At 40.1% G+C, this 63,348-nt stretch overlaps 2 protein-coding genes across 3 annotated transcripts; one reads left to right on the top strand and one right to left on the bottom strand.

Moving 5' to 3' along the window:
• Positions 1-2,302: 2,302 nt before the first annotated feature.
• FREM3 (FRAS1 related extracellular matrix 3) lies at positions 2,303-33,966 on the top strand (the record flags this gene model as incomplete). The annotated part of the gene is given in 14 exon segments (XM_065062950.1): positions 2,303-3,739; positions 3,742-4,458; positions 4,460-4,521; positions 4,523-4,571; positions 4,573-4,642; positions 4,645-4,758; positions 4,761-5,499; positions 8,921-9,010; positions 24,564-24,795; positions 25,057-25,194; positions 27,743-27,838; positions 31,120-31,246; positions 32,496-32,643; positions 33,386-33,966. Coding segments are annotated over 8 exon segments (3,192 nt in total), but the record flags the coding sequence as incomplete, so codon positions are not given.
• A 703-nt stretch (positions 33,967-34,669) lies between these two features.
• SMARCA5 (SWI/SNF related, matrix associated, actin dependent regulator of chromatin, subfamily a, member 5) lies at positions 34,670-59,475 on the bottom strand. Of its 2 annotated transcripts, none has more exons than XM_065061960.1 (24): positions 59,091-59,475; positions 56,505-56,579; positions 53,579-53,745; positions 52,714-52,814; positions 51,917-52,017; positions 50,128-50,307; positions 48,571-48,726; positions 48,339-48,470; positions 47,408-47,476; positions 46,808-46,917; positions 46,297-46,523; positions 44,143-44,264; positions 43,902-44,054; positions 42,540-42,676; positions 41,738-41,882; positions 41,334-41,453; positions 40,982-41,092; positions 40,300-40,413; positions 39,954-40,076; positions 38,840-38,972; positions 37,734-37,852; positions 36,260-36,472; positions 35,709-35,819; positions 34,670-34,970 (listed from the first exon to the last, which is right to left on the bottom strand). In XM_065061960.1, exons 1-24 carry the CDS (start codon positions 59,235-59,237, stop codon positions 34,905-34,907), a joined length of 3,132 nt encoding a protein of 1,043 aa, XP_064918032.1. In that variant the 5' UTR covers positions 59,238-59,475; the 3' UTR covers positions 34,670-34,904. The 2 variants fall into 2 exon arrangements, with proteins under 2 accessions (XP_064918032.1, XP_064918033.1); XM_065061961.1 differs by lacking the exon at positions 59,091-59,475 and adding an exon at positions 58,471-58,670 and having other exon boundaries at positions 41,738-41,886; positions 42,544-42,676.
• Between the last annotated feature and the right edge of the window lie 3,873 nt (positions 59,476-63,348).

Genomic DNA, 63,348 nt, shown 5'->3' on the forward strand with positions numbered 1-63,348 from the left:
CTTATAGAACAAATGCCTGGATTTGATTAATTATGGAAAAAATGTAAATTTTGTGAACTTTGCATGCTTCTGTGTATATGTAGATGTACATAGGTTTCAGTGGTAACTTAGGTTATTGGTTACACCGTTCTGCCAAAGAACAGAATTTGGCAATGCAGGCCCACTGATGAATGGGGTGGGTGCCCTGGTGACAGAAGATACAGAGAAGGCACAGTTACTGAATGCCTTCTTTGTCTCTGTCTACTCTGCCAGAGGCTGTCCTGGGGAGCCCTGTACCCCTGAGGCCCCAGAGGAAGGCAGGACAATGGAGAAGTTTGCCTTGGTTGATGAGGACTGGGTTATGGAGCAATTAAGCAATCTGGACATCCATAAATTCATGGGTCCAGATGGGATGCACCAATGGGTGCTGAGGGAGCTGGCTCAAGTCATTGCTAGGCCACTCTCCATCATCTTCGCTAAGTTGTGGGAAACGGGACAGGTGCCTGAGGACTGGAGGAAAGCAAATGTCACTCCAGTCTTCAAAAAGGCAAGAAGGAGGGCTCGGGTAACTATAGACCGGTCAGCCTCACCTCCATCCCTGGGAAAGTGATGGAACAACTTACCCTTGGTGCCATCTCAAGGCATATCAGGGATAAGAGGGTCATTAGAGTCAGTCAACATGGCTTCACCAAGGGGAAGTCAGGCTTGACCAACCTCACAGCCTTTTATGAGGACATAACCAGGTGGACAGATGATGGCAGAGCGGTGGATGTGGTCTATCTTGATTTCAGTAAAACATTTGACACAGTCTCCCACAGCATCCTCGCTGCTAAACTGAGGAAGTGTGGTCTGGATGATCAGGTAGTGAGGTGGACTGTGAACTGGCTGAAGGAAAGAAGCCAGAGAGTCGTGGTCAATGGGGCAGAGTCTAGTTGGAGGCCAGTATCTAGTGGAGTGCCTCAAGGGTCAGTACTGGGGCCTGTATTATTCAATATATTAATCAATGATTTGGACGAGGGAATAGAGTGCACTGTCAGCAAGTTTGCTGATGACACTAAGCTGGGAGGGGTGGCTCACACGCCAGAAGGCTGTGCTGCCATCCAGCGAGACCTGGACAGGCTGGAGAGTTGGGCGGGGAAAAATTTAATGAAATATAACAAGGGCAAGTGTAGAGTGTTGCATCTGGGTAGGAACAACCCCAAGTTCCAGTATAAGTTGGGGAATGACCTATTAGAGAGCAGCATAGGGGAAAGGGACCTGGGGGTGCACAGCAGGATGACCATGAGCCAGCACTGTGCCCTTGTGGCCAGGAAGGCCAATGGCATCCTGGGGTGTATTAGAAGGGGGGTGGTTAGTGGGTCGAGAGAGGTTCTCCTGCCCCTCTACTCTGCCCTGGTGAGACCACATCTGGAATATTGTGTCCAGTTCTGGGCCCCTCAGTTCAAGAAGGACAGGGAACTGATGGAGAGTCCAGCGCAGGGCAACAAAGATGATTAAGGGAGTGGAGCATCTCCCTTATGAGGAAAGGCTGAGGGAGCTGGGTCTCTTTAGCTTGGAGGAGACTGAGGGGTGACTTCATTAATGTTTATAAATACATAAAGGGTGAGTGTCATGAGGATGGAGCCAGGCTCTTCTCTGTGACAACCAATGGTAGGACAAGTGGCAGTGCGTACAAACTGGAACACGGGAGGTTCCACTTCAATTTGAGAAGAAACTTCTCAGTGAGGGTGACAGAACACTGGAACAGGCTGCCCAGGGAAATTGTGGAGTTTCCTTCTCTGGAGACATTTAAAACCCACCTGGACACCTTCCTGTGTAACCTCATCTAGGTGTTCCTGCTCTGGCAGGGGGATTGGACTAGATGATCTTTTGAGGTCCCTTCCAATCCCTAACATTCTGTGATTCTGTGAAACTGAATAGGAATGGTCCCAAGCAAAGTGGAAACTGCCTAGGCTTAACAGTAAGCAACCATCCTAAAGTCTGTGTGGTTTTACCGATTCCCCCCTTCTCTTTTTGCTGGCTGCACATAGCATGGACCGTATGCCAAGTTTGGGGGTGAAGGAGGAAAAATTCTGTCTGTACAAAGAGATAAGTATCAATAGGCTCTTTTAGAGCACGAAGGTGTGGTCATGTCCAGGGCAAACTTTCATGTTGGGTTTTCAGTTGGATAGTTGCAGGCACTTGCTGGAGCCTATGCAGCCTTCTCTGGCAGCAGGACAAGCCCCGTCCCCGCCTGGGAAGCCTCGGCTGAGCCCTCCTTAGGTGCCTTCTCCCCGCTGCCTCTACTTAAATCTCCCCAACTCTGCCTCGCTCCTCCTGATCTGGTCGCTCCCCCTCTCCTGCCTCATCTACCTATCCTTATTTTCGGCCCTTGATCTTGCTGCATCCTCTCGCTGTCGCACCGCCTGAGGGAGCAAGTCTGCGGCCGTGCCTGCACCGGGGGAGGTCCGGGGGCCTCAACCCGCACCTTGCCGCCGCGCCAGGCGTACGGGCGCCTCCGGAGTCCCAGCCGGGGGCAGTGGTCCCGCTGCAGCGCCCGGGGAGGACCGTTCTCCCCCTCCGCCCCAGGGCGGTGCCCCGGCACTTTAGTGGGGGCGGCGCAGAGCGCTCCGCAGCAGCCGGGCCATGGCCGGGGAACCCCCGAGAGCTGCCGGCCGCGGCAGCGCTGCTGCTGCTCGGCATCCCGAGTGCGCCGGGCGCGGCGGAGCCCCCGCGGGAGCCTGATGTCTCTGCTGGCCTGGTTTCCAAGAGGGGGCTGTGTGTCCCTCTCGGCCGCTCCTTCTTGCTGGACCCGGCGGCGGACCTGGTGCTGCGGGTGCGGCCGGGGACAGGTGTGCCGCGGCGGTGCTGGGGACCGCTGGCGCTCTGTCTCCCCCGCGCTTCTCCTGCGCCCTCTCCCGCGGGCAGTTCAGCTACACCCACTTCAGGACCCGCAGCCTCGGCCGGTACCGTCTGCGCCTCCAAATCCGCTACGACTCGCCCCGCCGGACTCTGGCTGTGCCATTCACGCTTTTCCAGCAGCTGCGCCTGCTCACCCGCAACCCGGTGGAGAAGCTGCGGGCGCTCGGCGCCCCCCTGCACAAGGTGTTTGGCTTCCCCGAGGGGAAGGCCGGCCGGCGCTGCCGCATCACCCTGCTGCCCCCCGCGGCCGCCGGCCCCCTGCCCGCCTCCCGGCGGCTGCTGGGCGTCGAGGAGCGGCCCCTGCCCGCCGGCCGCAGCGGAGACCGCTCCGCCATGCTGCAAGCGGCCATCCGCTACCGGCACCGGGCGGCCACCGCCTCCTCTGGCCGGGACGGCATCCCGGCACGGGTGTCCGTGCTACCTGCCCCCGGCCGGGGGGAGCAGGAGTACTACCAACACACCGCCCAAGCCCAGTTTTCTGACGTTGCTCATGATGGAGGTGAGCCAGTTTGCTCTCACTGCCCTAACTCTGGATATGTTGGCTGCTGAGGACCTGGAAACCTCCCAAGACCTCCTAGTCTTCAATCTCACCTCCCCCTGGCCCACTGACCCACAGCAGCAAGGCTTCCTGTTCAACACAGATGTCTCCAGCAGGCCCCTCATTGCCTTCTCACAGCAGGAGGTGAGGGAGCTGAAGATTGCCTACCAGCTGCCTACCCCGGACTCGGACCAGGATCAACTTTTCCAGGTGGAAATGGAAGTGCTGGACCCTGATGGTGCCTTCTCAGAGCCTTTTGCTTTCATCATCCTGATAAAACCTGTGAATACGTTGGCCCCTGTGGCTACTTTCAGTCGTTCGGCCCTCAGCTGATGCTCTTTGAGGCCCAGTCATGGCCCCTGTCTGGTAACTTGGAGATCAGCGATGAGGACAATCTGAAAGAGGTGAGGGTCTGGGTCACATGAGGCTTGTTATACAGGGAGCTTGAGGTACTGGGGGTGCTGCCCAACCATAAGTCCTTCACTGCTGCAGCGCTAGCAGCAGGGCAGGTGGTTTACCAGCACAATGACAGTCAGCACAGCTACAGTGACAACATTGTTTTCTGCATGATAGATGGATGGCACCAGGTTGAATTTCTGTACCCCCTCACCATTGCTCCTGATGATGATCAGCTGCCGCTGCTGAATACAAATCCTAGGCTGGTGCTGAGTGAGCACCATACTGTCCAAATTTCACTTTTTGTCCTCAGTGCTACGGACGTTGATGATGGCTCTACCAAATTTGTCCTGGCTGGGGACTCAACAGTGTTGCTACTTGACTCACCCTGCTTTGGCAAGCTGTTGCTGTGTCAGGCACAGCAACCATCTTATGACAGCAAAGAAAGCAGATCAGAGTTGGAGCATGACTCCTCTTCCTCCCCATGGCACTTTGTGGCGGATGAACGTCTGTATGAGAGGGTGGTGAGTGAGTGGCTGCAGCAGGACATCCTCGATGGGAGGCTGTTCTTCAGGCACATAAGAGCTCATAGCACCAGTACAGTGATGGGCCACATTGTGTTTCAGCTGCAGGATGACAAAGACCCCCCCTAACCCATCAGGGGAGCATGTGCTCACTGTCCAAGTCCAACCAGTAGACAGCCTGCCATCTGCACCCAGGTGCTAGCCTGCAGATGACGGTGCAGGAGTACCAGGCAATCATCACTGAAGAAGTGCTATTTACAATACACTGACCTGGATATGGATGACAGGGAGCTGAAGTACACTTTAATGACACCACCGACACAAATGAGAACAGCTCTGTGGTCACTGGGAACGTTGTATTGGCTGACAGTCCTGAGGTGGCCATTACATGCTTCACCCAGGCCCAGGTCAACCACCACAAGGGATCAACCCTCCTGCTCAGGAGCTGGGGATCACACCATGGGTGATTCAGTTCACATTCCTTGTAGAGGACTCAGCTGGCAATTCTATACAAGGTACCTTTAGTCTCTTTCTTCAGCCAGTGGACAACCAGCCACCTCAGATCACCAATACTGGCTTCACAGTGCTTGAGGGAAACAGCTTTCTTCTCACCACTGATAAGCTAGATGCCACAGATGAGGACACATCTGCAGACCAGATTGTCTTCACTGTAACTCAAGTTCCAGAACATGGCCATCTGCATTATCTGGAGGAGGGTCTGATGGTGCAAGGAAAATCCTTCCTGCTAGATGATATTGCTGGTGAGCACATCTCCTACAAGCACAGTGGTGATGAGTTTGCCAGTGATTCTTATCAACTGCAGGTGAGTAATGGAGCCCATCATGTGCCAGTCATAGTCAGGATCACTGTGCAGCCTGTGGATGATGAAAACCCAAGCATCACTCTCCCTGGTGGTCATAGATGGGTGGGAGCAACCATTGATGTCCTGGAAAACGGTGCTGCTGAAATTACTACATTGCTTTTCTAGGGTACAGGTGAGGATACAGATGACTTTGTGCTGACCTTCATTGTGCAGGATCCACCCAAGCTGGGTGACATCCTCACGGATGGAGTATGATCAGAAAAGATTACCCAGCATGACCTCATCAATGGAGCAGCAGCCTATGCTCACACCAGTGGAGAGATTGCCTTGAAAAAGAGGTATGATTCCTTCAGTCTCACCATTTCTGACCTCTCTAGTGAATGGGTGGTGGGAGGCAGCACAGTACCAAGGGTCCATGTTGCTGTGACTATATTGCCAGTGGACAGCATTGCACCTTCAGTGATGGTTGCAGCAGAGCTGCTCAGTGTCCTTGAGGGAGGGAAGAGTACTCTAACTCTGGATCAGCTGGGTGTAGGGGACATAGATAACTCCCGGAGATGACATCTTGTGCATTGTGATGGTTCAGTCTACTTCGGGATATTTAAAGAATGTCTCTCCAGCCCCAGGGTCCAAGAAGTCTAGAGCCGGTGCTGCCACTCGTGCTTTTTCCATCAAAGATGTTCATCTGGGTCATGTCAACAACATGCAGAGCATTCACAAATTGTGGAGTCTGGAGAGGGTAGATTGACTTTCCAGTGCTCTGATGGTGTTAACTTCTCACCTCACCAGTTGTTCCCTATTGTCATAATCTTCATCAACAATGAAAAGCTGGAGCTGTTTGTGTGTGAATTCATAGTGCTTGAGGAGATTGAGCCTGGTGATTGACACCCCCATCCTCAATGAAGTCGATACAGACATGCCTCCAGATGAACTGCATTTTGTTATTGCTGTCCCTCCTAGGCATGGGCAGATTGTACAGCAGCTGTCCACAAGTACTGTGTCTGTTCACAGTTTTGCCTTGGAGGAGATCCAGGAGGCTTCCAGCATTGTGTATGAACATGATGACTCAGAGATGAAGGAAGATAGCTTCCAAATTTAGCTCACTGATGGGCACTACACAGTGGAGCAGAATGTACCAATTATGGTGATCCTGGTAGATGAGGAGACCTCCAGGATGGCAATCAATAATGGTCTGGAAGTAGAGATTGGCAAGTCAAAGGTCATGTCTAGTCAAGCCCTTAAAGCCACAGACATTACTTCAGAGGACAAGACCCTTGTTTATGTCATCCATTTGGTACCCATGCAGGGTTTCTTACAGCACCTGAACAGAGAAGGACAAGTGCTATGCAATGTTACACAAGGCACAAACTTCACACAAGATGATTTAGACCAGGGACTTTTCTACTATGTTCATACTGTCCTATATGGAGTGTGTGATCTCATTAAATTTGATGTTACTGATGATATTAGTGCCTTGATAGACAGGTACCTCTGTATTACCATTGGTAGCATTGGTATGGTCTTCCCTGAGGTGATCAACAAGGGGGTGACTCTCAAAGAAGGTGGAAACATGGCACTCACAACTCAGCACAAGTGATTTCAACAGTCCTGATGAAAATTTGCGCTTCGGTGTCATCCAGTCCCCAGCCCGTGGCCATCTAGAAAACTCAGACAATCCTGGGGTACCTGTTATTTCCTTTACTAAAATCCTACTTGCTGGCAAGAAGATTTACTACATTCACACTGCAAAGGATGAGGTGAAGATGGACAGTTTTGAGTTTTAAGTGACAGATGGGTATAACCCAGTCTTCTGTACCTTCAGGGTCTCCGTGATAGATTTGGACAATACAAAGCCAGTTCTAACTATTAGTGACCTGGTTGCTGAAGAAGGGGAGACTAGGCTGATCACCCCTTTTGAGCTGACTGTGTAAGATGGGGACACTCCTGATCATTCACTTCATTTCACAGTCACTCAGATTCCAGTGCACAGCCAGATTTTGTACAACAGCAACTACCCAGTCCCCAGCTTCACCAAAGAAGACTTGAAAGACAATCTTACCAGCTACGGACATGATGGTACAGAAACCAAACAGTTTCTCCTTTTCTGTAACTGATATGTGTGTGCAAAGTGTAGATCTTACCATGTACATAGCATGGTACTGCTCGTAAGAAGATAAAATCTGAAATGGTGCTTTGCAGATCCAGCACCAATTTCTTTTTGAAGGCTGAAGTACCTGTTTGCCTGTCTGGAAATCAAATCCAGGCTCAAAACTCACTAGTCTTCAGCAAAAGTTGTTCCAAAAGGCTTTTAACATTTCTGTGCGTCACTGCATCTAGTATTAAAAAAAAAACAAACAACAAAAACAACAACAACAACAAAAAAGACAGGCACACACAGTATAGTCTCAGTAGTTTGGGTGACAATTTGTGTGTTTCTGTTCCACAGAGAATGCTGAGTACATAAGGAGACCTCCTTTAGGTCAGCTCTAAACCAGTGCAGAGAGGAGAGCCTCAGAGCATGGTGGGGCATGGTGACAGCAGCCAGACTCCCTGTAAGGGTCTCTGTGCTCTGGGTGATCTTAGCGAGTTTGTTGGGTTCAGGACTGTCATTCATCTATCCTGAATAGAACAGTACGTTGAAAGCTTTCACAAGGAAACTTCCAGCCTAGACTTTACGTGTCTCCAACGTGCTTTGACTATCAGCAGTGGGGACAACAAAATTTTCATTAGCCACTGTAATTGGATTAGAGGTTTCCATTATTTTTCTGTGCTCAGGTATGTTGCCTTTCTTTTGCAAGAGAAAGCAATCTGGGGAGAGAAAAAAACCTTTATCTCCATTTTATGTATTTATCTGTAGCTACCAGACAGGCTGTAGCTTTAAGATTATGATAGAACAATTTGCGCTTCATCTGCCAAGCTACGGTGTTGTGAAAATCATTTGCCATTCATTCAACAATGATTCTTACATTTTCAGTTAAGAGAAAGCACCCAAATCTGCCATGCCAGAAGAAATGCAACTGGTATCTCTAGGGGAGTAAGTCTTTTAGTAGATCAGAATTAGCTCTAGAAAAGCTTAAAGGTGATTGGAGTATAAAGAACAATTCTATCCCAGATGTTTTTGTATCGAATGAAATTGTTGTTTATTTAACTAAAATAAAAGTATTTAACTAAAATAAAAGCAAAAGAAGATGACTTCTCTGAACTCTCCATATTGATGAAATGGGCTACAGGTTAATAGACCTGCAAATTTAGGGTAATAGAAATATCCTGATGATTTTCCCCTGTTCTCTGGGAGTATTGAATCAAAGTTGTATTAACTTTTAGAGCTATTTGTGATTTGCTTGATATGTTCTCATATTCACTCCCAATGTGCCTGCAACAGTTTTGTGTGTTATGGAAGAGCTTAAAAAACTGATTAAAGTGAAACAGATTTTTAAAAAATTAGCAGCAAAGTAATTCTTCCTAATGTGCTGAAACAAGAATGTGACTTTAGTATTGAAAAATAAACATTTAGGGTAAAACTACATCTCACTGTCTTTCTATTTTTCTTTGAACTAGTAACTAAATTTATGTTGTGTTGCTGAGTATAGACCAGTGTAGGCATCCATGCCACATTATGTAAGTTTAGTTGGTGATATGCATTATCCACAAACTAGCCAACTTATTTGTAAGTAATCAAATAGTAAAGGTAGAATGAACTATGTCCAATACTTTGCAGATAAATGCTGTGATGATTCATTTAGCATATTCTTTTTTTAGCTGAAATTGATGAAATGAAGATCAGCTACATCCTGAAGGAAGATTATAATGCTACAAGTGGCATCTTCTATTTCTCCATTGAAGATGAAGGTAAGGTTAAGATATTTAATTCTACATTTCTTTGAATTACATCATCTGGAAGATTGTTCCGATCACATAAACAAGTCATATATTATTTCTTTGTAAGTAAAATGTAAAAGCGACATGAACACACAGGAACACAAATCAGGATATTTTATTAATTTTATCATACAAGTTGTTGCAAAAATATGGACCTAATTTCAAAGCAGCATGATTTCAAATTGTGTCCATCTTTTTCCAACACCCTGTGTAATATCACAATTAATGCAAACTGCCATGGCAAGCTGTGGACTCTTTGTGGGATATACTGTTGTCACATTACTGTTTGTTCAGTGGCCTCTATGGAGAACTGTTGCCGGTGGCAGTCAATCCACTATGGTTAGCTGTGCACATTACAAAAATTCGGCTGTGCAATGTGGAACATTGGCAGGTTTGGAATCATGGCCAACTACTGAATCAAAAGAGAAAATGAATGTTAACCTTTGTTAAATAAGGAGAGTTTAGTTGATCTGGATCATGGCTGAGAGTCTGGTGAAATGGTAAGACAGGCTGCTTTAAGTCTATTTTGCTTTTATTTATACAGAAGCACGTCCTTGTTTTGCATAGATTGTTATTGTTTCTGAGTCTTCAGTGGGCCAGTGATTATTTGTATCGATATATGTATTTTCCTTTTTTTTTTTTTTTCATAATTCTTTGATGACTCTTGTTTTGAAATCTATTCTGTTTGTGTATTTTTTTCTCCGTAGGCTGCAGTATTTTCCTCCAATCATTAGCATGAATTAAGTTCACTGAGAATTCATAAAAATTTTACGTAAGTTCCTTTTAATTAAAGGGAGACAAGAAGTTTTGTAAAATAAATTTGCAATTCACTTGAATAACATCTGCGTGAGGATCTGCCTTCATAATAATTGCTGTAAACTGACTAGTTTGATGTAACCTCAAGTGCACAGAACATGTCAGAATAGCATTCTAACACAGCATTTGACAGAAGTAAGTATTTCCTAGCAGGCCTCAAAACAAGTCTGAAACACCATTAAAATATTTTGTCCAAAGTTGGCAGACTCAATAAAAAGAAATCTGCATTGACAGTATGAGGATAGTCACTGGAAAGCCATAGCTTCTTTGGGTTTGCTGAGACTTCCTATTCTAATGATCGCAAACCAGAAAATGTATGTCTTGATCTCTTGAAAACCAGTTATTACTTTCTATTCTATCTATAATCAGCCTGTTTCTGTTCTCGTAGTGGTATAAATAACCATAGTTTTCTGTCCACCATTTGCTATAAACCAATCCAGCCAGTGGTAAATATGTGCCTGAGAAATAAGCATTCTGTTATGAATTAAGAACTACCCACGCTTTGACTAGCTGAGATATTTCGATGAGCTGAGATGAACCTGTTTGTTTTATGACTTGAAGATGAATGTGAGCAGCTTGGATAGAACTTCCACTGTTTTCTTTATCCCATCTGTAGGGCAACACTATTTTTGGACACTGCACTGAGAGTATCAGCAAAACAATGAAGTGTGATTTGTTTATTTTCAGTTGTCCAAGAAGTAATTTAACATTTGGCACCCGTCATTTGGTATTGTCACTTTGCTCATATATGAAAGATTATGTACCTTAAGGCACGTTAAAGATATTTTCAATATTAGATCAACCCCACCTCTGGTTCATTGCGATCCTGTCAAGGACAAGTTTCTCATGTTTACAAATGAAGGTAGAATAGTGGGCAGCTGGAAATGCACACAGTATTCATAGTTTGAAGGAAATTACTTCCTTTCTTGCTAAGGTTTGGGTAAGCAAATCATTTCGGTGAGGTGTAGTTGCACCAGGCTACAGGGAACTGGGAGACCTCTGTTTTGTAAGCAAAGAATGCACCAACCCATTCCCCATGGCTGGCACTTTGTATCCTTGACAGCTGGAAAGATCTTTTCTTTTAGGAGCCAGTAGAGTAATCTGCAGACAAAGCTATGACAGGCTGAAAATGGCTTTTGGTTTGTGCTTCCTCTGGTTATACTGAAAGAAAAAGGTTCAATGTTGGCCAGCTGAGGGGGATAGAAAAAATGAGCTAGACTTCACAAGCCAATTATTTTCTAGCTCTTTTTGAAGTAGCTTGCAATCGATGCAATTAAAATCAGATGGGGCTATTCATTTACAAATGATTGGAGATGTATTCCTTGTCTATTTTTGCTTACCCTTCACTTGGCACACAGGAGAAGTTTCTGTGAACAACTACCTGTGTTTCTTACAGATACCTTATTTTGCTGTCACTTAATGAATATACAAGTCTTTCACTGACTGTGGCATTACTAAGCGAGGTAATATAATAATGATGAGAAACAATGGGGAAAAAGAAATGACATGGCTGAACAGATGGTGATTCTTTTTCTTTATACACCCAGGGACACAAAGGGAGTCAGTTACTAGATATTTTCATTAATAGCACTTTCAGTCTCTGCTAAATGAAGTGAAACTTTCAACTAGATTACTTTGTCATCTATCTGTTCCAGATATCACCAAACAGAATAAGAAAAGCTGTAGCAATAAATGTGCATAGCTATACTTGTAACAAAACATGTACTGACTGAAGGGCTGTTGGATACTGATGTGACTGACACTACAGGAAGAGTTCGTGGATACAGGAAGGTGTGCTGAGCAAGTAACATCTGGAAATTTGCTTAAAACTTGTTTGGTGTGGGAAAGAAGGTTGAAAAGTCAATGCTGTCATTACTATTATAGTGCAAGGAAATGCTTTTAAAAGGAATTCTATTTGGATTAGTGTTTTGATGGCTTTGGTGTTTCGAAATACATTAAATGTATTCCCTCAGGGGCTTTTACCTCCAAAGGGAATGCCTGAAAGAAGGCACAACTCTAATAGTTGTTGTATGACTGAGGAAAAAGTACCTGAAGGCCCAGCAGGAGGAGAGAATGTTCACTGATTTAGTGGAGTTTGCAACTGTTTCAGCAACACTCAAGAAAGAGTCCATTATTTTCTATTTTTTATGTTTTATGTTCTAGCTTCTAGAATCCTCTTAAAAGCCTTTAATTTTGCATCAGTACAAAGGAAACGTTGAGCAACACAATGTGTGTGTACCAAACGTGAGGAGAAAACACGTGTGTTTTTCTCTGTTTTGTCACTTCCCTTGCACAAACACAATCAGGTTAGTCCAATGCCTCTCCACCTGCTTTGTGTTCAGTGATGTAGCTTTTATTTGCCTGTAGAGTTTGCCTTTTTTATTTTGTAGTTTTTCCGTACACTTAAGCTTTTGTCACTCCTGTTGTTGCTGCCCTCTAGACTTTGTTTTCAATTAGCGCTGCCAAAAGAGTAATGAGACCTTGCTGATACTGAAAGCTATGATGTTTTGCTAATGTGAACTTTGTGGGACTAGTTCAGGCTTCTTTCAAACCTTGAGTAGAATGTGATATTAAAACTTAGAATTCCCTTTGTGTAAATGAATCCTACTGAAAGGTACTAAGGCGTTTTTGCAATCCAGGAAATATTAAAGAAAATCCTGTACCTATGTACTTCTAGCTACTAAAAAATAGCTCCATAGAAAGAAAAATACATCATAGGATCTAAAGTACGAATTTGCTCTGTGCATTTTGCTTGAAGGGGTCCCAGATCTGTGGGGTGAAAATCTGATCCCACTAAAGTTAACAGCAGCTTTGCTATTAATTTTAATTTGCTTGGGATTTCACTTAGAGGCCTTCTCGCCCATATTCGATTGATGCTACTGCAAAGAAATTGCATGAGGGAGGTGTGGTTGGGTGAAAACCCCGAGGAAAATCTAGCAGTTCTCTGGTAGTATGTGATTTTTCCACCTTTTTTCTTACCTTTTGCTTTTCAAAGATTTAGACTTCAGCCAGGGAGTTGATCCAGGGGCTGATCCAGGCTTTCGTAAGGCTAATATAAGGAACATCAGCCTTTTATCTTAAAGCTTGTTAATGTTTTTCTAGGCAAGAAGTATGGCTCCTTGATTCTGGATAGTCTCTTAGTGTTTTGATTGACTCTGGTACCTAAGGAGGCATAAGAATACAGGATTTTGTAATCTGTGAGCCACACACTTCTCACAGATTCTAACACAGTATCATAGTCATATGCTTCCTTATAACGTCTAGGAACATTAAGATATCCAGTCCCTTAAGAATAGGTATTCTTGTTCATGCATAACGTGCAGGTGAAAAATTAATCTTTTGGCAGAATTTAATGGTGTTTTGTTATTTCCTTTGGGTAACACAAACTGAAATACGGCAATTCTGGGAGATTGTTAGCAATCCTTGGCTTGAATTTGATCACCTAAACTGGCAGAATGTAGTTACTGGTCAAAATTAGTATCTGATTACTATATTTATCTAACATAACTGTCTACTCTTACATGTAAGTAATATCTCCTCTAATTTTACTAATGCTTTTATAAATCAACTTTGCAAGTTGGTGTACCATTCTCTTGCTAAAAAATGCTCTTTTTTGGTAGACAGGTTTTATGCATCTATCTCCTCACATCCACAAATCTGAAAACGGTTTGTGACTTTGCAAAAGATGTTGCAGTGGTATAATTTCACCACTTTCAGACACAAAGGTGCCTCGTTTAAGAAGCGAAGGATTTCCAACTGACGAGCCATCTCCAAGCAGCCTTAAAAAAACCCCAAAGCTATAGTTGTCCCAGTGTAAGTTAAATAGAAGTGCTAAGGGGTTTACAAAAACCTTATTAAAAAGTTTCAAAACATTAGTCAGCAAATATGTATGAATTCTTATGCAGCAAAGCTTGAACAAATTGCACTGCAGGAATCTTTTGAATTCAGTGGGAGAATGCTTTCCATTTTCACTGCGTGTTTGGTGTGCTCTAATTTGCTGTCATGCTTGACAGCACTGAATGGTGCATTTTACCTGTGTTCACCTCAAAAATGAAAAGTCATTGGGGGTGGAGGCTTTATTTTGATAGAAATTTTTATAAAGGTATTATGTTTCTGCTGAAAGGAACCTCTGAACAATTGTGGAATTAAAACATTGAAGTGTTTCTGACATGGTTTTCATTCACCCCTTCATCTATTGCTGTTTCAAGATAGGAACTCTACAGTATTTTCAGGCTTCAGGTCATTACCCTGTTGTGGAACTTCAGTCAATGTCAAGTGGCTGGAGGATTCAGGAAACCTGAATCAGTCCTTATCCACTGGTCTGGCTATGGCTCTGCATGTGGCAATGATCATTAAGACTGAGCAGGCATTTCACTGGGGAATAAAAGGGAAGGCCTCTGAAGCAGGAAAGAAACACGTCTTATGTTTCTGTGGTACCTCTTGGCACCTTTCCAGAATTTAGGCAGGTATCTATGGAGCCCGGTGGTCAGTCTTTCTACTTTCATTTATGGTTTGTTACTTCCTGTATTGATTTCCCTTGGCATGTTTATTACACTGCTCTTTCAAAAGCTTATAGTCTGTAAGGCACTTATATTCTTATGATAAAAGGATCGTTGTTAAAAATCATGTTCTGTATATTGTTCTCATGGTATTTTAGAGATTTGGCAAATTATTTGTATGGGTAATCAGACATGACAGCTTGCAAATGGATTGATAGTTGTTTGAAACAACTGATACTGTGAGTAACCTAAATTAGATCAGATGTATTAGGTAGGATTAGGATCAAAGCCCAGATGGACCATAAGTACATGTAAGGTGATGACTGGGTAAGGAAATATCTAAAGAAGAATTTATCATGTAAGTAGTGCAGGTTTATCAGTTCCAATAGCTTGCAGAATTCTTGAATGTATTTGTTATTGTGAAGCTTTGGTAGAATAGTCTTTAGTATATGGATAAATTGAAATCTGCACAATTTAGACTGTCTAATTAAATGAATTGGCTGATGTTGCTTCTTCAACAGTGGCAAGTAATTTCTGTAGTTAACCTAAACATGGAAATGAAGATGATTCCTTAGAATATAGTTTTTAATGTAATTAATACAAAAAAGGATGGTGATAGAAGAACAAATTCCCACAGTACCATGACTTCTTTCAGGCCAAATACAGTCTGGAAAAGCAGAGACTTTAGTATTAGATTTATCTACGAGGAACACCCGTCCCTTTCTGCAGACAATGTGCTTCCTTCATAGTCTTGCATGTAATAAAAATCTAAGAACCGTTGAGAACAAAGTAGTGACAAGGAGGTTTCTCAATTCCTTTTTTTGATGAAGATTTTTTCTGGCACAGAGCTGGTTAGCCAAAACTTTACTTTTTGATCAAATTAATGTGAAAAATTGCTAGAGAGCTCACTCTTAGATTCCCTCAGTGTCATATTCCTGGTTTGTTTGGTTTTTTTGAACTCCACTATTCTGATATTCCTTTATTTCTGTCTTTTTTTTTTTTTTTCTCCTTTCTCTTTTTTTCCCCTATTTCCAGACAGAGAGACTTTTGTAAAATAATAGCTAGCAAACTCCTGTTTCCCATCTCTCTTGTATATATCTGTGTTGGACCATAGGCCTGACTTCAGTGTAGTTTATTGTTGTGTGAGCTGCCTGATTATGTAAAGATTAATTTGTTCTTAAATTAAATTAGAAGTAGGAGTTAGACTTAACACATAACAGGCAGAGTATTGAAGACTGTGATTAGCGGTCATCCACATAAATGTAGTTGTATCTCTGTAATGATACAAAATTGCTCTCAGGAACAACTGGACATTCCTTGGCTGGTGGTAAGGAGTATCTTTGTAGCACACACCCTTCTACGGTAGCTCTGTCTCAGTCCCTGTCCCATCTCTGCTTCTTGAACTCTTCACTTTTAAGTTTTCCACCTCCTTCTAAAAAAGGAAATGTTTCTAAGTGGACTATGTCCGGGGCTAGGCTGCAGTTATCTACAACTGAGGCTGTTAGAAAAACAGACAAAAATTAGACAAGCCTGTGATACAAAACTTATTTTATCATTATTATTCTCCAAATTGTTATTAAATTCTCCAAACTATTAAATGCAACTCCCTTCTATGAGCAAAACTAGTTATTTAGAAGTCCAGTGATGATGGTTTGTTGCAAATACCAAGTTCTGTTTTGCCAGAATAAAAATTCTTGTGCTTCTTGTGAACTCCTGTATTGAAAATGTTTACAGTCTCCGGAGCAGCAGTAAGTTTATTTGAGAGCTGCTTTTGCCATTTGATCTCTTCTATTGTGTTCATATATCAGAAAAACTCCAAGAATTAGGCCTAATTAATGGAAAACACCTTCCCAGCCATGCAGGATAAACCATGTTCCTCTGTGCTAATGTAGCAAATTAGAGTGTGGCTTTTGTGTTCCAGTGAGCTACACTGGCGTGGATGCATAGTATGTTGTGGTGACTTCCACTGGATAAATAGTTTTAGTATAGGGTCTCATAGTGCAGCAAAGCATGTTATTGTTAGGCTCAAAGGACATATTTTTCTTGAGTTGATGGCTTCCAGAAAGAGAAAGACTATATAAAGATATATAGAGTAAATGATGAATTTTAACAGAAGGATACAATGCTTATTTAGGTGGAGGCTGACTGGGTCTGAGTAAAGATTACTAATTTATGATAAAGACAGGGCAAAGCAACTAAGGCAAAGAACATGGGCAGAAACACTGGAGTCACAGATGGAGTCATGCTTTTTCCAGATTGAGAATATGGCTGCAAATTTTTATTTTTATTTTTTAAATAAAATGCATGTAGTTTTTCTTATATTGACAGTACACTGCAGTTCTCCAGTCCTGTAGCAGGAGTGGGAAAGGGTGGGCAACAAAAGGCAAAGAAGGACTATGACTTTCAGTCTCTTGATGCACAGGCTCGCCTCATGTTTCACTGAATGCTCATCATTCTCAAATTACAAATCTCTTAGTCAACTTTCAGGTCTCTTGGAATTTGGGAGGATGACAATATGAAATCCTCGTAATTGGGTAAGATTTAAAAGCAGAAGACAAGGTAATTCAATCTGTGCCTGCCAGCCCTCCACAAGCTGCAGTAATGAAAGTGCCTCCAACAAAATGTGAACAACAGTGTGCCCGTTCTTTTGAAACCCTGTCCAATGATATCAAACAGGAAAAAAAGTCTAAAGTATAAGCATCTTTATGTAGATTCATTAAGGTCTCAAAATTTCTTGATGATAACTGAAATCAGGCATGAGTTGTAAAAGACCTATTAAATACTGATTTAAAAGCCATGTAAAAAGCTATATTATGGCTTGGTACCACTGTTTTGGATTTCTGCACTCAAAATGATGAGGTATGCTTTTTTGTTAGCTGATTTTTGCTCTTTTGATAGTGCTGTTTCCCAACACCTACAGGTTTTTTCTATTTTTGGCTTACATGCTTAAAAAGTGTGATACTATTCAGTAGACATTTTTGACCTGTATTCTGCGCTTTGCATTTAGGTGGAGATTTTTGTATGTTTGGGGTGGTTTTTTGTTTGTTTTGGTTTTTATTTTCAAATTATTTTATAACTTACTCTTTGTTTTTATTTGTTCTTGAAAGTCAGCTGTAAGATATTTTGAAATGCTGGCAGGACTTTAACATGGAATTCATGTTATAATCAGTCTTAAAGTATTTTGGAGGCTAGAGTGATGCATTTCTTTAGAAGGCTATTTCACCAATATTTGATATTTCTTTAAGCAGACCAAGAAAGATGGCTTTTTCCTGAAAAAAAGTGTTTTTTTCTATGTTTTCTGTGTTTCCCAACAAACTCTACATTTCCTAATCCTGCTATCTGCTGCTTGCCCAAGCATTTTTGAAGATTCTTTGAGTGGTGGGAGGATGAGTGCCCTTTTGTGACTTTGCCACCCCATAATTTTATATCTTAAGTTAAAAGTTATTTTAGATTTCCTCCTCTCATCTCCCTTTTCAATTTTTCCAACATTTGGAACTACTTCCCTTTCATACATACATATATTTACTTTCTTGTTCTGAGCTGCTGGTTTTTGTTCTTCCTTTTGTGTTTCTCCAACTTTTCATTCCTTTGATTTCCTTTACTGTTTATTGGCCTGAACTGCTTTCTATCTTTCCAGTCCTTTCCCATAAATTTTTGCTATCCAGCAAATCAAAGTGAACTGCGAATATGTTTGCATCCACAGAGCAGCTGTTGTAAAGAAACATAACTTCACTTTAAGGAATCCATAGGAACATGGCCAACCACCCAAGCTAAGACAAAGTCTGAGGTGGTGATCGGATGGACTTTTCACCAGAGCAAGAAGAAAGTGTCCTGCCATTTGGGTTATTAATGTTCTATTCTTTACTAATTTCAAATTGCTGAATATATATTTATGCTGTCTGTGGTGCTTACAGAAAGAAAAATATATGTTTCATAGGGTGCAGGGCCCATGTGCCAAGCACATGACCAACTTCTACCTCTTTGTATTAATCTAGTCTTTTTTCCCCAAATCTAACAATACTTGGCATGACATCAACACTTGCTCAGGGGTAATAAAACCAAGAAAGCAAGTAACTAGGGTAGATTTTTAGGAGAACACCGAAAAAACAGGGCTCTCCTTTATGAAACTTGTGCGTTTTTAATGACATTTGCTTTGACAAGAGGAAAACCAGTTCTGCCTTTGTTAGATTTATGAAGCTGCTGGTGTGAGACATCCCTTGAAGGCTTCCCTGTTCGGGCAGGAAAAAGCTGTGTAGAGAAAGAGTTAGGGACCTTATTAACTATAATATGTTGTTGGAATACCTCTGTTTATCATAACTGTAGAACTGGCAACCATCTAATTTCATACTGTCCTCTTTTTAAGATACAGTTTGTCATTTTCAGTGTTCTCTGCTTCTCTGAAAAATGCAAATATATGATACTTAACACGAGTGCTTAAATTTTCTGGTAATTGCCCCTGCATATATATTCTTCCTAAAAATTGCAAAACGGGAGGCTGCAAGATTTTACAGCTTTTGATGCATGTGTAGGTGAGCTAAAGAATTTGTGTTTCAGTTAAAAGATAGAGATATTTAAGTATATGTTTGAAACACATTTTGAAGAATAAAATTGTCCTGTTTGTTATTTTTATGGTGCAAGTACTCAATCCTCAACATAAAGAACAGATTCCTTAGACTACATTTTATTATCTCTTTAAAACTCTAGGAAAATGTATTACCTTAAAAATTTCACTGCTTCCTGCTCCAGCCTTTTGCCAGTTCTGAAATAAAGAATAGGTGGAGAAGTTGTGAGGCAGTAAACAAGTGTTGAACCTGGTGTTAGTATTGTGCACAGTACAAGTTCCTTGGCTGTCCTGATTTTCATGGACCATGAGCAGCCCAAGGTTGGGAACCTACTGAATGAGATATCATTTGGAAACAGGAAAAAATGGTCTAGGAGTATGAATGGGTATTTTGCTCTTTGCGTATCGAAGGACAGGGTTAAAGCATGTTCCAGACATTTATCTTCTAGGATGCTGTGTTCTGTGATATTTTCAGTAATGGGAAATTATATGATTTTACTTTAAGCCTATAGGGTGTTTGGGGCTTGGTTTTGGGATCTTTTTGTTTAATGCCGAGTTCACAAAAAGCCAGGTACTGACTTAGGTCAAGTATGACACACGTATCACATGTCTTTAGCTCTCTTGCTGTCTGATCTTTCCTAGCGATGATGAAAGCAAAAGGCGTTTTCTAACAATTCATGGCAGCTGCTTTGTATCATCAGCTCCAGCAGTCAGTTCTCAGATCCTGTGATACACGCCGTGCTGAGTTTGCCGATGCTGCAGTGCAACATATATAACACACTTCCCCTCCCCAAGTGTTACACAACAGTATGGTTTTTTGCATGTACTGTGTGCTAAGGATAACAGTTTAGGAGGTGTTTTACTTCAGTTTTTCAGCAACTTTCTGTTTTGAATAAAGTCTGGGGAATAGTTACATGGTAGATTAACCATCCCAAAATGCTTCCCACTCTGGCAGTAGGAGCAGACATTTCCAGAAGAAAATATAAGTAGAGTATCTGAGGAATTACAAATGTGTCTTTGCTAAACAGCTTTATATGAGAGTGTATTTACCTGCACATATGAGTGTGGTTTTTATGTGGGGAGGAAGATGATGCTGTATTTGTTTTGTATGGAGGACCTTGCAGTGCAAACAGACATGAGAGATGATGGAACTGTTGACTGGAAACAAGTGTGCAGGTGGTCCCATCACATCTGGGTGTCAGCTCTGTGCAGATCTATATAGCAGTTTGTCAGTAATTTCACACCTGAGAACTAGCTTTTGACTGCAGTTGTTGACTAATAAGAAATATGCTAGGTGACCATTAATGTATTGTGAAGTGAAACTTTGTTATGTTACGGGCCTTTGGTTTGGTTTTGTTTTTAATTTAGCCTTAAGTAAGAGTTTCCCTTTGTTTCCAGTCCTTTGTTTCTAAGCTGATAAGTCTTTGTTAATTTGGAGCACCCTGTGTTAGGTTTTATTGTTAAAAGATGAAAAAGAAAAGAGGGAAAAAACCCACTGAAATCTGCCAAGGGATGAAGTTTGTGAAAGATATGTAGCAGAAATATAATGATCAAGCTGAGCTGGACTTTGCCCTACACTTTCTTATAGCCTGAGGCAACTCCCATAGAAATGATGTTAGTATAAGAATTTTTGGTGTTAAAGCAAATGAGATTTATGTGGTGATTTTTTTTTTTAGATGTCAACAGGGCACTAGTAGCAAATTAGATCCTTTAGTCCAAAAGTTTAAGTGCTTATTATATGCAGGGCTGAATTAGTCAGTTGGTCTCATGTTGTTATTCTTCTGTAACAAAAGTGCATAATTAGAGAGTAAAATGTGATTTTTATTTTAAAAGAAAAATGTTAACTAACATAATTTTTGACCAGAAAAAAAATGCTAACAGGATGCAATTTTCCATTTCATTAAATTGTCTGATTCAGTAAGTAATTAAGTATCTGAAGTACAGTTTTTTGCAAATTTATGTTCATTATGTGGAAATTCATCAAAGTGGAGGACAGCGTCTTATTAGTTCTTGATGGGAGCAACTTTTTTCGTACCAGTTCTTGTCTATACCTTGTCAGTTATCTACTGGCAATGAAGACTTTCTGAAATCAGATATTATAATCTTGCACTACAAAGCATACTGCATGCAGCATAAGGTCTAATTTTGCTAGAAAAACATAATTAATTGAGCTGGAAGATTGTGGCTTCAAGACTGGTTGTTATTTGATTATATTTGTTGAGTGAAAATGGGATTTACCAGATCACATACAAATTTTATAAAATACTTCTAAAGAATTAATTTTCCAAAACAGGATAAAATTACAACCTAAATGTTTTTTACTTTGTACATTTTAAACAGCATTACATTCATAATATTTTTCTGTTTTCTTTCATGAAATACAAAATAACTACTGTTTTTATAAATTATTTTCCTGAAAGCAAAAAATAGAAGCTTAGTCACAATTTCCAAATATTTTTGCACAATCGATTAATTTGTGTCACGATATTATATCTTCCTTATGTGATATTGTATGTTGCCTGCATTGACTAGGAGATGCTGAATTCAGCTCATGCTTCTGTTTGATATTGATAGCATCAAACTGCCATCGTTAAAAAGCGTCAGTAACACGAGGCTACAACGTGACCCACCTAAAGCCTCCCAAAGAGTTATTTCCACAGCTTAGCGCCACTCCTGACAGAAATAATCTGTGCAAAAGTAATATTTGAGAGTTCACAGGGAGCTCCATGGCTCTTGGGAGACACGTGCCAGTCAACTCTGGCCGGTCTGGGAGACTGGACCGTTGTGGGTCATCTGGTGCACTTCTGTCCCTCACATCTGCAGGTGAAAACACTGCTGGCTTTGTCCTCAGGCTGATGCACATTGACTTAAGCAATCACGTTAGGGAGCTCTAGTTGTGTTTTGTGAACTATGTGTAGTATTCAGGATACTTTTTCTGTGACACAGCGGGGAACATATTGGAGAGCCAGCCATTTCGACTGAACTGGGCTTGAATTTCACTGGAGAAAGGGAACTACGTTGTAGATGAGAACTCCAGATTTCTGGAGGTGACCATCAGATGCAGAGGGTATCTGTGAGAAACCTCTTTTATCATTAAGTAAATCTTGAATGTTTGAAGCTTCTTGCACCAGAAAAGGCAGCAGTTAAGAAGCTATTCCGTAGTTGCTTGTTAATCTGTTTACACATAAATGCCAAATAATTAGAATAAAAACAATGGTATAGATTTTTATTGCTTAGATGTGACTCTGTGTTTCATTTTCCACTGCTGCCATCCAGAAATCTAACTGAATGTATTTATTAGGAGGTGTAAGAACAAATAAATAAAATGAACTTTTACTGTTTACCTAGTGTCTTTTTCCTCAAATCAGTTGCCAGACAACAAAACAGAAATTGGGATATTCTGTGTATTTTGGCAGGAGGATACGTTTTGTAACACATTAACTTCAGCTATTAGTAAATAAGTTCTTGAAGTAGCTGGTCTTTACTTGTAGGACCAAGTTGTAGAGAAGTTAGTTACAACTCCTTGCTTTACAAGGGCAGCATTATGCTGGCCTTTGAACTATCAGAAAATCCAAAAGCTGCTATAAATTCTTCCAGGGTCTTCTGCTGGCAGAGGTGGCAGGTGTAGAGTATGCTGAAGTTCTGAGTGTGCTATCATGGGATAGCAGAGAACCCAATCGTGACAGCTCTGCAAAGTAAATAGGAATCATAAAATTCTTTGCACCAGTGGAGCGGCTCAAGAAGCACTGAGCAGAAAAGGTCTTTTTCTGCCTGATTTAAAAACAAAGGAAAAAGGTTTAAAGCTTTAGGTTTTTTTTTTTTTTTTTTTTTTTTAATCATTTAAACCCATGCATGACAGTATTTGCTTTGTGCAACACAAATACATTGAGCTGTTTTCTGAGTATTAATTAAATCAGACTTTTAAAACCTAAGAAGTTGTAGAATAGAAGAACTGTGGAAATATAGGAATGGTAAGTCATTTATGAATGATTTCATACTCTACAGCCTTCAGAAGCTCTTTGCTAGCCATCAGATTCTCTCACAAACACATAGGCCGTTGACTTGATGATGGGGGATTAATTATGCTCAACTGGGGAGGTAAAGTGCCTCCTAATTGCTAGTGTTGAACCTTAATAAAAAGATGCTCGTATATTCAAACTGATGCTGGATTGAAACCTAGAGGCAGTAATGAATTTCAAAACTCCATGGTGAGTTACAGTTGCATTATATCCACAGTTGGATTCTGCCAGTAGTGTGCATTGTTGCTTAAAACAAAGAAACCTAGCTATAAGACTATGCAGACTTAATTAAAAACATATTTTCTTGAGTGCCTTCCTATGATATATTTTTATGTATGGTACAGTCTTGCTTCTAAGAAATGTTTTTTCTTAATGAAGCAACTGTTTGTATTGCATTAAGTAGCAAAACCTGAATGAATCCTTATGTCAGTTGTAGCATCCTGCATGTGAAAACATGTTCACGTTTCTAGATACGGTTTTTGCTCTCTCAAAACATCCATGTTTTATCATCATTTTATGAACTCATGCTGCAGCAAGCCTCATCTGATCTGCATAGCAAACAAAACCTACTTTGAGTTATATCCTCATCTGCTGCTTTACTTTGAACTAAATGGATTCATCTCTAGCCCTAGAATCTCTGTGCAACTACCCTCTGTGGTTTTTATTAAGATGAGCATGTGCAGCCTTTTAAACCTCTACAGTGCAAAATTCTGCTTGGATGACAGCCCAGCAGAGAGGATGTGTTTCTGACTAGGTATTGCAGCTTAGAGTTACACAGGGAGAAAAAAGAAAATGGGAGAGAAGAAGCAAATTTGCATAGTGTGGTGGATCCACATAAACCCTGTGAACATTGCTCTGTCACGCTGAGCTGCGATTTCACATCAAATGTCCACTCACCTGGCTAGGAGAGCATCTGCAGAAGCAAGACTTGGACAGATGGCAGAAATCTTCAGGGCTTATATAGTGTACAGGTAAAAGTGGTAAAGAACTTCACAGGTTCTAAAAGTGTATAAGTACAGCACAGATGCAGGCAGAGCAGTAACAGAAACTGTAAGCACAAAGTTTAAATGTAGAATGGTTAATTTATCTTTGAAAGAGATGAGTGGTAGGATTGGTTGTTTTGGTGTGTATGGGGGTATTGTTTGTTTGTTTTTTGTGTGTGACTAAATTATACCTTCAGTGAAGCCTTGAACACCTTAATTGACATAAGGAAATTTAACAGGCTGGTGTATCTTTTCTGAAGGCATAACTGGAAAACATGTTCCATAAATTTCTATATAGATAAGAAAACTGTCCCTGTTGAACAGTTCTCTTCAGTCATATCCAATAAATAACCTCATGCTTCTGTAACTTTGATGCTTGTATAGGTTTTAAGTGCCCAGCAGGTGAAGTCAATGGAATTTTTCATGCCAATACAATTCCTGATGTACACATATGTTGACAGGACCCTACCATAGCAATGTATTTTTTTTATGAGCTATGCTACAGTATTAGAGAAAGTGTGATATAACCATCCTTATTTTTTTCTGAAGGTCAATAACTGCCAGATTAGCATTTTAAAACTGTTTTTTAAGTTTTATTAAGATATTAAAATGCATGGAGAATATTTCCTCTGAAATCTCATCCAGGTATTGGAACCAAGGATGGTACAGCAGTAAAGGGTGAAGACTTCAAGGGGAAACCTCAGAAACAGGTCCAGTTCGATCCAGGACAGGCTTTCAGCCACCTGGTGAGTGAGGATATTTGCAGACAAGGAATATGAGGCATCTGAAACATTCCAGATTTTTCTGTCTGATCTAGTTACGGCTGCCCTTGAGATTCCAGCAATCACAACCATTGAAATTGTGGATCCTGGTGAAGGTATGTATCACTTCTCATTCTCTGACAACTTGTGATTAGGTGCAGTATTGTTCACTTGCAGGTCCCATGATGAGTGCCTGTATTACCTCATCTGTCTTTGTTCTGTTGTTATTCAGCCCTGTCTTAAAGCTTCACCTAGCTGAACAAGGAATTTGTATTTCTTATAAAAATCTCTTCCCTGGCTAAGTTCATATTCTGTTTGTAACATCATACAGGTGTTCAGCTTCAGTCCCCCTGTTCTCTCATTATGTTTTTCTTCAGGATCTACAGTGTATATTCCTCAGCTGGAATACAGAGTGGGGGAAGATAAGGTGAACTGCTGATTCCTTTTAGAAGATCTGGAGATGTCAGTCAAAAACTGATGGCCATTTGCTGTACGCACCAAGGTATGTTATCTAGGTAGGTAACAGATTTTTCAGCATAATATTCATGTTTAGGTGAGTAGGAGAGCAAATGCAGTTGTTGTTAGTCAGCAAGTATTGTCAGTAGCTTCAGTATCTGAAAGAAGTGATTTTTGCAGGCAACTTAGGTGTGTAAAAGCCCAAAATGTAAGAATATGTGTGCACATATGTGTACACATACATGCATGTGTGTATATAGATGTATACCTTTTTTTGAAGAGGCACCAGTTTTTTTCCCTGCAAATGCCTGTCCTTGCAGTGGTTGTTTAGAGGGCAAAAAAATTATTCTTCCAGTCTTAATCCCTGTACCTCTCCTGTTGTTGAGGATCTGACTGATCACTGTGTCTTTGTATGTATCTTGAGGGAGAACCGAGGTCCTCAGCGTGGAGCTTTTCCTGTTGTCAGTGTTTTCTTTTCTGACTATGTAGCTGGTAGAAGCCAAGTCTGGGCTTCAACCGATTCTGTAAGAACTAGTATTTCAAAATCAACAGGCTGCAGGCATTGAGTATCACGTTTTGTTTAAAAGTAACTGACACTGAGGGCTGCATGATGCAATAACCTGTCTTAATAATGCTTTTTATCTCATTTGTGAATCTGTATTATCAAAGAAGGTGATATATGGAGTTGGTCATGAACCACAGGGAAGAGATGTAGATTTAGAACTAAACCATTTCTAAAATCAAATCAGATTTGGGGGTTCTAGTTAGGTTAGAGGCTAGCTATAAGGTTCAGATCACAACCCTGTCTTCACTAGACACGCAGACATGTGAATGGAAGTTAGCAGTGGTAGTCACTCAGATACAGACAGATAATTGATAATATGATACTTTCTTCAACACAGACCCATTTGAATCTCAGGTTTTCCAAAGATAGTTCTTGACTACAAAAGAATCCTGATATAAGCTGAAAAAGCAGGATGGAGGAGGAGAGAAAATATTAGATATTGTGAAAATATTAGATTTTATAAAATCTATCAGATAACTCTTAATCAAAACCAAAATACGCATCCAAAGATAGGTTTAATAGATGTAAGGTAATGGGCATTTATAAATGAAACCAGGCTTAAGGTAAAGGTTAGAATTTATCCTAAACAGTGAAATATGAAATTTTGATTTAAAAAACCCCTGACTCTTGTAGAGAAGTCCTGTACCAGCTAGTAGTAGCTTGAGATACCAACATCGTGTATGCTTCATAGGAAGGGAAAATGTGGGATCATCCTCAGTTCTCTGACTCCTTTAAACTTCTGGTTCAGAAAATCCTTTTAACATATTTTGTTTCTATTTTACCCTTATCCATAAGAGTCAGCCTGAGTGGCTGGCAGGAATCTTCAGCGTCAGGCATTCATAGGTCATTTGTTCCATCATCAGTGACTTATGAGGGGTTAACAGCATTTTCCCCTCTTTTGTTGCATATTGAGGCACAGAAAATCTTACTGAGCTGCTTGCCTTTTTGTCCTTGTAGAGTGTCAATGGACCTGGTGTTACCAGTGCCAACCATTTACCCAAATGCACAATTGCTGCAATTGTTGTTGTGATCTGTGTTTTTCATAAACTCCAACTTGTAACTGGCCTTCAGGTGAAGTATGAACTATTAACCACCACTTGTTGATGCTGGTGATCTAGCCAGTTTTTACCCATCTAGCAGTCCATCTAGCTCATAACATCCCATTGGCTGCAAGGATGCTGGTAACGCAAATCCACAGCAGTCCTTGGGTTCGTATTGTGTATAAGCCTTACACATCAGGAGGAGGATGGAAGGATTCCCCCCCCACCAGCCTTCTAAGAATCACACAATGAGGTAAATGTGAAGTTGCAATTCACATTTGTCTCTTCAGGATGAGTCCTCATCCTAAAGTCCTAGTGACTTTCATAGGCATTCAGATCCACAAAAAAGGAAAATATCTTGCTGGTTTTGAGTGCAAATATTAAGAAATGTGATCAGTCTTGTGTGATGTTAAATCAGGTTTGGCTCTATGTCCTCCAACAGCACAACCTATTTGGGGGTTTTGCCACTTGCCTGTCCTGACTGCTCTTGCATTCTTCTTCCCTCACAAAAACACTTTTTATTGTGACTGTTCAACTGCTGATGGGGCTGCGCTCTACATCGTTTGTATCAAAGCATGTTTTTGAGAGTTGTTCATTTTCTTTTTTGTTGTTGTTGTTGGTTGTTTTTTTGTGTTTTGTTTTTTTTTTGTTTGTTTTTTTCTTGCTGTTGTTTGGGTTTTTTTTAAATTAGTTGATTCACTTCTTCCACCTGGTCGAAGTGCAGCCCCACAAGAAAACTGAGTCAGGATAACTGGAGATAATAGTGAACTGGGCGCAGGAATGGTTTCATGAGGGTGTTGAGTGATAATAAGAGCCCTCTTTGCTACTGGCGAAGTTGTAAATATAAACAGTAATAATTTCTTGTGTTTGACTTTTTACCAAAGCACATTTACTAGTCAGTTCCAGCATAAAACTCTTTTTCCACTTGTGTTTCATTTAAAGGTTCTACTGCCTTCAAACCCTGAGTGCCTCTAGTTCATGTTTTACCTTCTCTCCTCATAGGTTCTGCTACCAGCACAGTACCATCCACAGTCCTATGTTATTCTGACTACATCTCACATCCTGGACATCATAGCAGCACTGTTCATTTTAATAAAGGTGAGACTGAGAAATGAGACTGTCATATTATCATTATTGATGACTCTCTCTGTGAGGAAGATGAGACCCTCAGTATTTCTCTGAACATGCCACTGGGTGGCCAAATTGGCACTGAATTCCCAAGCACTAAAATAATAATCTTGTCTGACACAAATGATGGTGAGTACAAAGAAGCACTTTTGTTTTGCTGGGACTTACCTCTTTGGAACTTCTACTGATTAAATAATCTCTCCCACTGTGTTTCTGTTTTTCAACCAGCTGAAAACATGGGGCTAGGTTCCACTTAGTAGAAAAACTGACAGAACAGACGTGAATCACAGAATGTCAGGGATTGGAAGGGGCCTCAAAGATCATCTAGTCCAATGCCCCTGCTGGAGCAGGAACACCTAGATGAGGCTACACGTGTTTAAGATACAGTGTAAATATGTATAATGCACTTTGGCTTTTACTGCTTTGTTATTGCAGTAGGAGTTGAGGTTTAGATTTTATTTTCATTACTGGTATAGGACTAGCTAGCTATTTTATTACTCTAAAGTAGATTTGTGAGGATTTAATTTACTGTTACTGCAGCAGTTAATCAGAGTATCGCAGTCCTTAGCTTAAGGAGATGTGTCTATAGGCTTCTTTATTCTTTTCACAGAATAGGAAAGGAAAATAATGCAGAATTAAACCATTGCAGCAAGGGAAGAGTTGTTTTCTTTACCTGACTCAATGACCAGATTTTTATTTTCATGGAAAACAATTATTTATTATCATGTCAAAACTGCTTTCTATGCAGTTTTTGATAGAAAATATTTACATATATATATAAAGCTTAATTTCTATATAGAACATTACTTTGTGTTAATTGGCAGAACATTATCAAGCATCTACTTTTCAATCCAACTTTGATGAGTTATCTTATATTCACTCTCTTTTTTGGTTACAAAGCTTTCTTTCTAAGAGGAGCATCCAGCAAAATACTTAACCAGCCTATATCACCAGATAAATTCAGCGAAATCCTGAACTCAGTCTGTGTCATATGGAAAGACAGCCAGGCCTTAAGCTCAATTTGTTAAAGAGCGTCCTCTGAAATGAAAAGTCTTTCAAGAATCACTTTTCGTAAAGTGACTATTTCTATTCCAACTGTAGAAACTTATCCTTGTTTAACATCTGAGGGATTCAAATTTCCACTGTCTCTACTCAGGTGTGATATGATTCGTGTGTTAAGTGGAGGAAGGCATTGAGCAGAGCTTGAAATGTGGTTTGAGAGGTATATACCCAGGAGTCCTAACATTTTGTTGTCAATGTCATGAGGAGAGATCTTCCACAGACTGCCTCAAGTGAAGATCCCTTGCTCCTCAGAGTCGTGTTACCTGCACATAACAACCAGAAATAACTCATTGTTAGGTCTCGAGAGTGTTCAGAATCACCAGTTTTGTATAGCTTAGTGCATTAAAGAGTTTAAAACTTAAACATCTCTAAAATTATTAGTCTGCATTCTCATAGCATCATAGAAACATTTAAATAAAGGAAGGTATTAGTTCAAGCATTAAAGAGAAAAAAGAAGCAGCAAGTTTCCAGTCAAGACATAATGCCTGTCCTGTGATCTAGGCTCTCCCTAAGCCAGAGAGCAGGTTTTGTAGCAGACCCTCAATCCTAAACCAGTGAGTGCCGAGCTCTGTGTCGTTCTCCTGTGGCTTGGGAGACATTAGTGCTAACAGCTCGTGGTTTTATAAAGACGTTTAAATGCACGTTAACTCTCTGCTTGTGTGTTTAAGTGGAATCATCGGTAGAACAGGTTGCAGGACCAGCGATTAAAAAAAAACAAAAAAAAGAAAATTGACTGGCTTTCCAGGCCATGATTGAAATGAATATTGTTTACTGAAGATTACCGGTTCTGCTTTTTCTTTGTTAAATGCTCGGTAGTTAATGTAATGATTTCTTTAATGACCATCTAAAAGGAAGAGTATAAATACATTAATGTATTAGAACTGCTTACGTGTCTTTAAAATATATTGTCTTGATAGAATTTAAAGAGTACTGAGGTTACCTTGGGCTCTGTAAGAAGAATGGATTGTGTTTTAGGGACAAGTGGTTAATTCACTGTAATAACTGAGTCACAAGTGTCATCTTCCTTGAGGGCTGGACCTGTATTTTTAACAACCCATTGGCTGATGTTTATTATCCCTCCTATTTTGGGGAAGGTAGGTGTATCTAGATTGGACACTCAGAAACTTTGAAGACATAGAAAATACTGTTCAATATTTCACTGGTCACAGTATCCAAGGAACGAATCTCTTGTGTTGTGCTTTATTTATATGGGAAACATGTTCATTTGAAAGATTAAAGAAAGTAATTGTAGATATACCTTTTTTCATCTGCTTATGTTGGAAATCAAGAAAAGTATTTGCTTACTCAAAATTTTTCATTGGTAGTTCAATAAGATTGAGAAACTTTGGATCATTGCAGAAATCATTTCAAGTTCCCTCAGCAGGAAAATTATAACAATTTAATGTGACAAATTACAGTGACTATAACAGAACTGGAAAAGATGCATGCCATAAGAGTAATAACACTAATCATTGCATCTTGTTAAGCCGTATTTCAAAACAAAAGCTTGTTGTCCAAATGAGCAGCACTGACATCTGAAGTCACAGTGTTGTGGGCCATAGGGCTGTAGACACAGTGAGCACGTTGAAGGGAAAAAACAAGTGTCACTCGGAAGCAGGACCCTGGTCCTGGTGGCACCGATACAACCCGAGGTGCTGCCATTGCCTTGTGCTTTGCACTAGTTGGTTAAACAAAACTGTATGAACTAAATGATTTTTTTCTAATAATTAAAATCCTGTTTTTCCATTTATTTCTCTCGTAGTCCAGCCTCTTCCCAACTGCTTTGCTGGTTTTGTTTCAGGAAGGTAGGGGCTGAAGGGGGAAGGAATTTTAGTTTTAAGTGTGAGATTGTTTTCCAAAGTAACTTGTAGTCCTGAAGTTGATTTTTAAAACTGAGACTCAGTGTAGTAGAATTGTATCCAGAGGGTCTATTTCTCAAGCAGTGGGCAGCACTTCATTCAGAGGTATTGTGACAATTGTCCTGTATGTATTAAAGCAGCTAGCTTGAGGAATGATTTAGCATTTGGAGACAGAGTGCTCTAAATCTGAGGCTTAACTTCCAGTGAACATATCAGGCTTTTAAAAACCTCTCAGTGTAATATTGCATCCTTCAGCCAAGACAAAAATGATCATTGTGACACTACAACCAAGGCCTTTTTTTGATCATTTAATTTGGCTTTTCCCCACAGGTCAGTGACCCAGTGGCAGCAGAGTCCAGTCTAAATACGCAAATGTTTCTGCTGTCTCAAAAGGAGCTGTGGATATCTGATGGATCAGTGGGCTTTGGAGAAGGAGCCGATGTAGCTTTTACTAAAGGTAAAAAGTCAGTTGTACATTCAGCATATCACGAATACTAAAACAGAAACACTTAACAACAGCTAAATGTGTGTTTTACTAGTTTTATAACCCTTATACGGGCTATGTATTTCCACTGCAGAAAAGTAAAATACAGAAGCACTAAAATATGACGTAATTTAGTGTAATTGAAACAAGCTTTGGTTCTGTTTATGGGCTCTGAGAGGAAAAGCATTCCGGAGGTAGGTGCAGAATTTGGGTGCAGTTCTGAAAACTCTGGCTCAGTTACCGCATGATCATGTAGTCTCCTTTATCTGGATGTTTTGCTTTGAAGTTGACCACACTAGAACTTTTTGCCCAATTTTGAGGGGACTAAGTATTTTCAGTGCTTGAGTTACTCTAGTCAGAAAAGCAGAGATGGAATACTCGTACACTTGAGGCCACTGGACTTGATCGTGCAGCTGTTCTCAGTTGCAGACTGGATGCACAATAACTGCATCTGCCTTCAGCCAAGCTGCTCGGACACATTCTTGATTTTATGTTTTCGAGTCCTGGCCCAGGGCAGGTGCTCTCACATACTGTACGCACTGACTGGAGCTTTTATCGGGTTCCAGGGAAGCTTCTCATAGCGGCACTATTGGACCAGAAATAATTCTGATTTTAACTGGTCCCTTACTCCAGTTCTCAGTCTGAATCCCAAACGTTAAGAACTTTATTTTTATTGGTGTAATGCTATCAGGATGGGTAGTTCCTTATCTGTGAATGTGCGTTGCCCTCTAGTGAAGAGAAGGGAAAAGCTTGCTTTAAAAAGCTGCACTCTAAGAACCACATGTCAGTACGAATTGTAACAGAAAATAGGACTAAAGTCCATGCTAAATTTGTAGTAACGGTCATGGAACACACTGTCTTCACATGCAAAGGGAAATACAATTAAAGCTAGATGATTCCTGTCCTGAGGCTTTTTAACAACAAAGGTTTGGTAATAGCCTGATTTAATAATTTTGACTGGTATAATGTAAAAGGTATTAATCTGCTTTACTAGGATCTGAGATCTATGGTGGGTCGAGTTCAGAATCTCGGTGACTCCTTCAGCTGCACCATTGAGAAGGTGTGTTCCTTTGCATGGCTGCCCAAGTACAGCCCGGACAACCAGGAATACGGATGTCTGGCTGACTCACCCTCCCTCTTGTACAGATTCACTGTGGAATTACGGTAGCATGTGGTTTTAGATCCCTGATTGCCATGTGAACCTGGAAAATATTTTCTTTAGGATAAAGCTCAACCTGAGACACAAGCAAGAGCCTTTGGAAACCTGGAGTTTCATGCTACATTAGCAGCTGATTGTGCAGATGCTTGTCCTCTAGTGAAACAGCCTGGTTCTGATGGTGTCAGCTTGTCATCTGCTCCACTCTTCCTAGGTAAGTTGTCTGATAAGTATAGTGCAGAAACATTCTTCCATGGTAGAAGGTGACGGAGGTGGAGAGCAGAGCATGCAGGTAATCGTGGGCACTGTGTTAGTCAGCAACAGATTTCTGACTCCAGCAACATATTTACACATGTACATTCCCTCTCGCCAGCAGCGCAGAACCAGCGACAGCATTGCTTTGTAACGCTGAGCTGCCTTTCTGCAGCCTTGCTGCTATTGCAGACATGCACCTGTGACTGGGAGACAAAGCCACTGGTTTAGCTTACCATGGGGGCCTTTTTACACAGGACAAAACTAAGAAATTAGACTCGATTTTCTTGCAACTAGAAGGAAAAAAAAAAAAGCGGCAAAAAAGGATAATTGATTTGTAAACAGTATGAAATTAAAGAGATATGTGCATGCTGCTTTAAGTCAGATTAACTCAAATTCCTTGAAGTCTGTCTTTGCTCTCCTGAAGTGGGGTGATTAGTGTTTTGTTAGATAAATGCAGTAGCCTTTCTATGTTAACAAACACTAGAAAGAAATGGGCTTTACTAGGACGTTGTTTATCTGACCTACTTCAGCAGTCTGTGTCAAGAAAAGATTATCGTGCCATTTACTTTAATTAGACATATTTGGCAGGAAACTTGGGACATCAGTCTGATTCTTTGGTGTTTCCAGTTTATAGTGAACTGTGCATGGCGGGATTGTTCTGGTTTGTTGAGTTTTTATTTGTTGTGTTGGTTTGTTTGAAGGTGGCAGCTGGCTGAGAAAGGTACATTCACACTATTTACACGGTCCAATTGCAGGAAGATGCACAGAGGCACAATAGCAAAAGAAGTCTCGGCTACCACCACGTGATGTCCTCTGCTGGGGAAGAGTTACCACCACAGCCTTTAAATGCAGCTGAAGAGCTAGTCTGTCTTTAATTGTTGAATATAAACGTACCTTCATATCCACCATGGTAGGTTGGGGCTTAAAAGGATGCTGGGTTTAATGACTTGACTTGTATAGTATCTAGCTCGCATATAACCATTTTTTGTGTTTTGGTTTGAATATTCCTGTGGAAGATGGTGGTAGTATTAGAATGGAAGCTAAGCGGTAGATGCTAGAGTTCTTTTCAATGAGTGATACCAGCAGTTTTGTTTCAAATTTTAATGAGGACCTCAGATGTACAAACAGCAGTGGGAGGCTCACACAGGTAAGGCTGTAATTGCAGTTGGCTGTAAGGAGACCATTACATGTGATCAATGTGAATTGGAGTTATATTGTTAAGCCACACTAGAAAAAGATGTTAATGCTTATGTGCCAGCAGGAAGTGCTTTCAAACACGCTTAAACAGGTCCAAGTACTTCAAACAATAGTACAACAGCTTTCCCATAATGTGCAATAATTGCCTATCTTACTTTGCTTGGTACAGATGTGATTGCATCAAAATGCAGGCAAACACTGCTACCAGGGAGCTTATTTTGCCAGATGGCACCAGAGGAACACACTTGTATCATCTAGAGCAAATACTTTTTACTTCTATGTGAAATAAAATGGGTTTTCTGTAATTAGTAGGGTGCCATTTGAGAGATTAAAGTTTAGTTCATTTCTCTTGCTGCATCCTGGCACTTGGGCATTGCCAGCACCAATGAAGTGCTGCTCAGCTGTTTAATACATCTTTCCTTTCTGCTTCCTGTCAGGGTTTTTATTTGGGCTAGTTGTAAACAAAATTACGGCTTGCTATGAGGTGTTTGGACATGTTTTGTGAAAAGGGATGCTTGGAAAGGAAGGCTTCAGCTTTTTTGTTTAGGGTACACAAAGGATAAGGGGGCAGGTGAAGTGTGGGTTGGCTCTTCACTGTGCTGCGCATACCCCGTCCTTCCTGCTACACAACACTGATGCCTTTTGACTGGCAATGGCTTGTTACACCTCAATAGTTGTATTGATCATAATGGCAGAGGTGTTCGTAACACCCTAAGGGGACAAAAATATTGAGGGGTGACTAAATAGGTATCCAAGTGAAAACATAAATGAAAAAAGTCACATGAAACTTTATTAATAAATGAAGCCTATTTATTACTTCAAGTGTTAATGGTAAAAAAATTCAGCACAGCTGTTGCATTTAAAAAAGTGAAACTACATTAAGTACTATGTTTCTAGTTCAGTAAACAGATGAACCCGATGTCCTTTAATGACATAATAGTTGAGCATTATACAGTACATCTTATGAAGACCCGTAAATTAAAGAACTACTTTTAAAATTTAGTGATTACAAAAATTCTGCATTCACAGCTTTAGCTTCTTTTTTCTTCCACGCCCATCAGGAGTACCATCCATTTTGCGCTTCTGTGCCTGTAAGGTAAGTTTTAAAAATAAGTTATTGTGATACAAAAAGAGTGCAAGCAATCAATGCATTTCAAGTCAGAACAGATAGAGATGATTTACAACCATGGCAGCTTTAAAATGTAATATGGCAATTATGTACATCCTATCCAGGACAGCTGTTATCTTGTATTCTTCCAAGTCTGGAAGAGTGTGATTTCATACAAGTAAAACATGTATAGAACCAAAGATGTTATAAAGCTTCCTATTTAGAAAATGTTATTTCTAAATACACATTTAAATATTCTGTGAACAGTTCTAAGAAACTTATTAATCTACCACTCTTTACTGATTTCTCCACGTCTGCAAATAAGTTTTGCTTCTAACTTTTTGACATAACTGCTCTAGGCAACAACAATTCCAGGCAAGGAAATGGCTGAAGCTGGTATTTACAAAACAGGCCTGTGTGTTTAGCAATGCTTTACATTTAATCAGCAAGAGGAGCAGTCAAGCATATGTGCTTGTTTTCCAAAAATCTAGCTCTAAAATGCCATTTCATGGGAGCTACAATTTGGAACCTATTTTCCTTAATTTGACATCCACAACTGCACCAGCTGAACGACAGCGTGAACTTTAAGCAGCTCTTGTTAAGGTTTATTGTTGTTGTGATTTCCGCTAACTTTAGATATTACTTTTCCTAGACCATTAACAAAGCGCCCTGTCTTCAACTGAGCTTCTTTTCCACAGAAATGCCTTTAAAAATCTTACCGAAGATGGTTTTGGTCCACGTTTCTTCTTTTCTGCCTTTTCCTTTTCTTCCAGTTCCATGTTCTCTCTTTCAATCAGGGTGATTAAAGTATTGCATCTCCTTTGCAGCTCCTAAATTGCACAACATACTCACTTATTACACTAGGCAGCCACTTAATGTAAAAATCATATTCTAATATTACAACTGCCTGTAAATAGATAAGGTTTTTTTGCTGTATCTTAGCAGAGCAAAAAAGAAATTACATATTTTTGATATAGTGGCTGGCTTTACAAGAATGGATTTGATAGCAGATGTTTGCTTTTTAGAAAAGGGTTGTATTTAAATTCATGTGGATTTTGAAAAATGGTACCTTGGAATTCTGAATTTCTCCTCCTGTAAGACTTTTTAATTTACTGTGTTTGCCATCCACTACAGTTGTTGTGAAGTCTATAAAAATTTAATAAATAGTGCACATGCACATACCTCAGTATTTCAGAAGATTTTAAATTAGCCTGGTATATGTGTTGTCAGAGGCATTGATGAACAAAAAGCAAAACAGAATAACACATACCATTGCAGTTCTGGACTTGAGAAACCAGTCAAATCTGAATTGCGGGGAGTTTCGGATGCACTGTCTTAATTCATCATAGACATTTTCTTTATCAAATCCCAGCTTGTGAAGCATACAGATCAGAAAGCGATCCTCCTCTTCAGTGTAATTCTTCCCTTTATTGGTACCATAGGATATTCTTAGCTGGTGGAAAGGGGCTTTGTATCTGCCAATCTAAACAAAACAAATCACATAAAACTAGAGAAAAAGTTCAGAATTAGCATGGAACTGTTTTATATGAAAGCAATACATTACATTAAGTGTGCTGGTTTGACTGAAAATGGGGTTATTTTCTTCATGCAGGTAGAAACCTTTCTTTTCCAGAGCTAGCACACTCATTATTTGGACTTAGTCTGAAACCAAGAGATAACACCCCAGCACTGGTCTGAGAGCTGGGGACACGCTGAGTGCTCTGCCCACAGGTGTGAAGCATCGAGGAAGAGGGGCATGGATGGGGCAGAGCTTGACTCACATCCAGACTGATCAATAAGAGTGTTCCAGCCCCTTAGTGTCATGCTAATTATTTAAGGAGAGTTGGGAACATCCATTTTTGGCTTTACTGATCTCACTGGTTCTTCTCTATCTCTCTCTGGGGGTAGCCAGGAAGTTTCAGTTGTGACATTTAGCCTGGTCTTTTGCAGAGGCCCCTGGGCTTTTCTGCCTTTTTCCTCTCTTTTACTCTCTCTGGGTTCAGCTTTAGGACCAGGTGTGGCTTGCTGGGACTGGTTGTTCTGTTTTGGACAGAGTTCATGAGGAACTGCCTTAAGTATCTTTTATTTCTATTATATACATATATGTGTATTTTTACTAGTAGTGTGTTAGCATTTTGTTATTTTATTAAACTGTGTTTATCTCCCTTCCCTTTTGATTCTCTCCCCTATAGGGGTCTGGGGGAGGGGCTGAGTGAGTGGCTGTCACGGTTGTGTTTCTAGCTCGGGTTAAACCATGACATGAAGACAAGGGAATTCTAATACACCATCTTAATTTACTAAATACCTGTTCATTACTTAAACCCTGGCTAGTAAAACATAGATGAGAATGAAAAAACTCCTCCTTTTATGTCCTCCAAACACAATGTACATATATATATAAAATTAAAATTTTCAGTTACACAGGTCCAACAGAAATTCTGCTTCTTCAAAAAGCAAGTAGGCTATTGGGTGTTTGTTATATGGCAGTACGAATTAAAGATGATTGTTACAAACAAGAGGTTAGGCCATACCTAAAGCTACCATTATAGCTATATCAGGCAGGATAGCAAGTCTATAGAATAGAAAATGTGTAAGAAGCAACTGCTGAGGAATATGCAAAAAGCAGCAAACACCCACACCCTGCCCAACACATCATCTTAGTATGTTAGTGACAGTGGCAAGACAGAGCCCTGCATCTCCCCTCACTGGTGTAGGGAATAAAGGAGGAACCACAGCAGAGATACCTTTGTATCAAGTGCTTTTTTGATGCTGATTCGTCTCTGAATTCTGGCTTCTCCTCTTTCTATCTGAGCCATGATCTTCTCTATGTCTTGGAGTTCATTGCATCTTTCCCAGAACACAGCTAAGAACAGAACATTGGTTAGTTTCTTTTCATCAAAAGGTTAGGTTTTTACCTTAACATCTGGCATCTTTTTTTTTTTTAACTTCCTTTTATCAGAACTCACTGCTGCATCAAGCCAGGCATGACTTTACCTGGTAAACCATCTTCACTTTCTGAAACCATGTGTTGCAGTATTTACAAACACTAGTTTGATGGAGTTCTCATTTTAAAGGAGGTGAAACACAGGCCAGAAAGGTTTTTGTTAGCCCGTCTCCTCCTCAAAGGAAAAAGATTTTTCAAATGGAAACTGATGTAACAGCAATATATCAGAGCAAGTGGGAGGGCAACTGAGTCACCAAAGACAAGAGCAAGTATCTAAAAGACAATTAAATTCTCTTAAAAAACTCTTATATTTAAATATAATCTATCAGATCTGTAACCTGCCATATACCTTTAGAAATTTCACTCCAGGACCTTGCAGCTGCACTACAGTAGAAAATGCTCCTGAGACATCAGTAAGCAGCCAAGTCCTCTTAGGTTACAAAAAACGACAGTCATTACTGTATTTTGCCACAAAATGGTTACCATATCCCCCTCCTGAGGAGGCTGAGCTAATAATGGTGTAAAGATTCAAGAAAACTACTGGATCATGAATATGAGGAAAAGTTAAATCTCTCCATCTAAGTATTGTTTCTCAGCATTTCCTTTTGCAAAATTAACAAGATGACAACACTATCCAGTTAGAGTAATTTGGGATATGTTAAAGTAGGCCTGTAACAGTTTGTATGCACATTTCAGTGCAGTTTTAATGATGCAGGGGCTAAACATGCTAAAATCTAGATCAGTCGATCCCAAATTCATCTGTACAATTCTATCCTTGAAAGTCATCAAGAGCCACGTAAGAAATTCTCAGGAGTGAGATGTTTACCATGCTCAGCAGCAGTTCAAACTAGGAAAGCAGCATTAGATATGGACTTGTGAAGGTGACTAATTAAAAAAACAAGTTACCTGAATACTCAATGACTTCCTCGGGGGTTTTTCCTTCTACTTCTCGTGCTATATTTTCTATGTCATCACGGCCCCACTTCTCATTAGCTTTGATGAATTGGTTAAAATCTCTCTTATTCCAGTTAGTGAATCCCTTTATAGCAATCAAAAGGAAACATTGCACACAAGTTCAGGAATTGTCTATCTCCACATTAATTTCAATAGGCTTATTTAAAACACCTGTAACATTTCCATAATTCCAACAGTATTAAACCTCTGCTTTCTCTGTGGTTTAATGTTAGCAGAAGAAAACCTCTTTTCTGCAGTCACTGTGGTCTCTCCATCTACATACTGCATAATGGTTAGCACTGTTCTCTAACTACCTACTCATTTTGGATAAAACAGTCTTCAGCTCACAAATTAACTCCTCCTACCAATATTCTCTGAAAGAGAACATGGGATCACTTGTGAAGAAGAAAAATCCCTCGAGTGACACTAGTCTCTCTGGTTTGTCAAAAAGGCCCAGCAAGTGCCTCAGATTCCATTTTCTCCAGTCACTCTCTCTCAAAAGGTCTAATGATGTGCTGATGTTCAGTAAGGACAGAATTAGTAATGCTGAGGCTCTTAGCTGCCAATACAGGTCAAGTTCATGTTAGCAATAACTGTTCCAAACAGCTGGCAGTGAATCATTCAGCCAGCCATGTCTGATTGTACTGGTTTTAATAGTGAACCATTCCAAGGCATAACTACTCAAATGAGATTTTGTCCTATAAGTCCTCTCCACTCCAAAATACAACGCAAAAATCTAATAACCTAATAAGGAGTAACAGGCATTAACCTGTTTTAAGTTATTTACACGCTACCTAATTAAATACCTACTCAAGTTATATCCCCTTTAAGAGAAGGACACTACCCACTATGTAGAATTCAGTAAAAACTGAGTATGCCAATTTGGGGCACGTTCTTCAAAGGTATCTGGGCCCATGACAAACCTCATGTTAAATCTCTTTTCAACATGAACCAAAATTTGCAGCTGTGTTCACTACGGCATGTGTGATGGACGACTAAGAAATGTTCCTGTACAACACAACGCAAGCTGCGGCTGATTTCAGTCTCACTAGAGAACAAATTGTACCTGGGTTAGAAGCTTCTCTTTCTCTTCTAGTTCTTCATCATTAAGCGGTTCAGCCTCATCAATCTTCAGCTGCTCTTCCTTTTGTACTTGGGCTGCATTTGGCAGGTCAGGATTACGAGGTACCTGAAAAGTTTTGCATTTTGTAAAATTTGATGCATTTTTCATAGATAATTGCTAATTACTAATTGTCGCTTTTCTGCTAATACACCCTAATCCTTTGTTCAAATCAACAGGATTTTATTTCCTTTAAATTAGTATGGAAGGCAGGAAAGTACATTTGCTCCTGCTGTTGCAGTAAGTTGTTGCAATAAAACGCACTAATGCAATGCATGGCTTCCTCTATTACCTTGTACCCAATTGTCTTCCTGTAGTAGAGAATCTCTTTTTCCAGTAGTTCAAACAGGCGTGGAGGAAAGAACTGAAAGTCCTGTACATTTGGCTGTTTTGGAGGCCGTGGTGCCTGGAAATACATACAAAGTTTGTACTTTCACATCCAGAATCTCCTTGTACTAACTGCTTTCAGTTCATGAGCAAATCCCACCTTTATTTTTACAAAAATGCATTGATTTTAATAAAAACAAAGAAAGCACCGTGCAAGAGACAACTACAACATGAAGAACTCTAGAAGTGAAGGACCCGTGAGAAAAGGGGAGAGGGTCTTTTGGAATTGGAGGCTGGGGACACAGTCACACACACATCCCCTTGAGCAAAGTTCGGTGTTCTGAGGACCAGTAAGGAAATCCTCCACAGGTAAGGAAAATCCCCAGCTGCTTAAATAAATAAAAACAAAAATAAAAGAAAGACCGTGGTCTTACCCTCCCTTAACATCTTACAAGTTTCATCCTGCTCTTCCCTTTTTCTCACAGAAGGTTGTATCAAACCCTTTGAATTTTTTTAAATTTATATTGACACCCCAATTTGTAAAAGCCAGAGCTGTTTTATGAATTAAGACCAATTTGTTGCTTTCAACTTTAGCCATTTATCATGCATATTTGAACAATTAATTTTTTTTTAATTAGTCAGCTCACCTTGGGTGCTTTTGGCTCACTAACTCGAAGAGCCTCTCTGAAGTAAGCGTCCACAGCATAATTGGCTTTTCTTTCTCGTTTAGGTGGTTCAATCCACTCTGTAAATGCCATCTATAAAATCAAATCCCACAAAAAAATCATTATTAAGAATTATTAAGACTAAGCCTTGCACAGTAATCAGACCAGCTATGAGTTTTATATAAAAGTAGGTCTACATCTACTTCATTAAGTAAGTAATAAAACTTATAAACTATTTTCATAAATTATATAGCATTTTAACCAACACTTCTTAAAAAAATATGGTTCAATCACACAAATCAGTGCTTTCCTCCGAAAGAAATTCAAATGTTACCTTCTGTTTTTCTCTGTAGTCTTCTCCTTCAAAATTGTACACACTGGACTCTGTATCCATTGTGAAATTCCTGAGTGAGCTTTCACCCATCTTTGAAAGCTTTTCATTCATTTCCGCAGTCTTGGGGGGAGGGGGAAGAAAAGAACAGGAGCAGTTTTGAAAGGTACTTCACTATAAAACACCTCACTTATTACAGTAGAAAAAACAAATATGTTTGACCAATCTGAAACCCCCCAACAGCAAAAACCCAATTCTCTCCAGCTTACAAGGAAGTTGTTGTCTACACTATCTTACCATCACACTTAAGTCTACAGCTGGGCTTCCTTTTTTTTTTTCATTTTAAACAAACAAAAAAAACAAAAGAAAAAACCCCCACACAACAAAAAACATCCACTTTATCTCACCTTCTTTGCACCTCTTTCCAAAATGTGATCAATGTCTTCATCCGTAATCTCACTCTCCTTTGAGGCAAACACATGTGTTGCTCCATGTCTGATCATTTGCAGCATTTCATCCTTCCCAAGTTTATTCAGGTTTTGATCCACCAGTCTTCCTGAAGATAAAAGCATTGTTGGATAGCAACTAACTAAAGGGTTGATGTTATGGAAACAACAATACATGATTTTTCTCCCCCTAACTTTTCCAAGTTAAAGCTGTATCCTTTTCTCTCAGTAAACGAAATTCCAAATAAAAACCCACAAAAACACAAAATCCCACCCACAAAATCTAGCCAGGGACCACATACATCTGCTCTATTAGACATTGTATTCTATATAAGCTTTGTTACGGTGTATGTTTTTTGGTGCTATTTTTTTTTTCCCCAGAAATAAAGTTACTCATCCCATTCAAGTCAACCACAAATGTTACATTGTCATCACCTCTCCCCAGCTATTAAAAAAAGCCAAGGCATTAATTTCTCTAGTTCAAAGAAGTTGTTAAGGGCTTAAAAAAAACCCCAAACCTGACTATACCCACTTGTATGAATGTATCACTAAGGGGGTAAACAAACAGTTGGAGGAGAGGGGGAAGGAGGAGAGGAGGAAGGAAATATATTCTCAAGGGGACTAGGCCTTTGCACTCTGAGCGCAAAGGCTGAGGCAAAAGCAACTTTTTCATTCATTCTTACTAGATGGTGTCACTATAGTTTACAAGTTGTGAAAAAAAAATAAGAGAAACACATCATATCTACAAATTCCCTTCAAATACTTGCCTTGCTGAATGACGATGGAATCCAGCCGGAGTTTCATTTCTGCACGTTCCACTATTCTTTCTTCCACAGTATTGTCTGTGATAAACCTGAACACCCGAACAGTCTTTGTTTGGCCAATCCTGTGCGCTCGATCCTAGGAAAAAAAAGTCATTAAAAAAAAAAAAAATCAGTACTTGGTTCCAGCATGACTATATAATTAGTCTTTAATTGTCATTAGTTTCAACATCCTAATTTACAAAATGGAACAGCATAAGTTAGTTAAATCTTTAGCCATCCATTTAACATGGCTACCCAAGACAGCACATTCTTATCTGCATTGCAAGTTTTGGGGTTTTGCAAGTTTCTCAAATAACAATGAGTCTTCTCTAGATGTCATACCTAAAAATTGGGGGGGAGGGTGTTGTTAAATCACAGAGGACTGAAGACCGGCTGCTTCTAACCTTATGTAACTTTCTGTAAAATCAAAGGATTTAAGAAGGTGTCTCTGTACTGCCCAAAAGCTACCTGTCTCAAAACTTCAGTTTTGCTATGACTATTTCAAGAAAAAAATACAAGGCACCACCCCACCTGACTGGCAAATCATTAGTCACTCTGGGAATTAGTATTTTGAGCATACACCTTTAGTGGTACCTGGAAGTATCAGCTTTAGCTTCCAGACACCAGTTCCGTCATTCTTGTGAACTGATTTTTTGCTAAACTACTTGAGAACTTACAGCTTAACTGAAATAATTACAAATAATTTTGAAGATTTGTCACTGAAACACCTCATTTGTCAAAAAACACTCATGTTTTTTAAATAGCTTTACTTTCTTATGCAGTGGAGTAGTGTTCCTGACACTACTCCTGGGGCTGGAGATACATGCAAATATACTTCAAAAGAAAGTTAAAGATGGCTGGTAAAAGGAGCTTGCTCACTTATCACCACCATAAAAGCTGTTTTTTAGAAGTTTCATTTAGCTTTTTGTTGTCTCTTTTCCAAGGTATCAGGGAACACAGTGCAAACACATTCACCTACACTCCCCACAGAAGTAAAGCTTTATAGTTTTGCAATTAACACACACTATGCTAGATTTTTTTTTTTTTTTAAGAAAATATTCTATTTTCATTAAATACTACTGAGCACTGTAGCATATATCCAGCATTTCCCACTGCATAAATCACTGTATAGCCAAAGTGTGACTAACAGTTCCACACAGTGGAAGCTGCACTGGAACTGAAAATTAGTCTTAAAAATATTGCTCTGGTGCTAAACCAGGAAAAATACCATTTTGCTTTGGAAATAATACATCATGCCAAACACATAACTCTAGGAAAGTTCTGTGAAAAAGAAAGAAGATAATTTCCAGCTGGATTCTTACCATAGCTTGAAGATCTACTTGTGGATTCCAGTCTGAATCATACAGAATTACAACATCAGCAGTAGCCAGATTGATTCCAAGGCCTCCCGCCCGTGTACTCAACATGAACACGAATTTTGAGCTACCAGGCTCATTATATGCGTTAATAGATGCCTAAATAAAGAAAAGGAATGTATCAGTTGAACCAAATGTTTTACGAGTACTATTTTTACTTAAGCGAAATACTTAAAATTTGAAATACCTGTCTCTCGTCATGTGGTGTTTGTCCATCCAGTCTACAATATTCATAATTTCGCCACATACAGTAATCTTCCAAGATATCTAGGACTCTTGTCATCTGACTGAAGATTAGGACTCTTGAACCTGTTTGGGTAAAAAGCTTTCTTAAAGCTTTATTTTTTCACCTAAACTTTAAGATTTATCAAACTATGCAAGTTTGGATTATCAGTAAGGGAAAGAGGACAGTTGCATTTACTAAGAAGCAGTTAGAAATAAGATGATTGATTTAAATAATGTAATGAAGATAAATTTTCAAGAGTAAATATACATATATAAAAGAGCACATATTGAAAAAAAACAGTACTTTTGTTGAGCAGCCATTAGAACTAGAGATCTCATTTAAGTTAAAATGTTTCTACGAATTACAGAGCCCAATATATAATCATAGAATCATATGTTTGGATTCAGAGGAACCTTTAAAGAACATCTAGTTAGTCCAACACCCTGCAATGAGCAGGGACATCTTCAACTATTAGGCTGGTGCAAAAGGAATTGCGGTTTTTGCACTGTTGAAATTTTCTGTTTGATATTGGATACATTCTTAAATAACTGTGGTTATGTTATACATGATTTGAATGTGCTTTTCTCGCTTTAGGGGTTGTTGGTTTTTGTTTGTTTGTTTGTTTTGCTACTAACTATATTACTTGCTGTTTATTTGCTACTAACTATATTACTTGCTGTTTATTTTATATTTATTTTAAAATTGCAGCTGTTACAGCTGTTTCACTACCAACCGGCAGGTTCCTGTACGTGCTGCGGGGTTTGCTTGTCTTACTGGCTACTGAAGTGTAGTTAGTGGCTGCTTTTTGGCTTTTGTTTTCTGTTGTAGTCCTCATTAAAATGTTGCCAGACACAGCGGAGTAAGATGATAACACAAATATAAAAACATCCAAGGAGAACAAAGAATGAAATTTTGAAAGATTTAAGGTATCTAGAAATAAAATAAAGTAAGTTCTTCTTAAGGACTTGTCAGTTTACTTACCTGCGAAGGACAAGCTCCAGAAAATGTAAATGTACAGTAATTTATGCATATAGACACAACAGTGTCCAACCTACTTGAGAGATTTAAGTAAAACACAGAATACTACAGAGCTTGCATTTCCCTCTATATTTCCTAGTCTGTTTCTTTTTTTTTTTTTTGTCCTTTGGACTCAGGCTGTGATAACAAACTCTGTTTTGTTTAATATGGTAATTTGATTAAAGACCAGGCCAATTTTAATTGCCATGTCTCAACAAGGAGCCTCATAGCAGAAAGAAACTAACATCAAAAAAAGCACAGTAACCACTGAATTCTTTTTCAGCCTTACAAAGATGTGCATCACCACAGCTACTTCAACGACACCTGGATACAAAGTACAGGTTAATTTTATATTAACCCAGGCTGAGGTTGTGACTTGGGTTTATTTTTCTGCAGTGTCTCCCCAGTCACAAGCCTTCCTCTGCTCCTTTAGCCAAGTTACTTCAGTAAGCATATTCATTGAAATAATGAGTTAAACATTTATTCCAGAGTAAAAAATTCTGTGGTGATTGAATTTTACAGTAACGTATTACAGAGGTTTGTCCCTACTATCAAAGAACTTTAAGGCACGTAAACATGGGGGAACACTCAGTTACGTTAAAGAACTCACTGAAAAAACTCAGGTACTGCTCAAAATCATATCCAGCAAGAAAGAACATTCCACAAAGGATTCGACTTTAACCTTACACAAAGACTTTGAATCTGAAATGGTACTTTCATGGTACATCAAAGGAGTGGCTAAAATACCACATGATTAATCTTTCAAACAGCTAATAACGCTGAGAAAGCAAACCTAAAGCCCAGACCAACTGATGGCTTCGTTGGTCTCAGATTAGCTGGGATGAAAAAACAACAACAAAAAATATACAACAAAAAACCACCAAGCCCAACACAAATAAAAAAACCACACACCAAAAAACACACCACAAAAAATCATACCAAAACCAAACAACCCCCCCCACCACCACCCACCCAACCACCAATACATCCAAAACAAAACCAAAAAAACACCACGAAACCAAACCAACAAACCCCACAAACAACAAAACCAAAAAAAAATTTAAGTCACTAAAAGCCATAAAAGACTGAGATGCATACCTTGTTCTTTCAACTTGGGTAGCAATTTGTCCAATACTACCATTTTGCCACTGTTGGTGACCAAATGCATATCTGTTGTGTACGGTGGACCAGGTTCTGCTCCATCAAAGAGGTACGGATGATTGCAGCATTTCCGCAATTGCATGAGGATATTCAACAGTCTCATTTTGTCCAGCTTCCCAGCTGAATTCAATATATCTATATCCTTCATTAAGATTCGTGTATACCTATATTGAAGAAAGAAAAAACTTTTGTGACTTGAAAACACAGTTGACCTTTGTTTAAATAGTAAGTATAGTCAAAAGCTCACCCCCCCACCCCCGTTTCATCAGGTAACTCTCACTGAGATGCATGGTTTTGTCATCACAAAAGTGTCACAAGGCAATATGTATGAGTTGGAAGGAATTTAGCACATCAGGAGGAATTAAATCGAGTTCCACACAATAATCAAGTCACAAGCAGCACATTCCTCCTAAGCCTTAACCACAGCACAGTCAAGTATCTGCATTACCATTCTCGTTGCATTTTGCTGAGACCCACATAAATTTTCACTTCCTTCTTTGGAGGTAAGCTCTTCTCCACATCAGCCTTAATGCGACGCAGAAGGAAGGGTCGTAGCACCTGAAAGAGATTGCATCATTAAATATGTTTTGGAAGCTGAAATACTGAACAGGTCAATAGACAAAAACAGTGCAGATATTCTCTGCCATAAATGCTCTAACAACAGACCTACTACAGATCCTAGCAAAAAGCAGTCTTATCTGGACATGTTATACATGGGAACATACATGCATTTTCTTCAGAAGACTCAAAGGTTAGGCCAAAATCATCTTTCAGATGAGTCTACACCCCTTGATCCTTTGTTAATTTTGCTTGACTGAAATATTTGGTCTCTTCATAGCCAATATTTTTAATGTATTCAGAACCCTGAAAGTCAGAACTATCAACCCTTCTTTCCCACCTAAACAATTTCAATAAACAGATCATTTCCTGAGCTTCAGCAACCTGTTCTAAAAGGCTACCATAGTTTCTGGAATAAGGTATTTCAACCTAATACTCTGTCACATGAAGCATTAAAATAGTTATTTATACAAAAAGCAGAAAGTCTTACCATATGGAGACGTTCCACCAACTTTTGATCCCCTAAACAGTTGTTTGTATCAAACCAGGAATCAAAGTCCTGTATCAACAAAACCATTGATAAGTAAGAAGTCTCCTTTCAAAGTGCAGTGTCATTACAATGGTGAATAAATATAACTCAAGTGATTCTCTTAAACAGGCAGTAAGTAAAAGAACAAATCACTTCTTTTGGTCTGTTTTTATAGGAAAGGTCTGTGACAAAACATCTTAAAAAACAAACCAAAGCAAACAAAAAAACCATAATTAAACAAAAACAAACAAGCAAGCAAACAAACAAAAAACCCCAACACAATCTTCATAACATCAGAAGACAAAAAAAAAAAAATTAAAAAAAAAAAGTGAGTCCTTTTCTGCTGAGAAAGATTCGTTCATATCACTCCACTGGACAAAGTCCAGTTGGAAGCAGCATACTACTGCAGCGTTTGATGAAAAACAAAAAAGTAAAATTTTGGTGTAATATACCACAAGACTTCCCTTTCTACAGTTGTAACACTCCCATTTCATCAAAACAGTTATGTACATGTTTTACTTTCTGAAGTCTGTTGCTCACTGTATAGTATCTCCCAGCTCACAGAAAACATTAACAATAATGTAACACAGTCAAATATAAGAACAAAGTCAGTTGGTTTAGTCATCATGTTTAATCCTTTTTTGAAATGCAGTAGAGATCATCTTCATATTGTGATTTTAAATACCTCACATATCTGCTAAGCTTACAAGAGCATTTAAAATGGCCAAGCTGGGAAAACTGTCTACCCTACTATACTGCACAACACTGGAAACACTATCAATCTATCATTATCAGTAACTGATACTCCTAACTATACAATATTCAAGTCTGTTTTCAAATCCGGAAAAACAACAAAGTTCCTTTAATTCAATTAGCAGAAATGAAGACTTACTTCAGATGAGTTAAAGACATCTGGCAAAAGGAAGTTAAGAAGTGCCCAGAGTTCGTGTAAGTTGTTCTGAAGCGGAGTTCCAGTTAACAGCAGCCGATTTGTAGTCTTGAATTCCCTCACAATTTCTGATAACTGAAGGACATTGAGTCACAAACAAATGTAAAATTACTAGTCTCCACATCACCACCTAGCAACCCAGACAAATATTTCATTCAGTTGAAGTATAAATTACCTTTGATTTTTCATTTTTAATCCTGTGGGCTTCATCTATAACTAGGTATCTCCAGTTAAACTTTTTGAATACTGATTTCTCTTTGATAAGCATTTCATATGATGTTACACAGACGTCCCATTCTCCGGGCAGCAACACATCTCTGACAAAGGCAGCCTAGACAACAAGGTGACAGTTAATTACTGAGGTTTTGTCAAATCTGAACCCAAAAGAACACACTAGCACTGTTAAAATTTTAAAACAATGTTGCTACTAAATTTGAAAGAAAAGGTAAGATTAATTATAAAGGAACTATAACATGCAGCCATTGTAAAGCTTGATGATTTTGTCAGTGCAAAGCTGCTAAAACTACAGATGACTACACAGACATGAGGTTTTTCAACAGCTGATTAGAACTCGAAACTAATTTTATGTGGGGTCTTATTTTTTTTCAAGTTTAGAAAATAGTAGGTTTGGAATATAATTAATAAACCCAAGCACAGCTTTATTTGGCCAACTGAACAATTTCTAGAATGCTAACATCCAAGGTAAAAAGTAATTACACAGTAATTATTCAGAATTCAAAATACAGAGATATATTAATGTTAAGGGCATAACTCATATAAGCAAGAGATACACTGAAGGAACAGTAGCAACTTTTGGATTCTAAAAAGATGCACCAAAAAAAAATAATCACAAGATACTAGACCTGGACCAATGACTTCATCAACATTTTTGTAATTTTGAACCCAATAAACTCTGAAAGCAGAGCTAGGTGCCTTTAGGATTTTAAAAAAAAATCCTGCTGACAAAATCTGAATTGCACCAGTAATACCTATTCCTTCCATAAATAAATGGCTAACTCCAGTTGACTAATCTACAGATGTGCCATCATATTCCATGGTTTTTAAGTGTTCCTTTGCTGTGCTAAAAAAAAATAGCAGAGAACCAATACTGAAGTAACAAAAAGACAGTGACTGAAACACCAAGGTTCTAAGAGGCTGAACAATATTTGCTCTTAAAACTGACAAAATTCTAGCCAAATAAGATCCATTTGTATACCACTGTTACCAACCAACCCACCTCGGCCCCTCCAACATTAAGCTGACAACTGTTTTCAGAAAACAGTTCCTTAGAGACAAGACCCCACAATCCTGTCGAGAGCCACTGTTACAGCCAATACAATGTACTATACTATACAGAGCAGAAAACAAATTACTTTTTTACAGAGTTACATATTCATACAAACAACAGCACTTTACACGAAACACTTCATCTTCCTATTTCAAAATTTATCAGGTCTGGTTGGTCTACAGAGTGTATTGCCTTCACAAAAGGAGAGAGAAAACATTCAGACAAGAAATTATGAATGCGGAGTGATGAAGCAATAGCTGAGCAACAAACGTGAATTCTAAGCTGCTTATATTTTAAGTAGGTAGCGCTTGTAGGTCTTACTGTTTAACCATTAATAATCCAAGTAATATCCTTCCCTGTGAAGGAAAGGTAAAGGGCAGCAAGATCACAAGCTGGATTTACAGTGTACAAACACAGGAAAAAAAAAAACACATGAAAACTTACTCGCTGGTCTTTATCGCCTATCAAACAAACTGCTCGAAGTGTGGGTACCCATCTCTTGAATTCATTCATCCAGTTATGTAGAGTGGACTTAGGAACTAACACCATGTGAGGACCAGGAATATTTCTGTAGTGTTTCATATACCCAAGAAGAGAAATTGTTTGCAGTGTTTTCCCAAGACCCTGTAAGAAACACAACGTGTCAGAAAAAAATCTCTCAGGAACACCTTTAAAAAGCTCAAGAGTGAGCTGAGTACATAATGGAAGAAACAGCAGCCTGAGCAAATCACTAAAATATACCAACGGCCACAAAAGGCATCAAACTTTTGGTTAGGAAACGCTTGTATTGCTTCCCACAGTTCATTTAAAGAAAAATAATAAAAGTAACATTTTTCAAACCTGGGACTACGAAGTTAGAACTTTGTCTTACCTTTCAAATAAGACATTCTTGCAAGAAAACATTATTTCGAAAAATCTCATTTTGTAGACTAGGGTATACTCAGATTATTTATTTAAGAGGTCAATGAACTTCACAAACTGCATGCATTCAGTGAATTGAATGCATGCAATGTATGCATTCTCTTAAACTTGAAATAAATTGAAGAAATTAAAAACCCTGTAAGGAGGCTTTTACAGGCCACAACATGATGTCAATGCCAAAGAAGAAAACAAATACTGAGCTTCTTTAGAAGTTCCTTTTTTTAAGCACTCTGTTCATTATTCAACATAAATATTAAAAACTTTGTATTTTCAGCATATAATTTACTTAAAATGAAAATAAGGAAGACATGCAAAACCCAAATCATTTGTACCATTCAAATAATTCAAAAAATACTATGACTCAAACACATGCCATTAAAAAAAAAATCAATCCAAAATACACAAAAAACCTCTATTCATAAGCACATATGTTGAAGAAAATCATTGATCTATTTTGAAATTAAATGTGCTACTACACAATAACTTAAATTCATTTGTCTCTAATTTATCTTTAAGCAGTTTTATTACACAGGAAGTAAATTACCAGAAGGCATGAGAAATGCAACATACTGAAATATGACATTTTTGTTTGTGCTCCTTGTGAAAAATAGATACAACTAAAATGACTTAGAGAAAAAATATATCTGCCTGTCAAACTACTACAATTTCTTTTGCCTTCATCCCTTGTCTTTCAGAAAAAACAAAACAAAACAAAACAACAGAAACAGAAGCTGCTATGGCCAGCACTGACTGAAATGTCCACGGTCATGGTGTGAAAGAAATTTTAACACAGCTCTCTGGCTAGATCTATCTTAACATGATTTTTCCCAGAAAATTTCCCACTTGTAAAGCTCTTGCTGATGAGATCAATCCACACAGGACACTCATATCCTGCTATCGGCATTCTACCCTAATAACAACAGGAAGTATTCCCACATTTGTTGCTCTTTTCACATATGACACTCTCTCCACAAGGGCAGGTTGAGAATACCTTAAGAAAATATCTGCAACTTAGAGTAAAAAATAAAGGACACATAATTCTATAGAACAACTCTGAATTTGGAGGGTTTTATAATGGTTGACAAATTCCCTTTGCTATATGCCTATTTCTGAAACTGCCTTCACAGTTTATTTAAAGTAAGATATCCGTGACTCTTGACATTAGTGACTTAAAATATACTAGAAAAATAATGTTTGGTAAATTATAGATTGCATTTTCTGCTCTTAAATAAATATATGTATACAGCTGAACTAAAATTGTATTGCATTGCATGTGTTCACAATTCCACAGAAACGTGGGCTATGTACATACCATTTCATCTGCTAGAATACCATTGATACCATTTTCGTACAAAGAGATGAGCCAGTTCAATCCTCGGACCTGATAATCACGCAGCTTTCCCCATTTGACATCTAAAAGACATGAAAGAATAGACTAAAAGATCTGTATTTAGATTTTAGATCTGTAGAAATAATTACTATCCCCAGCCTGCTAAGTGACACTGATTATCTCAGCCACAGAATAAAATCAAGCAGTAAATTTCACGCAGTAAATTCCAAGGACAATGCATATTGGACACAGGGACATGTTAATTTAATTTTTGTGAGCTGCCTCTACAATTTGGGTTTTTTAGTTTGTTTCTGCAAGAACACAAAATACATAGAAATCCTAACTCTGTCATTCCCCTTCTCCCTGGCAAATCAGAACAGTTGAATGTTAAAACAACAGAATATTGAATTATCTGTTAAATGGACTGGCAGCTCATAGGTGCTTTAAACTGTATGAGAAGATAGGCTACACATGTAAACACTGTATAATGACTGACTTAAAACCAGCTGCCTCTTTCCTAGTAGCTCAGGTATTCTAAAGGAAAAGATGCACTGGACCATCTTTCCAGCCTGCCTGAAAGGACACAGTTCCTTGCCAATACATTTTGTCCCATCAGACTGGTGCTGGTTATTTTTTTCTTCTTCTCTTGCCTTCCCCCCACGCCCCAATTGATTCATTGTCCTTGGGAAGGATGAAAATAAATTTAATTTTAAACAACAAAGGCTTGATCTTTAAGGAAAAGAACAGAGGAAAAAAGAAAACGAAAAGAAGAAACACACATGATGGAGATTCTTCAAATCGAGTGCAGACGTTAGTTGCCTTGGAGCTTTCTGTTAACAGCTCCTCGTCTTCTTCCTGTTCTGTTCTACGATGGCGGTAGCTGAAAAAAATGCAAGAAAGAAATAAGTTTCTGGCTAAACTGAAAAGACACAAAACTGTTCCCAAATGAAATCTAATGGCATTACAGGACAGATCACAAACACCCGAGGATGCTTCTTGCAAGTTTCTTCAGAAGGATTCTTATGTTCAGCTGATCAGTTGAAAAACTAGTTTTTAACTCTTTATGAGCCACTAGCTTCTTAATGACAAGATGGCCCCTGCATTCCAGCTCACAGTGGCAGGCTCCAAAACTAGAGTAGGGTGACTAGAAAGGGATAAATTGTGTGCATCAGTACTGGCCTTTAATGACAAAACAGGGAATGGTACTGTATTTAAGGGTTCTGGAACAGCTGCCAACTGCTACAGAGATACTGTAGCCATAGAAGCTGCAACAAAGGTGTTAACAAAGGCAATCCAAATTTCTAGACTTCTGGTTTTCAAGCAGCTTGGAAGATACAGTATGCTGATGTTCTCTATGAACTCTTACAATTTACAGCCACAAATGCTCTCCTTTTCCATCTGTGTTTTTCTTGTGCTGGAATACTTTTAATCATGATAGTATTTTACCAGCAACACAAAATTCTTACAAGTCCTAGAATTGTTAAGCAACCCTCAATTTGCAAGTGGACAGTTGAAATAACCACATATATACAGCATAAAACACACAGCACAGTAGGACAAAAGGCTAGCAAGTTTAACTTACGCTTCTAAAGTACAATAAAATCCATAACTACAGTACAAGCTGGTCTACATGTCATCACTCACTCGCCAACTGACAGTAAATTCTGTTTCTCATCCTTCTTTATTCGTGGACGTCCAGGTTTCATTTTCAAAGGTGAAGTTGGAGTTTTCTGAGCAGCAGGCTGAATGAAATGAGCAAACAGCTCAGTCTGCTTCAACAAATACTCAAATCTGTTTGCTCTGTCTGTTTGCTGTTGACAAGGAAAATTAAGTAGAACAAGTGTGAGATATTACAGTGTGTGTTCATTCAAAAGTAAAAGCTTACAAATACCTTTTAAACATTCACATTTCTTTATATATATACATACAATAAAAAAGAAGAGATTATTAACATCAATAATATGACTGTTGCTGACAGATTCAATATTCTCTTTTTAGGTTCAGGCTAGCCTCTGCTACGCTGCAAGATAAAAGTTGCAAGACAGATCTGCGCTAAGACTGAAGACTGACTTTGGCACAAAGATCGCATGAGTGTCACTAGACAAGGCCACAGAGTGGCCCTAACAACCTTCTATCAAAAACGAGAGTCCCACTCACAGAAATTTACCCCTACCCAGCATGCACGGCATTGTCAATGAACTTTTCCATCTCACCAACCTGGCAACAACTATTTTCTACCACATTAGTTTCCTGCTTGTGAGATAACACCACCTCACTGTGGTGTCAAGATAAGCAAAAGAGCTGGCATAAAAGGGGGCAGAATTGCCCATAGCTAGAAACCAGAACACCTACTTCAGCAGCAGAGACCTCTAAGATATGCTCAGCTTAACTCATCAGATGGCCCCCCCTTTGATATGAGTCGCTGTTTCTGGTGTGCAAAAAAGATTACAGAAGACAACATTAGTATCTGAAAGGTTCAGTTCCTTTGAGACAGGTTCCATTTGGAATCAACACATATTCCCAGGGCCACGTCAAGACTTTAAGACAGACAATGAAGACAGGAAACAGTTCCAAGCCCAACAGCAGCCACGCTGACATATTGCCAGCTGCCACAATGTAACCTGGTATTTAACAACTTGCACAGTTACAGGAAGTGAGTTTTTTTAGTAAAATGGAACATATGTTCCAGACTTTTGCAAGAGCAATGCCAGCTCTGTGAGTGTTCTCCTTAAAGCAAGCAGTTCTTGCACTACATAAAAGACAAAAAGATAGGGGGTGAGAGAAGAAAAACAGCCAGAAAGAGAACCTGTACGTACCACTAAAGTCAGACTCATTCTAACTATAGTTTAAGCTTGATTGACAAACCACATCCCCTGAATTCAAGTTTTCCTGTCCAGTCTTCATAGGATTCTTCTTGTCTACTTTGTGACAGTTTCTGAAGTTTAAACTAAGTAAGATGTTACTACTATCCAAATTACTAATCCTTATTTTTAAGCACTTGTTTAATTGGCTGTGCAAACGAGAAGTAGAGGAGATACAAACCGCATTGCAAAAGTTCCCACATTCTAATATTTTAATAAGGAATATTCCGCAAGTTTTGGCACCGGACACACACCCCACAAGTCATTTTCACTGTGCTTACAGATATTCCTTTAAGAGACTAACAAACATTGTCTGTGTTTTTTAGATAGGGCACAGACGAGAACAGTCTGTACTGTGCAACCTGGAGCTATCCTTCTCTCAACAGAGAAACTTTTCCTGTTTTCTCTTCCAGTGCATCTTCTCACTATTGCAACAGTAAAATACAATCCCCCTTGCAATCCTGCCTGTCTAGAGACTCGAAGAGACAACTCCAAGTTCACGGTCTTCAGTTTACCAGGAAGTAGCACTAAGAAATTAGCTGAAGAGGACTGAGTTATTTTCAGTGGCAAGAAGAAACACCACAGGAAGCAGCAAATTATAAGAATCAGTTTTGCTTTCATATGAAGAAATTCTACATGCAGTCACAGACACTGGAATTACAACAGGAAGAAAACAAAATAGGGAGGAACAGAGAAAGAAAAGGTAATGGGATGGCAAAGAACAGACGGCTCCATCTCTTCCTTTCAAGATATTATAAAAACTGAAAACCAAGGTAAGTTCTATCTAAACCATGAAACATAGAATTACCCATCTTCAAAAGCTTGAGGAATGTATCTGGAGCTTCATAAAGAACAAATTAAATTTCAGAAAAAGCTAACAAAATCCCTTTAAGTCTAGGAAAAGTACAAGGGCCTCCAGTGAATTGTGAAAGCTAACTCTTATTTACTTTGACCCGTAAACTGTACTGTTTGAAAGAACCTGCCTATTTTGAAGTCCTCCTACTAAGCATATTTCAACTGAACAAGATTGCAATGCCTACGCAAAGCCTTGGGCCAAACCTTTCCTTTTACTCCTCATAAAGAGAAAGTAAGATACTTTTCCTACAAAGGACTGCTACGCCTGCAGTTTTAAAGTTTGGAATTATCTTCCTATATTCAACAGTGATATAAAAACAACTGATTCCATACATCGAGACAGTAAAGTAGCAGCCATTTAGAAATTTATGGACACCTTCCTAGTGGATCTTTTAATTTCTGACTGAGACAGTGAATACTCAACTCTTCATATTCCTTCCCTGCAGAAAGGACAACTCTACAGGTTACTTCAAAAAACAACTTGACAACTTCTATTACATTTTTTCCCCTAAAACATTTAAATATTGCCCATTATATCATTCTTCTAAATCTAGAGCACCTCCGAGCTGCTAGGACTATAGTTCCTAGAAACGGCAAACACATTACCAGTTATTCCCAAAACTGCTGCAATGCAAATGGAGAAAGAACAGAGGAACAGTGAACAAAATGCTAAAAAGCAGAAGAGTCTTAGAGGGGGTTATGACTTTTGGTTTCAAATTACTTATATATTTTTAAATGACTAGACAGAGTTTTATAAATCCAGTTAAGAGATTTCAAACAAGCGGACAACTCAGTCTATTTTAGGCAACAACATAAGTACTGGATAGCTGTACACAGTCACAAATATTACATACCATTTTCTCTTCATATGTAGGATCTGCTTCCTGGATTTCTTTTTGTTTGCCTGGTGATGCATCATCAAAAGATTCCTAAGATGAAAAAGAATTAGAAAAAACTTATTTTCTAAGCAAGAGAAGATACCTATGTAAGAGAGAATAAGCTTGTTTCAAATTACTATCTATCCACATCAGATGGCACAGGCATCTTTTGCTGCTTTGATACAGTCAGCTGTTACTTACTGTAAAATTACCTGGAGATGGATCAAAGATCCCTGCCACAGAGCGAGGGACAGAGCTAGCTCTCTATAATCCGATTTAGCTCCATCATTAAAGCATCACATCAATGCGGATGCGAGAGACAGCTGTGGTGCAGGAGTTCGGCATGCTGCTTCTAGGGTGCTGAGCCAAAACTCTTCTAAAGCTGCCTCTGGAGAGTTCTGTGAAAGAACCAGCTCTGGTCCCAAAGCAAGAGTGGTTTCAAGGTTTTTCTCCCTTTTTCCAGATTATCCTAATCCCTCATCATTCTGCATTGAGGGAACAAGTCTGATTACGAACCTGGACTGCAGTTTTGTCCTGGAAGCTGAGTAGGAATTTAGACAAACTGCATGTTTTCCCCATATAATTTACCAAATCAAATAATTGTTGTTATCACCAACAGTACCACTCCTAACAGAAAAACAAGTTGGTTGGGAAGGAACAGTCCTCTCTTATCCCCTTCCTGTGAAATCCTTGACAGACTTCCTACAATTTTTCTTGCAGATCAGTTTTGTTTTTTTTTATACCCTCTCTACTCCTCTCCTCTATAAGGTTAACTCTCTCTCCATCACCTCCCACATGTAATTTCATCTTCTGTTCTTAAAAACAAAACCAATGAGACAATCCTTCCTTGCTAAACCACACTAAGGCAGTACATTACAAAATAATTCTTGAAAGGGTGACAAAAGGAAATATACGAGATGCCTCCAAAATCATTATTAACCATCTGTTCAACTGAGCCAAGTAAGAATTGAGCTAAATTCAGTCTTTACCAGTCAATGTAGAATAAAGGAACAGAAAAGTAAGAAAAAAACCCCATGAAACGCAAGGAACAAAGGCAGGCAAAACACGGGATGTTTGTGGGTGGGTGTTTCCCCACTAAACTCTAGCAGGTAAGGCTTGAGGAAACAGAAGAATCCCAGTGCAAGTGTTTCATTCACCAGTCAAAATATGAATAACTGAGCATAAAAAGATATAGCTAAAGATCTTCTAAACTCATTCCAGATCTTCTTACTGATTTCCCACTGGATTTAGCTAAAACCCACCTACCAGTAAGCAGAAGACCATTTAAACTTCAGTACAAAATTCACGTTCCTTCTGAAATAGCTAACATGCGAAACACGGAAACGCAGCAGTGCGCCATCTGACCTCGTCATGTGGAATAAAGATGACAAAAGCCCACAGTTCAGCTGGAGAACAAGAAAAGATACCTCCCCGACGACTACCAACAAGCTGTTTCAACTGAAACCCACACAAAAAGGAACAAACTTTTAAAGCACCGAGCAAGCCCTCCAGCACAGGCAAATCAAGAGCACACGTTTCGCAGCTTCCAGGCGCTCAGGCCCAGCATAGAGCTGCCCTGTTTTCACAGGCTCAAGCAGGGCTTATTACCCACAGTGCTTTGGCTACTTGCTCATCTGAAAAATATGGCGTTTACAAATTTATTTAAATTGAGTAGGTTGGACTATACAGCGTGACTCAGAGTACAAAACACCCAGTGCTGCAAGCAGGATCAGCCAGTTTCCTCATATCATTAAAGAGAAACAATGCTGCGATAAAATTAGCATCTCCAGGCAATCGCTCAAACCCCCTTGAAATGTCTAGAAAAAGCACCTGCTGCCAAAAAAAAAAACCCAAACCAACCAAACAAACAAAAAAAGAAACCGAACTCAAACAACCCCCTACAAAAAAGTTTTGAGCTACTTCAGAGGAGGGTAAACTTTACCGCAGTTTAGAGTATGAACCGGCTCATGAGTGAAGCCGGAAGCACAGACGCCGGGAGGGCTCTGCGGGGAGGAGGGAGGAGAAGAAGGCGACTCGCAAGGAGCGGGTGACGGTCCCAGTGCGATCTCTGCGCTTTCAGCGCGGACAAGTGTGCGCGGGGGGGTGACGAACCCCGCTCCCGAGCGGGAGGACTCCCCCTGCCCTCCCATCACCCTGCAGCGAAGAAGATACATGAGTGACCCGGCGGCCAGGCCTCCCCTCGCCGTGTCCCCGCGGCGGCGGCCGCCGGAGGAACACTGCGCACGGGCGCCGTGCGCGGCGGTCTCCGTTGCGAGGGGCAGCCGAAGGATGGAGCCCCCCCCCCCACACACACACCTCCGCAACCGCCGCGGGCCCGGCAGCGCCCCGGAGGCGCCGCGGCGCGGCCCTGCCCTGCGCCCGCCCCTCCATTGTCTCCCGCGGCCCCACGCGGCCCGGGGACGCCCCACCGGCGTCGTCCCGCATGGCGGGCACCTGCCGCTGCGCAGCCGGGCGCGGAGCCCCGGGAACCCGTCGCCGCGCCCCACGGAGCCGGGGAGAGGTGTGCGGGGGGGGAATCCCCGCGGCGGGAAAGTGCCTGACCTCCATCTCGGCGTCGCCTCCGGCCAGGCCGCCCGCGGCAGGCGGAGCTGCCCCCGCGGCCTCGCTGCTGTTGCCGCCCGGCGGCGGCGGCGCGGGCTGCTCCTCCGGTTGCGACGGCGGCGGCGGCGCCTGCTGCCCGGCGGACATGATCCCCACGGCAGACAATGCTCCGCCGGGGCTGCGGGCCCGCGCCCGGCTGGCTGCGCGTTGGGGTAGAGGGAGGGCGTGCGGCCGCCCGGCGGGGTCCCGTAGAAGCGGCGCGCTGAGCCCGGTGCGCGGTGCCCGGCGGAGGCCCCGTCCCCGCTGCCGCCCCGGCTTTCCCGGCGGGCGCCCACCAACCAGCACCCGAGCCGGCTGCCCGCTCTCGCGAGAGCGCCGCCGGCGGGAGCGAGTGCGCGGGCGCGAGCCGCCGCCTGGCCGCTGAGTGGCGGCGCCTTCGCAACGGCCGCCGCTTGCGCGCGGCGGGGAGGGCGGGGCCGCGCGCTGTGGCGTCACCGCCGGTTGCTCCCAACGGCCGGCCCCTCCCAACGGCCGGCCCGCGCGCCCCGGCGGGGAACGGTGCCGTGACCGAACCCCGCAGCCTTCAGGGGAGGGTCATGGTCTGAGCCTCCGTCCCCGCTCGTTGTAATTAATCAAAGCGGGTGCCCACAATGTGCCTCAAAGTGCATCTTCGTTGAAAATCGGCTTTTTGTTGCTAAAGGCAAGAGCTGGGGTAAAGTTAACAGCACAACACTGCTCAGCCCGGGATGAAGTGTTACTAGTACCCTCACGGCATTCTCCAAAATAAAATCCAAGGAGAACAGCACTGCTGTAAAAGAGCAGATCCCCACAAGCCCAAGTGCTTGAACATTCACAAGGGGTGCCAGAGCTAACCCCTCCTCTGTCACCTTCCCTCACTTTATCCACCTGAAGGAGCCAAAGTTTGTAGGCACAAAATACTTTTTTATAGACCAACTGAACAAATCAGAGTGCCTGAAGGCACTGGGGCTACAGGACCAGCTGTGGATGGGAACAGAAAAGGTTAATATGGTATCATTAATCTCTACTTCAAAATTGCTTTTCCATATCCCTTAGTTCTGAGAAACTCTGCCTTTATCGTAGGGATAGAATAATTTTTACTCAGCCTTCAGAGTTAATATGCAAGAAAATATCAGTCCCATCCACAAAAGATGAAAGATTATAAAAAATATTCCTAGCCCAAACCTGAATTCCACAACAGAAACAGGATCTTTTTTCTCTCTGCATTAGAGTCAGGGAAAGGGAAAAAAATTAGTTTTGCATTTGTATACAACTTGCAATATCACGTGAGTAATGAAATACAGTTTTATAGACCCAAATGCTTCTGAAGAGATTATTTGCTTCTCACAAAAAAATCCTAACTCTAATGAAATAATGGATGGGTTAGAGCTAGTCAGCTGCCATGGACCCTGTATCACTGCAGGAGAGAAATATTGCTAGGAGTCAACTCTTACATCTGAATTTTGGACAAAGCTTTTTCCAAGTGAAGAGAACCATGCTGTGAAACAGCAGAAAGAGTTACTGAAATCTCCGCCATGCTCTAAGGAAAATGTTCAACTAGAGGCAAAAATAAAGCTGTTAGACTTTGAACAAATACAGGAAGCAGGCATATTATTATTATTATTAACAACAACAACAACAATAATAATATCAATTGTCAAAAATGGAAAGTAACACTAAAGGTCCTACATTTCTTGAAGTCCTGAAAGCAGAAGACTACACACACAAAAAAACCCACCCAAAAAAGGAAAGAGGGCTTTCCAAGTTAATGTGGAGATGTTCATGAACACACAAAATCATAGCAGTCCATACAGGGCCCGATTACAGAGACCTGAAATTCAAATCAACCGCTGGCATAAAGCAGCTCATGACAGGGGTTACTCATATGCTGAACACCAACATATGGTCAAATGCACAACACGGCAAAACACGTTCCCTCAGCCTGTACTAAACTGTACAACTAATTACTAACATGGGTATGAAGTTGGTAAAGAACAGTTGAATTACAGATTTTTGTCAAATCTCTCAGGAGACATGTCTCTCCATTTTGTTGCTCAGTTGTGTAATTTTCACTGATGTTCTTTAGATAGCTTTTTGTTAATTACGAAATTGAAACACCACAAGAGCACCGCTAAATGATACTATTAGCTGCGCAGCAATTACACTAATAGGCATTACTGCACATGTATCAACACTCCAAATCTTCCCAAAGTTTGGGAAATTAAATAGAACTGTTTGTGGTCACACCATCAGACACACAGTAGCCACCTGGATTCAAGAAGGAAGGAGAGGGGAGCGAGCCTGGTTTGCATTCAGATCTTGGGGTTTTTTGGTGTTGTTTTTGTTGTGGTATGTTTGGTTTTTGTTTACTTTAAAATGCAGAAGTAAAATGCTACAAAAGAGATCAGATAGTGCCAGTTTTTCTAGCCCCTCACAACACTGATGTTGAGCTGGAATATCCCATCCAAAGCTAAATGGAATTAGGCCTGCTTCAAAGCCATCACTTTCCTGTCACAATCATTTTAACTCTAGACTCAGAAGAATGGTACTGCAGCTAACAGGTGACACATACACACAGCACCAGCAGTCACATCTGAGCCACCAAAATATCTCTGCCCATCACCAAAGGTGCAGCTCTGTCATCACTGATACCAAATTGATTTTCACTGTAGAAAAAAAAAGGCAAAAGATATTATACATTAATTTCAGTAGATTCCTTAGTTCAAAGGAAAAAATGTTTTAGTATTTACCACGTCTATGTGTATAAATATCTATCCCTCCATATTGAGTACTGTGAAGATGACATTAAACTTATTCAAACTACAGTGTATCCTAGGAAAATTCATATTTCATACAAAATAAACAGCATTGAGTTCAGCTGCAGTGCTTCAATTGTAATGAACATTTCTAAGCCTACTATATTCCGGGTCTATCTTCAAAAAGCAGACTACAAAAATAGTGACACGTGAAGACCAAAAATCTTTCAAATTTTGTACAACTACAAACCAGGGAAAATTTGGCAACAGCAACACATCCATGTAGCATATCTGACTCTGCTTCTCTCCAATTTAAGACAAGCCCTTTGATCAATAACACCCATAAAAAAACACCATACAGCATCAACTGCTGACACGTTATAGAAATCCTCGAAGAATGGAGATTCTGTAACAAGCAACACCCTCACAGAAGAAACCCAGAATAGATCAAAGGCTTTTGGGTTTTATTTGCATGCTGCTGTGACTGAAAAGGCTCAACCAAAATACAAAAATTGTGTGTTTTTTTTAAATGTGTAAAAAACATTTTTCGATCTAAAATAACACACATGTGCAGTTTCAATAATACACACAGATCCTTCCCTTTTCAAAACTCCAGATTCTCCTCCCTCTGCAGTCAGGTTCTTCCTGGCCCTGTTTTCTCACACTCGTGAAGTTCTCGTCTCACCACATGGCACGGCACCCAGAGCCAGACAACACACATAAAGAGGCTCCCTGGCAGCAAGTCCCTCCATACATTATATTATTACACTGGCACTGCAGTAAGCCACACAACTTCCTTCTGGTTCAGTCATTGTTAGAGCAAAAAGGATTTTAGGAAGTTGGACATAAACCTGTAAGCTAGAGATAAATCTGAAAAAGAGTTAAGTGAAACTTTTAACTTTTCCATATAGACTACTACATCTGCAATTTTATCCCTGAAAGTAATTATTCTAATGGGATTCCACATATACACAAGTATCCGCTTGCACACCCAAATTTGCTACATCAAGGCGTCTCTCAGCATCTTAATTTGATTTCCATAGTTTTCTTGCCTTTCTTATGCTGTTTTGTTTCTTTTCAGTTGTGACCCAGGCAAATTTTCCCCAGAGTATTTAGATACTTAAACAAACACTCATGAAAGATTTTGAAAAACACTTGGACACTTAACTCGTACTGACAAATATCTGCCCCCTACTTTCCTGTAACTATAGTCTCAGAATAAATAGAAGACACAGGCGCTTCCAACACAATTTTTACTCGTATGTACTGTAGGCTATGCTTGCTTTGTGCCACATGCATTTTCCAAGTCCTTGGTATTAGACGTGAATACGCATTTTGTATTTGGCTATACTCACTTCTTTAGAGTTACTGGTTTGTATATATCACCCGAGTTCCTTTCTGCATTAGTCATTATTCTGAATAAGAGGGGATTATTTGAGATGGTTTAAAGAAAATCTGCTGAGTCATGAAAACCAGAGGAGCTA

This window comes from Columba livia, chromosome 4 (assembly GCF_036013475.1).
Source record: "Columba livia isolate bColLiv1 breed racing homer chromosome 4, bColLiv1.pat.W.v2, whole genome shotgun sequence".
Taxonomy (NCBI): Eukaryota; Metazoa; Chordata; class Aves; order Columbiformes; family Columbidae; genus Columba; species Columba livia.

Excerpts from the sequence above, each read along its gene's own strand:
- SMARCA5 (XM_065061960.1), bottom strand. The coding sequence starts at position 59,237 with ATGTCCGCCGGGCAGCAGGCGCCGCCGCCGCCGTCGCAACCGGAGGAG. Across the intron at positions 47,477-48,338 it reads ATGTCTTTAACTCATCTGAA|GACTTTGATTCCTGGTTTGA; the intron begins GTAAGTCTTCAT and ends TTGTTGATACAG. Across the intron at positions 35,820-36,259 it reads TCAAGTCCAGAACTGCAATG|GAGCTGCAAAGGAGATGCAA; the intron begins GTATGTGTTATT and ends TGTGCAATTTAG.